Genomic DNA, 60,948 nt, shown 5'->3' on the forward strand with positions numbered 1-60,948 from the left:
TGAGATCATAATGTGTAATTAAAATCGAATCGTAGGATATATAAATTATATATATCTCAAGCGAACAGAACAAATATTTCATTTAAAAGTCAGTTCCTTCTTCAGCATAAACTTTATTTATGCATTAAAAGTGAGTGACCAGAAAATGTAAAATTTAATTTTAAATGTGAAGAAATTCAAATAAGTCAATTTTGGATGATGCATCATGGGGCAAAAAGCGTACGTATTTTGATCCTGTCCGAGTGCTGAGTTGATGGACGCTGGGGACGTGGCATTCTCCGCTATCCTCTGATGATAGTGTGGACCTCCGACGAACCTGCAAAGAAGCCAAGCCGGGAGGGGTTTCCCGGCGACGACCCTCCGACGCTCAAGTCAGGCAGTGAAGAAGAAGAGGAGCAAAGTAATACTACTGTGGTTACAGTGATGAGAATCGCCTACCTCCGTCGAAGTCTAGGAGTTCTTATATAGGACCCCGGGGAGGCGTGAGCACGCTTCTCGATGCGTGCACGCTTCCCCAAACATACCTCAGTAGGGTTGTGTCAGAAAAGTATGTCTGACGTCATTCCGCAATCGTCCGAGCATATCCCTGACGTAACGGTGGAAACTTCCACCGTACGATACTCTGTCCTCTCCGACCGCCGACCATGCTGTTTGTCGGCGGCAGGTGTCTCGAGGATGATGTTACCAGCTGTCCCTTTTGTTCCTTTGCGCCTCTTGCCTGTTCCCGGGCCGAGCGGACCGGTCGCTCGGCGCTCATGGCCTCTTGGAATGTGCATACCTCAGATCGGGCGGGGAAGCCCTGCTCATGTGCTCGGATGGGATTACACCTTATTGTCCTGTGGCTCGGCCGAGCGGCCTATCCGCTCGGCCAAAGACTCTTTTAACTTCAGAATCCGAAACCCGACCCCTGGTCAGGCTGTCTTTCGTCCGGCCTGGGAGACCCCTGGCCGGATGTTCGGTTGGCCGGATGCTCGGTCGGCCCGCCAGTCCACTCGGCATGACCTTGGGGTTGACCCTCTTGACCATTGACCTCCACGTGTCGTTGACCTCCCGCCAACGAGGGTCCCCCGTCCTTACCACCGGATCACATGCCTCTCCCTCAAGTCTAGTCGAAGGAGGCGCTAAGTCCGACTGACTGGACTATGAGTTTGGCCAAGCGACAACCATCCTGCCACTCCCGAAAGTGTACCTCCGCTCGGCCACTATGGGGTCGAATAGCGCCGGTCGGCTAATTGCCGAGGGCTGCCCAACTGGTCTGTCGATGGCCTGTGATGATGCCCGCGGGATCTTCTCGGAATGCGTGTAAATCTCCACCATTATGGTTGAGCACGTGGGTTCTGCCTCATGATGGGGCTCATTAAATGTCCTCCTCTGACCGAGTGCCATGTGGCGCTGTTGACGTCATCGTACGGCCGCTGCCTTACGCCCGATGTGATGTTCATCGGTTTGAAATGGACGGTTGGATGCGGGCCTCGGGTTATGTGACATGCATCTGACGGACCAGGAGGCTCAGGCTCGACCTCATAAAGTCCTCGTCGCCTTCATCCGCTGCACTTTCGTCGTCGCGTGCTCAGAAGCCTTTTCCTGCGCTCCTTGCTCCGGTGACCTCGTTCCTAGGCACTCCGGCGACCCCTTGCCCTCTTCTTTCGATCCTCATCATTTTTGTATGGTTCTCTGCCTTTCTCCCTTCGGTTCTCGTGTTTTCTTTGCGTTCCTTGCCGTGTTCTTGCCTTTCGATCACTGTTCCGTTCGTCTTCCCTGAGCCTTTGTGTTTTCTTCTGATCCCTGCCTTCTCTACTGTCCCAGCGATGGCTAGCTCTTCCTAGCCCGCGGACCTCGCTCTCGGCCCATGGTATACTACCATGGAGTCGCGGTTCGATCGGCGTGATGCCGAGAGCCCGATAAACGCTTTTGACATCCCTTCTAATTTCGAACTGATTTTACCCTCGCCTTCCGCTCGGCCGCACAAACCGCCACGCGGCGCTATTTGTTTCTTCTGCGACCAATTCACAGCCGGTCTGCGGTTTCCTCTCAATCCCTTCATCGCTGAAGTTTGCGATTTCTTCGGCATTCCGCTCGCCCAGTTGGTTCCTAATACCTTTCGCCTTCTGTGCGGAGTTGTGGTATTATTTAAGATACACAACATTCCCCTCCGCCCGGAGGTCTTCTATTATTTCTACTATCCCAAGCAGTCCGAGCCGGCCACTTATTTGTTTCAGGCTCGACCTGGTTTGGTCTTTTTTTATAAACTGTCATCTTCCAACAAACATTGGAAAGAGAACTTCTTCTTTCTTCGTCTTCCCAGGCGGCTCCCTTTCCGTACTAAATGGCAGGTAGGACCGCCCACCTCCCCCGAACTGAAGAGATATAAAACCCGACCAGATTAGCTTCAGGCAGCAAATATGCTCGCCGGTCTGAAGCTCGACATCAACAAGCTTCTTCCTGAAGGCGTGATGTATATGTTTGGCTTGAGTCCGAGCCGGACCTCCCTCCCAAGCAACTTTGGTAAGAAATTTACTTGTGCATTTGCCTTGAGTTCTAACTGATTTTCTTCTCCTTTCCTTGCAGCGAACATCGTAATGGAGTCTGTGTTGTTCGGGATCTTGAAGAGAAAAGCGGCCGCGCTCGAGGCGGCAACGGCCAAGGAAATGGAGCAGTTCGGCATTGCTCCGGTCGGCTCTCACGAGGGTGAGAGCGAGGCAAATGCAAGGGAGTCGATTGCTCAAGCTTCACCTGCGGAAGCGACTGGTGGTGTAACTTCCAGCAAGGGCCCTTCCGTTTGGGAGGATGACTCTGAGCCGGACGACGAACTCCCCCTCAACCAGAAGAGACGTCGGGTGGAGGTTCCCCTGCGGTCGACCACTTCTGTGGTACAGGAGTCCGGGCGAATGGGTCCAGCCTCTCCTCGCGACAAGGCTCCTTCCGTCGAGGCCTTGTCCTCCGATCGGACCCCGTCACAGCCGGAGGCCTCTCTGGAACCCATTGCCGCGCAACCGGTTAGCTCTCTTCCTCCTGCACCCCGCCGAGTCCGCCGCTCGGGCATTCTGTCCTCGATGTCCAGCCCCGCATCCGATCCCTCAGCGTTCACTCACACGACTCCGGGTCGGCGCCGCACTATTAAGGCCACCCTGTACCTCCCCACTGAGGCATTTATGGCCGAGTCGTATCAGCCGACGGCTCCTGAACACATGATCACTATCAAGGGGCCCCTTGCTGCGATGTGGGCGGACACCCGGGCCCGTGTCGTTATGATGTCGGTCGACAAACTGGCTGACAGCCACATGCAACAGTCCACAGGGGTAAGCCTCATTTCTGTTCTTTTATGTAGTCTTCTCGGTCGGCATTTTAACACTCCTGCGTACATCAGAGATGGGTGGAAGACATCACTGTCGCCAACCGCTTGGCCATGGTGGAGGAGGAGCTGAAGAGACTGAAGAGTCCGGGCGGCCCGTCTTCTTCTCAAAGCCCATCATATGCCGAGCTGCAGAAGGAGCTTACGAAGACCAAGGACCTGCTGAAGACCGAGCGGAAGAAGATGGATGACCAAGCACACATGCTGGCCCAGCTCGAACAGCAGGTCAAAACTTATGACTGCAAGATAGAACTCGCAACCACTCGGAAAAATACCGCTATCGTCGATCTGGAAGCGAAGAATGTGGAGGCCCGAGCTTTGGAGCAGCGTGTGAAGGAGCTAGCCGAACTGCTAGGCGGAGAGCAAAAAGGTTGTTCGGAGGACGTGACCAAACTCAAGGACGAATTGAAGGCCTTGCAAGAGGCTCTTGACGCTTCCCGTGTCGCCTTCAAGGAGTACTAAGAGGCGGAGCCAGGCCGTGTCGCCACCTTGAGGCAGAAGTGCATCCACTCGGCGAAATTTGCTGAGAAGGTCTGCGACCGGATAGTCATTGCCTTCGAGTTGGCCATCACCGCCACGGCGGACTATCTGAAGTCCAAGGGTCAGCTCCCTGAATCTGTGGTCATCCCTGCTATGGAGCATGCGGCGCTTCTCACCACCATTCTGAAGCATGTTTTCAATTATCTTGAATGAAGTGTTTTCTGTAATCCTCCCGATCGGCGAACTTATAAATGTAACTTTGGAATGCCAATTTTTGCTCTGTTAGCCTTTCGTGAAGTGTTTCTTGTAACTGCACTACTCGGTCGAACGACCTTCATTCCGCATGGAACTTCTGTTAGTTTTTCGTTGAAGTGTTTTTCTCAACTGCGCCGCTCGGTCGAACGACCTTCCATTCCGTTAGCTTTTCGCTGGTCGACGCTGGTAGGCGCACGCCATTGTTTTCTCCTTGTTCTTAAGATCAAGGCTTGCTGATCATCGGCCCTAGACATTGGGCCTTAGTCTATCTGCGCGACGCTATCCCGTCCGGGGGGTTTATAGTTGCCGGTCCGACCCTAGAGTTTAACGTCGTCACTCGACGGTCTTCGAGCCGAGGGGTTTATAGTCGCCGGTTCGACTCTAGAGTTTAACGTCGCCGCACGACGGTCTTCCGACCGAGGGGTTTATAGTCGCCGGTCCGACTCTAGAGTTTAACGTCGCCGCTCGACGGTCTTCTGGCCGGGGGATTTATAGTCGCCGGTACGACTCTAGAGTTTAACGTCGCCGCTCGACGGCCTTCAAGCCGGGAGGTTTATAGTCGCCGGTACGACTCTAGAGTTTAACGTCGCCGCTCGACGGTCTTCCGGCCGGGAGTTTATAGTTGCCGGTACGACTCTAGAGTTTAACGTCGCCGCTCGATGGTCTTCCGGCCGGGGGGTTTATAGTCGCCGGTACGACTCTAGAGTTTAACGTCGCCGCTCGACGGTCTTCAAGCCGGGGGTTTAGCCGGTACGACTCTAGAATTTAACGTCGCCGCTCGACGGTCTTCAAGCCCGGGGGTTTATAGTCGCCGGTACGACTCTAGCGTTTAACATCACCGCTCGACGGTCTTCAAGCCGGGGGGGTTTATAATCGCTGGTACGACTCTAGCGTTTAATGTCATCGCTCGACGGTCTTCAAGCCGGGGGGTTTATAGTCGCCGGTCTGACTCTAGAGTTTAACGTCGCCGCTCGACGGTCTTCAAGCCGGGGGATTATAGTCGCCGGTACGACTCTAGAGTTTAACGTCGCCGCTCGACGGTCTTCATGGAGTTTTGCCGTTCGACAACAAATGCTCATATCCTTTGTCTTTTTTAATTTTTACTCCTGCAGCCAATGGATATAGACGAGCAAGGAATATATGAGATAAATTACACTGGCGCACCTTTTACCCCGCTCCGTATGGCTGGAGATGGTTTGCGCTCCATGGTCGTTCTAGCCGTCGTCCGTCCTCATCTTCCAGATAGTATGCACCCGATCGGAGCTTCTCGACGACTCTGAAGGGCCCCACCCAGGGAGCTTCCATCTTACCCTCATCGCCGACCGGCTTTACCTTCTTCCATACTAGGTCGCCGACCTGGAATACTCTGAGAATTACACGCCTGTTGTAATTCTGCTTCACTCTTTGTCGGTACGCCATCAGCCGGACGGCTGCTTTAGCTCGTGCTTCGTCAACTAGGTCCAACTCCAGCAGTCTCCGCTCGGTGTTGTCCCCATCGTAGTTCTGGATCCGATCGGACTCGACTCCGATCTCGACTAGGACGACCGCTTCGCCCCCATATACCAAGTGGAACGGTGTTACCCCCGTTCCCTCCTTTGGGGTTGTGCGAATGGCCCATAGCACGTCGGGCAGCTCATCCACCCAGCTTCCTCCCATGTGATCGAGCCGAACCCGAAGCATTCCCAGGATCTCCCGATTGGCTACTTCGGCTTGACCATTGCTCTGAGGATACGCCACAGAAGTGAAGTGTTGTTCAATGTCGTATCCCTTGCACCATTCTCCGAGCTCCTGACCAACGAATTGCCGCCCTTTATTCGAAATGAGCCAACGAGAAATGCCAAACCGACAAATTATATGCTGCCAGATGAACTTTTTGACCATCTGCTCGGTTATTTTGGCCAGTGGTTCGGCTTCGACCCACTTGGAGAAATAGTCGACTGCCACTAATAAAAACTTCCGTTGCCCGGTCGCCATAGGAAAATGCCCCACTATATCCATACCTCACTGGTTGAATGGGCAGGACACAGTAGACGCCTTCATCTTCTTCGTTGGCCTATGGGATAAGTTGTGGAACTTCTGACAGGAAAGGCAGGTAGCGACGGTCCAAGCGGCGTCTTCCTGTAGAGTTGGTCAGAAGTATCCGGCCAGCAGGATCTTCCTAGCCAACGATCGCCCGCCCGGATGACCTCCGCAAGATCCTTGATGTACTTCCTGGAGAATATATTCTGCGTCTTCCGAGCTGACACACTTCAGCAGCGGGCGAGAGAACGCCTTCTTGTAAAGCTGGTCCCCAATGAGCGTGAACCGACCGGCTCTCCTCCTTAGTAGCTAGGCTTCCTCCCGATCGGACGGCGTGGCCTCTGAACGCAAAAATTCTATTATGGTTGTTCTCCAATCACTCAGGAATGTGAGGCCTTCCATCCGGTCGATGTCCGCCACCAAGGACACCTGCTCAATTGGCTGTTGGATGACGATCGGCGATATTGAGCTAGCGAGTTTGGCTAATTCATCCGCTGACTGGTTCTCGGCTCGGGGGATCTTCTGTATGACAACCTCGATGAAGTTATTTCTGAGCTTTTCAAAGGCCTCCGCGTAAAGTCGGAGTCTTGCGTTGTTTATTTCAAAGGACCCCGAGAGTTGCTGAGTGGTCAATTGGGAGTCAGAGTACAGTATCACCCAGTGGGCTCCCACATGCCGAGCGGCCTGTAGGCCGACTATGAGGGCCTCATATTCCGCCTCGTTATTTGTTGCTCGGTAATCCAGTCGGACAGACAGAAGCATCCGTTCTTCTTGAGGAGAGAGCAGCAAGATGTCGATCTCACTCCCGAGCCGAGTGGACGACCCGTCCACAAATACCTTCCACAAAGCTTCGGGTTCAGGATTTTGTATGTTATGAAATCCGTCAAGGACTGTGCCTTAATCACCGAGCGGGGTTGATACTGGATGTCGAATTCACTGAGCTCCGTTGTCCACTTAATTAGTCGCTCGGACGCCTCAGGGTTCAGGAGTACTCTTCCCAGCGGGCTATTTGTCATAACGATGATAGTGTGCGCCAAGAAATAAGGACGGTGCCTCCGTGCGGCCAGGACTAGGGCGAACGCGAGCTTATCGAGACCGGTATAGCGGGACTCAGCATCTTTTAAGATGTAGCTCAAGAAATACACATGCTGCTCTTCTCCACCTCCCCTCACCAGAGCCGAGCCGACAGCATGCTCGGTTGATGACAGGTATATATGGAGCGGCTCGCCTACATTCGGTTTAGCCAGTACGGGCAATGAATTCATATAGGCTTTTAGCTCCTCGAACGCCCGGTCGCACTCCTGATCCCATTGGAATTTGGTTGCTCGGCGCAAGATCTTGAAAAATGGCAAGCTCCGGTCGGCTGTCTTAAAGATGAATCTCGACAATCCCGTTATCCGGCCAGTGAGGTGTTGCACTTCCCTCGGACTTCTGGGAGGCGGTATGTCTTGCAGTGCTTTCACCTTGCTATGGTTCGCCTCTATGCCCCGCTCGATTACGATATATCCCAAGAAGCGCCCGTCTTTTGCTCCGAACAAACATTTTTTGGGGTTTAGCTTGACTCCATACCTCCTCAGTGTTCGGAAGGTTTCCTCTATATCTGTACAAAGATCCACCGCTCGGAGTGACTTGATTAGTATATCATCCACGTAGACTTCCAGGTTGCGCCCGATCTGCTCCCGGAACACTTTGTTCATTAGCCGCTGGTATGTGGCTCCGGCATTTTTTAGTCCGAACGGCATCACGTTGTAACAGTAAGTGTCGTCCGCAGTAACAAAGCTCACTTTGTCTTGATCTTCCCGGGCGAGTGGCACTTGGTGGTAGCCCTGATATGCATCCAGCATGCATATCAGCTCGCATCCAGCAGTAGAGTCTACCAGTTGGTCGATCCGGGGTAGAGGGTAAAAATCCTTCGGGCATGCCTTATTTAGACCCCGAAAATCGATGTAGACTCTCCATTTGTTGCCTGGCTTGGAGACCAGCACCACATTGGCGAGCTAGATCGGGAATTGCACCTCTCGTATGTGGCCGACCTCCAGAAGTTTCTCAACTTCAGCTTGGATGATGACATTATGTTCGGCGCTGAAGTCCCTCTTCCTCTGCTTCACCGGCCGAGCGTCCGGCCGGACGTAGAGTTCATGCTGCGCTACGCTCGGCGAGATCCCTGGCAGCTCGTGGGTCGACCAGGCGAAGACGTCGCAGTTTTGCTAGAGACATCTGATCAACTTCTCCTTCTGGCTCGGCTCCAGGTCGGATGCGACGAACGTAGTGGCATTCGGTCGGACAAGGTGGATCTTTACCTCCTCCTTTCCTTCGTAAACTAAAGAAGGTGGCTTTTCGGTTATAGTATTTACCTCGACGCGTGGTGCCTTCCGGGCGGCCTTGGCCTCGGATCAGACCATCTCTACATAACAACGCCGGGCCGCTAGCTGATCACCTCGGACTTCTCCCACCTGATCTTCCATGGGGAATTTGACCTTTTGGCAAAAGATGGAGATGATCGCACGGAACTCGTTGAGAGCCGGTCGCCCCAAGATCACATTGTACGCAGAGGGAGCGTCGACTACAATGAAGTTAGCAGCCCGCATTTTTCTGAGCGGCTCCTCTCCCAGCGAGATAGCCAGCCAGACCTGTCCACCCGATAAAACTTCATTACCGGTGAACCCGTAGAGGGGGGTTGTCATCGGCAGCAACTCGGTTCGGTCAATTTGCAATTGGTCGAAGGCCTTCCGGAAGATTATGTTGACCGAGCTGCCTGTATCAATAAAGATGTGGTGAATAGTGTAGTTAGCTATTACCGCTCGGATGATGAGGGCGTCATCATGCGGGACTTCGATTCCCTCGAGGTCCCTAGGCCCAAAGCTGATCTCGGGCTTGTTCGCCCGCTCCTGACTGCAGCCGACCGCGTGGATCCTGAGCTGCCTTGCATTTAGGGGTGAGCAAAAATTCGGAAAAACCGAATTAACCGAACCGAATCAACCGAATTTGGCAATTCGGTTCGGTTAATTCGGTTTTCGGTTTTTTTTTTTAAATTCGGTTCGGTTTTCGATTAATTCGGTTCGGTTTCGGTTTTGAATTTTGTAATTCGGTTAAACCGAATAAACCGAATAAGAATATTATTTTAATTAATTTTTATTTTAAAATATAATTAATTAAATAAAATCTTATTTTTTAAAGGTAAAACCGAATAGGGTTTTAAAATTCGGTTAATTCGGTCAATTCGGTCGAAAACCGAATTAACCGATATCTTATCGGTTCGGTCGGTTCGGTTAGTTGAAAAGAAATTCGGTTTATTCGGTTTTCGGTCTATTCGGTTTGGTCGGTTCGGTTTTGACCGAATGCTCACCCCTACTTGCATGCGCCTTCCTTGCCCTGTTGGAGTCGCCTCCGGTCGGCCCTCCAGCGATGATGTTGATTTCACCCCTCAACGCATTGCCTCTATTCTCCTCCTCCCGAGCGGATGGTCGGGGTCGTTCATGCGATGCCCGAGGAATGGCCCTGTGCTGCTGGTTATGTTGCCGCTCGGGAGATCTCCTTTTTGTACGCCGGTCAGGACTTTGGTGTTGATGTCGTCGATTCGGCGAAGGTGATCGACGCGATCGCTCCTTGGTGTAGGATGAGCGATTGGGGGAGACTCCGACAGTCGCGGGTGTCGTGAGTTGCTGACTGATGGAGCGTACAAAACATGGGAGTCCATATCTTCCCTTTCGGTTTAGGCCGATCGACCGCTACTTGTTGGACGGCGTTCAGCCTCTGTTGAGGACGGGCTACCTCTGCGCGGGGTCCTCTCGGTGGTTGATAATTGGAAGGCAGCTTCCGCTCGGCATGAGCTGGTGGCTCGGATGGTGCTTCCTTTTCCCTCGCCATCTGAGCTTCCTCCACGTTGATGTACTCATTGGCCTTGTTCAACATGTGGTCGTAGCTGCGAGACGGCTTTCTGATGAGCGAACGGAAGAAATCACCGTCCACAAGCCCCTGTGTGAATGCGTTCATCATAGTTCCTGAAGTGACCATCGGGATATCTATGGCCTCCTGGTTGAAATGCTGGATGTAGGCTCAGAGCGACTCCTTAGAGCCTTGTTTGATGGCGAACAGATTGACGCTGGTCTTCTGGTAGTGCCTGCTGCTCGCGAAGTGATGGAGGAAGGTCGTGCGGAACTCTTTGAAGCTCGTGATGGATCTGTTCGGTAGCCTCCGGAATCATCGTTGTGCCGATCTAGAAAGGGTGGTGAGAAACACCCGGCACTTCACACCATCTGTATATTGATGCAAAGTGGCTGTGTTGTCGAACTTACCCAGATGGTCGTCCGGGTTGGTGGTCCCGTTGTATTCCCCGATCGCCGGGGGCGCGTAATGCCTTGGTAGTGGGTCGCGCAGGATAGCCTCGGAGAACTGCCTATTGATCCGCTCGGGGGACGAGTCTGTCCGTGGCGCCTTGCCCTTCCTTGCGTCGCGGAGGGGTGCCTCAACGGACGAAGAGCCCCGGTCGAGGTTGGCTTGCGCGACTTCCGAGGCGTTTGGAACAGAGCCCTATGGAAAGGTATAGGGGCGGGTGGTGCTTCCATCTGAGTACCAGTCGGACCTTTGTTTTGCCCCCATATCGAGCACTGTTCCGGTCGATCCTCTGGGGCTGCCTTGCCGCCCGACGTGGAAGTCGCCTGCTGTGCCATTCGCTAGGCTTGAGCTTTCTGCTGTTGCTCCACAATCTTCACTGCTCGCGCTTGGATGAGTGCGTCGAGCTCTTCGGGGGAGAGTGTCACCATGAGTTGGCGTCCAGTTTCTTCCATATTCTCTGCTAGGATTCAGGTGTGTTCCCACAGACGGCGCCAATTTGATCCTGTCCGAGCGCTGAGTCGATGGACGCTGGGGACGTGGCGCTCTCCACTATCCTCTGATGATGGTGTGGACCTCCGACGAACCTGCAAAGAATCCGAGCCGGGAGGGGTTTCCCGACGACGACCCTCCGACGCTCAAGTCAGGCAATGAAGAAGAAGAGGAGCAAAGTAACGCTACTGTGGCTACAGTGATGAAAATCGCCTATCTCCGTCGAAGTCTAGGGGTCCTTATATAGGACCCCGGGGAGGTGCGGGCACGCTTCTCGATGTGTGCACGCTTCCCCATACATACCTCAGTAGGTTTGTGTCAGAAAAGCATGTCTGACGTCATTCCGCAATTGTCCGAGCATATCCCTGACATAAAGGTGGAAACTTCCACCATACGATACTCTGTCCGCTCCGGCCGCCGACCATGCTGTTTGTCGGTGGCAGGTGTCTCGAGGATGATGTTACCAGTTGTCCCTTTTGTCTCTTTGCGCCTCTTGCCTGTTCCCGGGCCGAGCGGACCGGTCGCTCGGTGCTCATGGCCTCTGGGAATGCGCATACCTCGGACCGGGTGGGGAAGCCTTGCTCATGTGCTCGGATGGGATTGTGCTTTATTGTCCTATGGCTCGGTCGAGCGGCCTGTCCGCTCGGCCAGAGACTCTTTTAACTTGAGCATTGGAAACCCGACCCATGGTCGGGCTGTCTTTCGTCCTATCTGGGAGACCCCTGGCCGGATGTTCGATTGGCCGGATGCTCGGTCGGCCCGTCAATCCGCTCGGCATGACCTCTGTCCGCTCGACACGACCTTAGGGCTGACCCTCTTGACCATTGATCTCTATGTGTCGTTGATCTCCCGTCAACGAGGGTCCCCGTCCTTACCACGGATCATATTATTTGAACTTGATTTCTCGTGCTCGATCGTGATGTTAAGGGATAGAGATGACACGAGCAGGTGGAGTGGGGATACATCGAGAGAATCATCCATCGAGCAAAACTTTCCCATAATTCTTTTATTTATTATTATTTTTATTTATTAAACTATGTAAGCAAGTACAAATCCATTATTTTCTAGCCAATTTTCACCAGTTCGTCATCGTCGCTATAATTTGGTGCAGTTTGGTTGAATTCTTTACTTCGTGGCACATTCGGTTGAACTAAATCTTTGATATCCAAATGTTATAGATGGATGCAGTTCGATGCTTGACGTGCGAACGTGAATTAACTCTCGTCTTCTTCATTCTTCCCGCCGTTCACAATTCATGATGGAGTCACCGTCGTCGAACACACCGCGGGACCCCCGCCGCCGGAAATACCACATTCAGGCTGAGTGTTTGTCCTACGAGCTTCCCACCAGCTACTGCACACGGCAGCTTTGCCGCTCCCATGGCGATTGCAGTACTAGTTCCAGGTCCGTCCTGAAGAATGTGAGCTGCGAGGCGCTTCCTGGCGAGCTCACGGCGGTGGTCGGCCCGAGCGGATCCGGGAAGACATCGCTGCTCGCCGTGCTTGCTGGCTTGATACACCCGAGCAGAGTCTCCGGCCAGGTACTCGTCGACGGCCGGCCGATGGAGGTCTCCCGGTTTTGCAGAGTCTCCGGCTACGTCGCGCAGGAGGACACCCTCTTCCCGCTGCTTACCGTCGAGGAGACGCTGGCGTACAGTGCGCGGCTGAGGCTGAGGGCGACAACCAGAGAGGCGGCGGCGCACGTGCAGGAGCTGATCAAGGAACTGGGGCTGGACCACGTGGCCGGTTCGAGAGTCAGCGGAGTTTCCGGCGGGGAGCGGCGCAGGGTGTCGATTGGGGCGCAGCTCGTGCACGACCCGGCGGTGCTGTTCCTCGATGAGCCGACCACCGGCCTGGATTCGGCTGCGGCGCTCCACATCGTGAAGCTGCTTCGGTCCATGGCGGTGGTGCAGGGGAAGATGGTCGTCACCACCCTCCATCAGCCGGGATTCCGGATCCTCGAACTCCTCCATCGGCTTCTGCTCATCCATGGCGGCTCCGTTCGACATCAGGGACCGATTTCGTTATTGGAGAGCCGCCTCAAGCATTCTGGCCATTGCATTCCGCCCCATGTCAATGCTCTAGAATTCGCCATGGACGCCCTCGATTTCCTAGATTCCAAACTCACCGTTCCTGAATCAAACACAGCCGCCATTAGAAACTCTAATCCGAGCTCCAAAGAAGACAATTTTCACTACACCAGTTCCAGATTGGGGGAGATTTCCACCCTCTCTAGTCGACTCTTCATCAAAATCCTTAACTCGAGCAAAAAAGGAGACAAATTTCACTACGCCAACTCCAGATTAGGGGAAATCTCCATCCTCGCCGGTCGATGCTTCACCAACGCTGCGAGAACCCGCGAACTCTTCGCCGCGAAAGCGCTCCAAACCCTAACGGCCGGCCTAGTGCTCGGCACAATCTTCATGGACGCGAACGACCCGGAAGCCAAGATTGGATTTTTCGCGTTCACCCTCACCTTCCTGCTCTCCTCGACGAAGGAAGGCCTCCCGATTTTCCTCCGGGAGAGACGGATCCTCGAGATCGAGACGCGGCGGGGAGCCTACCGGGTCTCCTCCTACGTCGCCGCGGACGCCCTCGTGTTCTTCCCCTTCCTGCTCGCTGCGGCGGTCCTCTACGCCGCGCCGGCGTACTGGCTGGTGGGCTTGCGAGGGGAAACGAGCAACTTCCTTTACTTCGTGGTGGTGGTGTGGCTGGTGATGCTGACGGCGAACTCGTTCGTGGCCTGTTTCGGTGCGCTGGTGCCGAGCTACATCATGGGAAGCTCGGTGGCAGCGGGGGTCATGGGCGCGTTCTTCCTCTTCTCCGGCTACTTCATTAGCAAGGACAGAATTCCCAAGTACTGGATATTCGCGCACTACCTGAGCTTGTTCAAGTACCCCTTCGAGGCGATGCTGTTGAACGAGTACGGCGGGGAGAAGGGGAGGAAGCAGTGTTTGAGCAGGGGTGTGATCCATGGCGGCGACTGCGTATTTGATGGGGGGATGCTGTTGAGGCAGCAGGGCGTAGAGGATTCGCAGAGGTGGAGCCATGTCGGGGTGATGCTTGGTTTTATAGCCGCCTACAGACTGCTCTGCTACCTCATCCTGTGCGTGAGATGTTACAGAAAAGGAGGAGTTTAATAATCTTTCTAAAATTATATTCCAAATGTCAAAACAAAAACTTTTTTTTTCTGTTTATAAATGTATTCCAAATGTGTTATAGTGTAGCAAAAGATGATCATTTTCATCTCGTGTTCCGACATTTGGGCAATTCAAAAAATCAAAGAACAGTTTGAAAAGAAAGAAAAATTAATAATAATCACTTTTCTGTTTATTAAAAGAAATCTATCGACAATTTGAAAATAAAAAAAAAAAAAACTCATATTACGACGGTTCTGAACCGAACCAACGGTTCGGAACCGACGATTCGACGGTTCAGAACTGTCAGTTCGACGGTTCAAAACCGCCGGTTCGATAGTTCTAGACAGGTCAACCCTTAATTTTAACGGTTCAAGATGATTACGGTTCACGGTTCGAAACCGTCGGTTCACGGTTCACCACGGTTCAAGATTATTATGTTAAAAAAATTAAAAATTATAAATTATAAATTAAACATTACAAATTATAAATTAAAATTTATTAAAAAAATGACTTGCATTTATTTAAGTTGCCTACGTATACCCTTAGGGGAATCAAAGCTCACGTAGTTCTTTTACATTTTTATTCTTTTACATTTCCACTTACTTCCATTTCCCGTTTCTGTCATATTCGTTCCTTCAATATCAAAATCTTCAGCTTCGTCATCTGAAAGTTGCATTCCTTAGATTTTTTTCTCTACTCTGGTCTAGTCGTCCAGTAATGCTTGGGCTTCAAATTAGTCGGGAGACAAAGTTGATCGTCATTCATCTAATATGTTGCCACCGGCACTGAACGTCTGCTCCACAGTAACATTTGACACTAGACAAGCTAAATTTTCTTCGGCGATCATGGAGAGGACGGGAAAGCTTTAAGCCTTCTGTGACCATCACTTTAAGATATCGAAATTTTCACTATCTGCTTCATTAAAATCAAAAGAAGTCGTAAAATAATTCTCAAGGTCCTGTGTAGAACTTGAGGATCCTCATGGACATTTTGTCCATTCTTTTAATAAAAGTTGTGTTTTTGTAAGTTTTAAATTACTACTAGTAGTTTGTTGTATTTCATAAATATTAATTTATGTTCCATATTTTGCATAATATTGATTATAAATATCATATAAATAAATTCTAACATTATATATAATATTAATTGAATTAGGAGAAGAAGAATATTTAATTGAAATTAAAGCATCGTAATATAAAATTCACATTTCTTTCATGTAAAACTTCTAATTTAAATTTAGGATCTAAATCAAATGTAATTAAATAAATTTTAGGAATAAAATAAAAATATTTTTCTCATTTAGTTTTCATAACTAAAATGCAAGGAGATAAAGATTCATTATTAATATGTTCATTTAAAATTAATACTATATTAGAAAAATTTTCTAAAACTAATTGAGCAGTGAGATAATAAATATCGGAAAGTTGTTCGATTGCATCATTAAATACTTTTAAAATTTCACAAATACTACTATAAATATTTTATTGGTGTGAAAATAAATATATATTAGTATTAGTATTTTGTACAAAAAATGAACATAATAATTCTTTATATTCAAATGAATCTTGTAATAATTGGTATGTTGAATTCCAACGTGTTGGTACATCACGTGGAAATTTTTTAGGTCTCATTCATTAGTTTTACAAAATCTACCATATTGTTTCATTATAGATGGATCTGGCCATAAATAAGAAATTACAATTCTAATTGGTTTAATATAACTTTTTAAAATTTTTAAACCATGTTGAACACATAAATTTAAAACATGGCATACACAAATATGAAAAAATAAACCGCCAATAATAGGTTGACAAACAAATTTTAGATCATCTATACAAACGGTATTGAAACTAGCGTTATCTAATGATATTGAAAATATTTTATGACTTAAACCATATTCTTCTAAAATTAAACATAATAATTGTGTGATGTTATGAGCATTATGTGATTCATCAAAAACTTTATAAACTAACAATCTTTTTTTGAGGTTCCAAGAGTTGTCGATCCAATGACAAGTCATACCCATATACGAATGTGTTTTCCAATGATCACTCTAAATATCGGAACATAAAAAACTTTATTATCTGATTTACTAAATTCATCAATTAAATTATTTTTTCCTTGTTTTACTAATTTTTTAATTGTACAAGTAAGTATAGTTCTAGGAACACGTTTAACACATGGATTAAGAGATTCTTTACAAAAATCTTCAAATGTGCATTTAGATTCAAAACTAAAAGAAATATGTTCTACGAAAATAAATTTAGCTAATGATTCTCTTAATTTATTATCCGAATATAAAAATAAATCGGAAGCGGTACTACTGCTAGTTGAAGAAAATCTTGATAATTGTGTTTGAGAACGGTCGAGTCCAAATTCCGTCGGGTGCTTCTTTTCTATATGTCGTTTCAACGACCCATAGACGCCGCCGGTTTAGAATTTGTAGGAAACATTGCAGTGCTTACATTTTGCACGCATTTCTTCCGATGGAAAATTGACATTCTCAAAATGTTTAGTGAAAATAGAAGACTTTAGAGGATGAAGTTCCCGAACCTTAGAAGTAGTACTTCCTTGTGTGTTCGGGTGTCGGATTCGGAAGATGCTCGATCTCGTCATCGGTGGATTAAATGTTAGGGTCCTCCTTCCACGGATTCATTATTTTCTTTCCCTTTCGAGCTCGAGATGACGTACCTCCACAACCTCCTTCCATTGTAATTGAAAATTTGAAACGAAAGCGTGTAAATAATACAAAATTGAAATTAAGAGTAAAGAAGATGTGTATAAAAATGATGAAATAAGTTCTCTATTTATAGAGTTTTGATAGTAACGAACACTAAATCATAGTCATTGATAAAAAAACGATCAAATGATCCTAACAGTACCCAAAACCCCCCCTCTCCCGGACCGTCGGTTAACCGACGGTTCAAGCCTGTAAAAAATATAAAATTCAAATGTTGAACTGACGGTTAACCGGCGGTCCGTCGATTTTGCACCAACGGAATCGGAACCGGCCGGGCAAGTTGTCGGGCTAGTTCCGATTCGACCCGATGAACCGGGTCAATGGGCAACCGGCCTGTTGACTCGGTTACAAGTCCAAACCGGGTCCAAGCCAGACTCAGCCCGAGTCTAGGCCAGACCCGGCCCGAGGTCTTAGACCCGGCCCGAGGTCGGGTTTACCTACAGACTACTCTGCTACCTCATCCTGTGTGTTAGATGTTACAGGAAAGGAGGAGTTTAATAATCTTTCTAAAATTTTATTCCAAATGTCAAAACAAAAACTTTTTTTTTCCTGTTTATAAATGTATTCCAAATGTGTTATAGACTTATAGTGTAGCAAAAGATGATCATTTTCATCTCGTGTTCCGACATTTGGGCAATTCAAAAAACCAAAGAACAGTTTGAAAAGAAAGAAAAAATAATAATAATCTCTGTTCTGTTTATTAAAAAAAATCTATCGACAATTTGAAATTAAAAAAAAAACTCATATTCTATTCAGTTAATCGGATATTTCCCAATATATCGACTTCGGATTTGAATAGGAATGCAATCAAATGAATATCGAATTCAGTTCTGATTAGGAATGGAATCAATCCAGTTAAAGTGTGACGTTTCCTTTCTTGAAGGCATCTCCAGCTATAAATAGCAAACGGAGGCGGTGAGTACCGCAACGTTTTGGTCTGCTTCCACTCCAAGCACCGTTTTCTTCTCTTCTCCCCTCAAGCTTCCGATCGATCCGCACTGCTGCTGCTGCTGCTTCGAGAAGTCATCAATGGAAAGGTACGAGATCGTGAAGACTCTCGGCTCCGGCGAATTCGGTGTCGCCCGAGTGATGAAGAACAAGAAGACCGGGGAGGTGCTCGCCATGATGTTCTTCCGCCGCGGCGAAAAGGTGCGATTTTGTGTGCGTGCGCTTTTTTTAGAAGTTTCTCGACGCGATTTCGAACGAATCCCTAATTCCGTCGTCCTCTCCGATTCTGGCGTAGCAGATTGATAAGGATCTTGAGAGGGAAATCATAAATCGCATGTCGCTTTTCCATCCCAATGTCATCCAATTCGAAAAGGTTTGCGATCGTCTTCTGCTTATTGTTCGTCCCGAAATTTGCGATATTTTTTACTCGTGTCCAATTTGTTTCTTCAGTTGTTGTTGACGCCTACGCATCTGGTGATCGCGATGGAGTACGCCGGCGGCGGCGAACTCTATCCTCGCATAGAGCTGTGTCAGAGATTCACCGAAGACGAGGTTTTCCTTTCTTTCCACAACTCTTGCCAAGAACTCAAAAGTTTTCCTTTTAGATAGAAATTTGAATTGTTCAATCTGTTCGTCAGAGTTTTTATTTAAAAAAAAAACAATTGTAAATTGGTAGTTTGTATTTGATACCATTAATGCGGCTATTATGCTGTGTCTGATACAATCCTGAAAAAGTTTTTTGAATTAGCATCTCACCTTTTTGTTTAAATGTGCAGTCGAGATATTTCTTTCAGCAACTGATCAACGCCGTCAGCTACTGTCATTTCAAGGTAAAAACCCCTCAAGATCACCTTCCAAACAAAATAAAAATCAAACCTTTACAAATTACAAGATCATTAAACGTACCCAAAAAAATTTGCAGGGTGTTTGCCACCAAGATCTCAAACCGGAGAATGCCTTGCTCGAAGGCAGCTGGGTGCCACGCATCAAGATTGGTGACTTCGGATTCTCTAAGGCAATTTTCATTTTCTTGCGTGGTCTCTAATTCCTAGCCGACTCAATCAAACATATCCTTAATAAATGTTTCTTCTTCATCTTATCAACAGTTAATTCACTCGCAACACTCCTCGAGAAAGGGATTGCTGCTATCCTACCTCAGTCCTGAAATCATGAAGGGGAAACAATACGATGGCAAGGTCAAATTTCGCTCTCTTGCCATTCTATTTCTTCTCTCAAGTGTTCATCTTAAGATACTTGTAAGTAATGTATGATAAAGGTCTGAAGTATTCGATATATGTTATGGCAGATGGCTGATGTTTGGTCGTGTGGAGTCACTCTATATACAATGTTGGTTGGGAAATTTCCTTTCGATGGCTCAGGCATTGCAGATACCTATCAGGTACTTGTTGGCTTTTTGTTACTAAAATTCATCAATGTGTAAGTTTTATACCATGGATGTTCTGATGTTTAATTTTGTTGCAGAACATTGTTTCAGCTAATTATCCGATTCCTAAGCTGGTCACTGAGAGTTGCAAAGATTTATTATCCAGGATTTTTGTTGTCGATCCGTCAAAGGTAGTAGCTCTAAAAGCCTCAAAAGCAAACTAGTTCAATTTCAGTTCTTTAGTTACTCATCAAAAGGTACATTTTACAGAGAATAACAATTGCTGAAATAAAGAAGCATCCTTGGTTTCTAAGGCTGTTGCCTCAGGCGATGACTGAAGAGGTCCAGATGAGGTTTTACCATTGTGAGCCTGACGAGGCCCTTCAAAGCTTGGAAGAGATAAAGATGCTCATTGAGGAGGCAAGGACCATTCCGCCATGGCCTCATCTATGATGGTTTTGTTTGTAAAGTGAAGCTAAAGAAGGAAGACTGTTGTAAAGTTTAGTATAAGAATCTTTATACAAGTTGTTTCGTTTCAGAAAAAGGATGCAGATAATACTCTGAAAAAGATATTAATTGTTGATAAAGATCAATAAATGTTATTAAGTAGATTGCAATATAGTTGGTATGTTTTTTATTTCAGGAATATTGATTGACTTGAAATATATCACCGAAATTTATCAAATAATTTCTGTCGAAAATATATAATTAAAGTTGCATTTGTTTGAATCAACTTAATTTAATGAAGCAATCCAATTAATTTAATAAAATTTAATAATATTTAAATTTTTTGAATCAACTTATTCTTATCATTGAAATTGACTAACGGACTCCTTGTCCCTCATAGATTTGAAAAAAAAATTTAAAAAAAAAACCACAAAAAAATTACAATTTCGAATGGCCTCAGAACCGTCCTACGTGTGTGCCTTCCACCCGACTGGCTGAAGATTCGCGGGAAATATCCGTCGACTAATGAAATTCTCCCACGTGCCCACGGCGCCAACCACGGAAGCCAACATATCTTGCTCCCTCCCCTTCTCGCCACGCGTCCTCCTTCCGATCGATCATCGGAGAGCAGCGCCACCGAAATAGCGCCGGCATTCGCGTGTCTCCATGGGAATCGTCGCTGTCCCCAGCTCTGCCTCCCGATCGGCGTTTGGCGCCTCTGGGCTCGCGGTCCGTCGCTCGCCGCCGCTACGTCGGCCGTTCGTCGTCTTGGCCTTCAAAGGAGGCCCCGGCCCCAACTGCTCCGAGGCCGTCGTTTCCCCTCCCGTGAAGGAAACGAAGAAGAGCCCCGGGAAACGGCCCGAGAGAGGTAAGAGCGCCGTCGTCTCCGCCGATGCTTGTACACGCGATCCGGGCTACGACGAGGTCGCCGCCGCGCTCGAGAACATCTACAAGCTGAGCCCGGAGGATTTCACGGACTGGGAGGCGAAGGGGGTGGGGAATGTGGTGAGGAACAAGAAGAAGGCGAAAAGGTTAGGACTTGAGGAAAGAGTGAGTTTGAGGCAGCAGAGAAAGGAGGAGGAGAGCGTGGAGGAGGCGAATAGCGGCCGGAAGAGGAGGGATTTGAAGGAGGATGAGGAGAAATTAGTGAGGGAGTACTCCATTTCCACCGATTTGAACAGATTGGATTGGAAGAGGGTGAAGATACCACCAGTTCTTAGCTCGGTTGAGCATACATGGCTTTTCAAGTCGATGCAACCCATGAAGGTAAGATTTTAATTCCCTTTTCCTCGTGAGTTTTATCTATTTCATAAAGATTCCTACTCGATGGATGATTGGATTTAAAGATGGCATTCTTTAATTACTGTATGCATCTGATCTCTAGCTAATTAGTACTGATGGATATGATTTTAAGTTCTAAGTTCTTATAAGTAGTGTTAGTGATTGAAATTTATTATATATTTTGGTATTAATAAGCGATAACTATTAATCAAGTTTTTTATAATTTGTAGTTTTATATTTAGAGATCAACAAGGTAAGTGAAAGGGGGTCATACAATCAAATTACACAATGGCACGTTAAACCTTGGTAGCTAGAGATTCATGCATGTTATTTTCTTTTGGGGATTGATCATTGATTAAAATCATCTGGCCTTGTTCACCATAGGTAATACTTCAAGTGAAGGAGGAGTTGTTTAAGGATCTGAAGAGGGAATCAACTTATGGCGAGCTTGCAGATGCAGTTAACACGAGTGTGCCAATATTAAGAAGGCATTTAGAAGTTGGCCAAGCAGCAAGGAACAAGTTAATCAAGGTACCCATTTTTTTATTAAAAAAAAATTAAAATACGTTCTTTTAGATTTGGTTACATTCTGTGTTCAGTGCAGTCATCTACTATAATTATCATTTGCAACTGTTATCTACATGATTATGATTGAATAGCATTTAACTCTAGTTAATTTACATATTTAGCTACGTTCTTGTATTGTTCTACAATAATAATCCATTGCGACTGTTATCTGCATTATGACTGAATAAAAAAAATATCATGATTGAATAACATTTTAACTCTACCTATTTAGATATGTTCTTGAATTGTTCCGGAGTATTTCCTCAAGAATTATTAACGCCCACTTCATACTGTTGCAGCACAACCTCAGGCTGGTTTTATTCGTAATCAACAAGTATTTTCCAGAGATTGCAACCGGACATAAGTTCCAAGAATTCTGCCAAGCTGGAGCCAGAGGTCTCATCACTGCCATTGATCGGTTTGAGCCCAGGCGCGGCTTCCGTCTGTCCACATACGGCCTCTTTTGGATCCGACATTCCATTAGCCGATCAATGACCCTTGCAAGCTTCACAAAAGTTCCTTTCGGGATTGAGTCGGTACGATCACACTAAGTAATTGTGAATGCAATTCTCAGGTCACTGTTTTGAATTTGCAGCTTACGAGGTTTGGGACTAATTTACTGATCGTGCAGGTCAGACAAGAAATCCAGAAGGGTAAACTGGAACTATCTTTTGAGCTGGGAAGACAACCTACTGAAAAAGAGACAGCCGATCGAGTAAGAATTTCACTGGAAAGATACAACGATGTGGTGAAGACATCAAGGCCAGTGTTTTCTCTCCATGCGAAGCATATCGTAACGCAAGAAGAATTCATCAATGGCATTACTGATATAGATGGATCAGTTGGAGGCGATAAGCATAGGCAACCTGCACTTTTACGACTAGCTCTTGACGACGTGGTAAGTTTTATTAATTAAACTTCTTTTGAAACTACAACAGCTTATGGAAAATCTAGCTAGTCGGTGAGTAATCAGAAACTTGCTTGGTTCTTCAGCTGGATTCACTTAAACCAAAGGAGAGCTTGGTGCTCCGACAAAGATATGGACTCGACGGCAAGGGAGAAAGAACCTTAGGAGAGATTGCAGGGAATCTCAATATATCGAGAGAGATGGTCAGGAAGCATGAGCTGAAGGCACTCCTGAAGCTGAAGCATCCGACTCGAGTCGACTACCTTCGTCGATACATCTGATGCATTTGTACCTTGCATACCTGTATAAAGATAACTTTTTTTTTTTTTGGTAATCATCAACTTCCTCGTCATATATTTTTAATGAATTTGATATTATACTCAGAAAAATAATAAATTGTTGCATATACATAATAATTATTGTGCAGAAAGAAGTCAATATCATTCGGACCAAATTGACAAGGGGAAAACGAGCATTCAACAAATTAATCATCAAAATGTTTTTGGAAGTTCCTTTACTTTTTCACTCGAAAAATAAATTAATGAATGGAGCTAGGAAAACAAAGAGTACTTCTGATAGACTCAGGGAAAAAAAACAGAACTTTACTGCTTGGCAGGTGCAGCACAAGATCTAATAGATCACAGTAGGTTTTCTTTGACTTGCATCTCAACAACCGTCCTGGGAGCCTCCACATGGAACGCATTGATCTTGAGTCACTGATAATGGAGTAACTTCCATTCTGCCGTGAAGGAATCGAACAACAATGCATGTAATGTTGTCTGAACTGCCACGTGCGAAAGCGGTCTCTGTCAACTTCCTAGCGGCAGCTTCCGGTTCCTCTTCCATTCTCACAAGTGAAACTGCATCCTGTAGCGTTGAAAACGGACCCATAATTTCTAAAAGACAGTAATAGTGCCTACTGTGAATGGAATCACACGGGCAGAGGTACGGTATTGGAATAAAATGGATAGGATAAAATTCATCTTCAAATATGCATTTTGCTTAAAGATAACCCTTGTAAAAACAGGTAATGCAGCGAGTTAATACAAAGCAGCTATCCTCTGAGGTGGAATTAGAAAATGAAAAAAATAAAATTATGGCCAAAGATATTCTGATAAATATTTTTCAAACAAGTGGATCTAACCTCGTTTGGCACGACGTCCCAAAGCCCATCACTAGCCAAAATCAGGAATTCCAACTCTTCATCCACCAGTTGTTCCTGACAGAAGGATGGAGACTTGTTTAAGTTGCATGCAAAAAAATGTTAGGTTATGTTATGTTTTTGCAAATGCAAACAGTCTCACGGATTGCTATTGTGTACCAGAGATTTATGGAACATACAACAAAGCATGCAAACTTCTTGGAAGTTATTTCATGATGTATTGCTTATGCAAAGATCAACATTGTCACTATTATACTATATATTAAAGTGTGTCCATTTTATTAGCTCAGCACGCCACATGCCATTCTTAGAAGGAAAAAAAAATGTTTTTCTTCTCTTTTTTCTTGCAAAGTTTTCCCTTTGAGTTGTGCACAGCCCCTCCCCCATCTCTCTGGTCAGCACCCGTGCGGAGGTTTTTCTGCGCCTACCCCATGTGGGGCTCTCTCTCTCTCTCCATGGGGCACCCTGCTAACTTACAGCAGGTGTGGATAATCGTCTTGTTATTATAATATTAGACAATCTCAGAGCCATAAAATATGTGCACAAATCTTATAGAACTAAAAAGCCCATGTGGGAAAAAGTTCAACTAAGTTTCTGTAGTACAATGGAATACCTGAATCTCTGGTTCTGCTAGAACAAATTGTTTCAGAAGGCGGTTGCCAAATGCTCGAGACATTGCTAATATGCCTCCAACCCTCCAGGTACCTATGAGTGTACACAATCGACCAAAGTCAATTTTCAATTTGAATGCAACCAGTTTCCTTCAAAAAATAATCAGAGTGCAATTAATGGACAGATTTCGTGAAGAGATGTCACATTGCAGAATACAGAGCAGGAACCTCTGTGATGATATCTAAAAGAACTGTTTTAGTGATTGTGATTAACCCCAAACTGCAGAGCTGCTAAAGTTGTAATCACAATGACAGCGTCAAAAAACATATTTCCAAAACGCTAGCAGACTCACCAGCCCACATGACAATTCCTCCAGCATCCTCAATTCTCTTGCGCTCGTCGCTTCTATTCGGCTTGTGATCATCAGAGAGAGGAATTGCTACAACCAAGGATTATTTAGTTTAACAGCTTGTGAAGGAGAGGTATTTTACATGATAAAATCAGGAGAGAGATAAAACATGAAACTGAAATATAAAGTGAGAATCCAAATGCATCGTATGCTGTAGCATACATCAATTAGTGTCAAGTATATGATTGTAATTAACCAACAAAGAGTACAAAATTTATGAAACACAATATTAATTTAAAAAAAAAAATTTGATTTTTCATATCAAGTAATTTATTTAGGGTTGTATTTAAGTTTATAGGAATCATGAAGATCTTTTCCTAAAAACAATAAGCATGGCAATCTCTTCTTCCATAGAAGGAATCAAATGACTGCAGAAAATCCAGATGATAAGTAGATTGAAAGCAGACTCATACATCATATAATGACTCAAGCCTGTTATCACCATTTATGATAGACTACATGAATATTATCCCTACATTAAAGTCAATGCAAGATTATACCACTGATAATATATAATCACTTTCAGTTAGCTTAACACAAATTTTCTTTTACTGTCATATCCCTCACACTTTCAACTCTAATCTATTTATCTTTGTAAACTATTGGATTTATTTATCATTTTGAAAGTTTATAGGAATCATGAAGATCTTTTCCTACAAACAATAAGCATGGCAATCTCTTCTTCCATAGAAGGGATGCCTGTAGAAAATCCAGATGATAAGTAGATTGAAAACAGACGCATTCATCATATAAAGACTGAAGCCTGTTAGCACCATTTATGATCAACTACATGAATCTTACCCCCTACATTAAAGTCTATGCAAGACTATACCACTGATAATATATAACAACTTTCAGTTAGATTATGACGTCGGCCAAGATAGCAATTATCCTGCTGACAGACGAGAAAGGGAGTTGGAGGAGAAGGCAAGAAGAGAAATCCATCGTCCTCCAAATTTTTTCGAAAAAAGGAAATTTTATTTAATAACCGAGGATTAATTTCTCAAACAGCTAAACACATATTTATATAGATTTTCAACCTTAAGACACAAAGAAAGTAATTAAATCTCAATATATAGACTTCAATTCCTAACTTGTAAAGAAAGGAAAGAAATTTTAAAAGAAATAAAAATTATTAACGAACTAACAATTCTAAAATTCCTAAACGGACTCAAAATACAAAATAATAGAAATTACCAAAAATACCAAAAAAATACAAAATTACCAAAAAAATAAAAATTACTAAAAATAATAATAAAAAAATCTTCGGATCCTCCTGCATCAGTCACCCCGGGTTGAAAGAACTCGTCCTCAAGTTTAGAATAGTTTCATATGGTAGTCTGGGAGGAAGATGATCTGACACCAAATTGGCAAAATCTACTAGGTGCAGTTTTGCACATAAATATTCATGATTCATGTCCTCCATGATGGTGCCTTCAACTGGGATATTTGGACCAATCTCGCACATTTGCTCCAATGTGATTGTGAAAATGGCATGGGAATGACTTGACTGATTGTTCATATTTGTACTTCCAGTTGCTTGATTCAGTGAACCTTGTTCTAGACATGAAGCCATCTCCTTTTGAGTGCTAACAAAAATTGATCCAGCCAATGTTATGCACCATTTGATGTCTCCCGTATCCGCACTAGAACCTTCCCGGGCATTGTCAGCTTCCCAGAATGTCCATTGACAGCTTCAATTTTGCTGACAAATGAACTATTTAGCAAATCTCTCACTTCTTTCAATATCTCAATGAATGAGACACGCAGTTGAAATTCTGCTTGATTCTTCAAAGCCTCAACTTTGCTAAATAAATAATTAATAACTTGAGGAATAAGACCATTTTGAGAACCATCCTTACATGCAGTTCCCATGGTGTACCCATGATGTACGTTTTTCCTGACCCCGTTTGGCCATATGCGAGAACAGTAGCATTGTATCCTTGGAATAACCATCTACAAGTGGAGCAACGCATTCCTCAAATATGGGGGCGATGGAGTACCTGTGGTTTCATCATCCCTATACAATATCTTGCTTTCAAAGAATGACGGCAATGCTGGAAACAACAATCGCAAGGATACTTTAGGAGGAAGATCTTCTGGAATAAATTCAGCACAATGTGAAAATAGTTGTTGCACCTCGTCAACTTCGTCATCATTGTAGATCGATTCATACAATCAGTTACTTGATATAATTTGATAAAGGTTCAAAATAACCTTGTTGGACAGAACATGAATTCAGAACGAATAAAGGATCATCATCAAGCATTTTGTCCGCTCCATAATCGTCATATACCGGCTCGCTAATCATCTCGGTCTTGTCTCCAATTTGATATCGAAATTCCTCTTTAATTTCTTATAGATCAAATTCCTCTTCTAAATCATCTTCGAATTTGTCCCGGTCATCTCGAGCGTCGAAGCTATTATTTTTCATGGCGAAACCTAATCGTCCCTAGAACAAAGCTTGAGTGTACCCAAAAGGAGCGCCACAAATCATCTTCGTAAAAGGTGATCTTCATCTTCTCCCCATCCTTGATCTTGGTTTTACCCTGTCTATCGCGTGAGCGCCACAAGTGCTCCCACCACAACAATGCTAGATTCCTGAGTTTGATGGCAATCAACTTCACCTTCATCCAATCTGAAACTTGCTTATAGTTGAAGATCCTCTCCACTTTGTTAATCCAATCAATAAAATTTTTTGTCTGTGATGAACCAGAAGTAGATCAACTCGAAATCTAAGGTCTCCATGTCAATCCTCTCGACCACGTACCTCACCATCATTAAGATTTTGCATTGTTACCACTACATGCTGGGTTAAATATGTGACTTGTCTACATAAATCTTCTATCTCGTCCTGGGTACTACGACCATGGTTCGAGACTTTCTCAAACCTGCCTTGCACGACCATGATGACCTTCTATTAGATCTGATGCTCAACTTCCTCAAATTGGAACCTGCCTACTTTGATACCAATTGACGTCGAGCAGCGATTATCCTATGAGCTGACAAGAAGGGGGTTTGAGGAGAAGGAAAGAAGAGAAAACCGTCATCCTCCAAATTTTCTCGAAAAAAGAAAATTTTATTTAATGACGGAGGATTAATTCCTCAAACAACTAAACACATGTTTATATAGACTCTAAACCTTAAAACACAAAGAAAGGAATTAAATCCGAATATATAGACCTCAATTCCTAACTTGTAAAGAAAAGAAAGAAATTTTAAAAGAAATAAAAAATTATTATAAGACACACGGTTCTAAAATTCCTAAACGGACTCAAAATACAAAAAAAAATACAAAATGATAGAAATTACCAAAAATAACTAAAATACCAAAAAACCCAAAATTACCAAAAACTAAAAATTACTAATAATAATAATAATAAATCTTCGAATTCTCCTGCATCAAAGTAACCCAAATTTAATTTTCCTGTCCTATCCCTCACACTTTCAACTCTAATCAATTTATCTTTGTAAACTATTGAAGTTATTTATCATTTTGAAAGTTTATAGGAATCATGAAGATCTTTTCCCAAAAACAATAAGCATGGCAATCTCTTCTTCCATAGAAGTAATCAAATGCCGGCAAAAAATCCAGATGACAAGTAGATTGAAAAAAGACACATACATCATATAAAGACTCAAGCTTGTTAGCACCATTTATGATCAACTACATGAATCTTATCCCTACATTAAAGTCTATGCAAGACTATACCACTGATAATCTATAATAACTTTCAGTTAGATTAACACAAATTTTCCTTTCTTTTCGTGTCCTATCCCTCACACTTTCAACTCTAATCAATTTATCTTTTGTAAACTATTGAATTTATTTATCATTTTGAAAATGCCCACATCAATTTTAGTCAATAGCATGCTAAGATAGTAGCAAGTTTAACATAAACTCATTAAGAAAATAATTCATTAACTATTTAAATGGTATCAGTTATTGCCATCTCTAGGAAGAGATTAAAAAGCAATTTCAGCAATGGAATTGGCAAGTTACAGGTGAATCACCAATTAATCAGGTTCCACAACAATGATTAAAACAAAAACCAATGTCAATCCTTCTAGAGACCAAAGAGGGATACGTTAATCTCATCAGGCCGTTAATCCTCTTTTGTGCCTAGTGCTATAATTAGTAAGTACCGTATAGTGCAGGTTGACAAATATAAATCTTTCCAATCATAGTTCCAGTAAAAAGAAAGGAAAGAAAGAAGGATCAAGATTGTAAGTCACCTTTTCCTGCCTTACATATTACAGCACGTGAATCACCCACATTAGCTACAAATAATTGTTTGCCTATCAGAACAGCAGTAGAGGCTGTCGAACCATCATCTCTGGTAGTATTACTTTCGGATGCTAGGAAGTCTGAATCAGTTCTTTTAAATGTTTCGCCTGCAAATTTAGAGTAGAAAGCTGAAAAGATTGAAAAAGACTGCACAGAAAATTGCCTATAGAAGACTACAAAACCAACAAGCAACTTGACAAGATTGTTAGTACTTATTGCAACTTTTGTATCCACCATGAGTAGTGGATGCTTTGTTAGGTTGTTGAACAGGTGTTCCTTCAAATATTCAGAAGCACGTGGACCGCCGTGTCCTGTAATAGAAATTGTCTACATGACAATATTCCATACTCAAAAATAAATAGAAATTAAAAAATATATATAGAATGAACAAAACCATCAAATATTCCAAAAAGGCTGATCAAATTTCCATCAATTTCCGCTGATTTATGATCATAGTTATCTTCCATGCTTGGCCTTTTCCCCTTAAAGCTAGCATATCCACACTGCCAACTTGCATCCATGCTGCAAACAATCCTTAAGATGAAATATATACACAAAATCCAGATAATATGCTGATTATAAGGAATTTCCAGGACATAGAGTGAGATATTTTAGTCCATAAGTATTGAGGTTAGATAATAGAAATTTACTACTGGTTGTAACTAAGAAACATAAAGAAAAAATATAAAACTTACTGCGCTCATTATTTTGTAATGCCCATATGTCCTTCCTCTAGGAATTCCTAGTGAAGGCAAAGCCAAAGAAAGGTAGTGACAACATCTGTGAGTCCCATGTACTTGGGTTTCACAACGTGTATTTTACCCCACAATTGAATTCTAAGGCAATACCACTATAATAATATCTAGATATTCAAATCACTTCTAATTTATAATTACATTATATAGAGTTTTTCTGGTCTTCCCTCTACTTCTTACAATAAACTCTGATCATTTCAACTTGTCTATTATACTCTGCCTTGTGTGGAATAGGACAGTGCGATAAGAGTAAAAAATTAAAAACTGAGATTATCCATGCGCCAAAATTTTCTCATCTTACTGAGCTACAATAAGGGAGAAGAACTTAAGTATTAGAAAATATTCATGCGCAGTTTTGAGCAGTTCCATGATGGAATCATGGGAGCATCAAATAACTCTCAAAACATATTTATAAAGAGAATATAAACAAAGCAGTTTCATTAAACAGAAAGAATAATCAACTAAGGCGCCACTTTTATATACAAAATGATCATATGGAGAGTACAACCAATTGGTTTCGGCCTACCTTTTCCATCCTCCACTTGTGTAATCGCCATTTACTTCACGATCCTTTTCAGGGGATACATTGGCGGTAGCTTGACGCTCCACAGCTAGACCTGAATCCACCATCATCCTTGCAATTCTCAAGCCAAATTCCTATCTCAAGGAGGTCCCAAACCCTCTTTCCACCCTCGTTCCTTTGAACAAAGCCACTTAAGACAGCATTATATACCATCTATATTTCTGATCACCTGCCGTACAAGAATATCATGCCAAAAAAAGATGAAAAAATTTCCTAAATGTAATGTTTAGCGAGGGAGGAAAAGAAGAGAACACCCAGTTTTTCTTTCTTTCTTTTTTTTTTTCCTTCAAAAATTCCACCTTAAGACATCAATTCGCTTCATCATAAATACTGCATCGATCGATGACTAAAACTACAGCCGCGCTCTTTTCAATCATAACTAAAACATCGAGACGGGAGAAATAGGAGAACATTTATGGAAATTATCCCAGATACCAATCCAAGCTAAAGGAAAGGACGGAAAGGTCATCACCTGAATACAACCTCCAGATCTAAGAACTCCTGGATCCGAGGCCGCCGGGGTCAGATCGTCGTGACGGTGATCGGAGAAATATAAGGAAGAGAGGAAAAAGAGGAGATGGGGTGGAAGGAAGAGGAGCAGGCGGTGGTTCCTTTGGTCTCGGTTTTAGTTTTAGCTCGAAATAATTGGTGGGTTTCGTGTGGGTTGGCACGGGGCAAGCCAAGAACTTGGCAAGTTGGAGCCAGTAGCCACCGTAACGTGCCGATATGTCATAATCCTCCCGTTATCTAGACTCTATCCAAAGCATTGGATTTGGCACGGGTAGAGCTGGCTGACTACTCATCCGGGGTGGGACGGATCGGTCTACAGTGGTCAGTCATTTGACATGGTGGTACTAATTCATCATTTTGACGGATTATGGATTAGATAGGTCATGAGCCTATTAAAATTTCAAAATTATTAAGGTTTCATATTTTTGATGTTTTTTTATAAATGTTTCATCAATTAAATTATCCAGAAATTTATGTGCGATTGAAAATATTATTTTTCTTTCTAAATTATAATAAAAAATAATAAATTGATATAAAATTTAACGTACATGTGTTTCTTAATCTGTAGGTCAATCCAAGTCTGTCGCGGGCTAACTTAAACGAATTACGGGCCTAGGTGGGTCGACCCACGGTGGACTTGAATTAATAAAATTCCAACCAAATTTACTTAAATTGTTTGACGAGATAGGTCAATCTGACGGACACAATCCAAATTAACGATTCTAGACATGAGGCAATAGATTTTATTAAAAGTTAAATGCCCTACAAGTTGGTAGAATTATATCGACAGAATTATATCGACATAGATGTTTGTTTTAATAGATCTTAAAATTAATTTCAAGAGATGTAAAACACCTCATCTTTTCCATATAAATTATTGTTACCTTGAGACAAATGCCTCACATAAGAGCTATCTTTGGTTGTAGACTTGTAGTCCAGCCTTTTAACTATTATAAAAAGCATAGCTTCTCCCTTGTGATCCCGCTAAGAGCATTTGATATTTCTCTCATATATTTATGGTCTTATATCCACATCATTAATCAAATATCTCATTTCTTAAATATCTCAAATCTCATAATCAAATATTTATAATACTCCACTATCAAATATTTCAAATTTCATCATTAAATATATATTTTTAATTTATTTATTAAAAAATAAAGAGATAAATCACGAGTTTGATTTCAAATCTCCTTCGTAATATTTCTTTCTAATATGAGATTTATTTGAAACAAATATTTCTCTAAATATTCGCTATCTCAAATATCCCATTAGAAAGGGATATGGAGGATATTTGGTGATTTCTCTCATTATTTATATATATATATATATATATATATATATATATATATATAACGATGGAATTTAGAATATTTGATAGTGGGTATTTAATAGATAGGTCCTATAAATATTTAATTTATGGGATATTTAATGGTAGAATTTAAAATATTTAAGGAATAAAATATTTGATTTATGATATAATATGGAATCACGTATATTTGAAAAAAATATTCAATTTATCTTATGCTCTAATAAAATAGGGCAATGGTAAGTTAATATTCAACTACAGACGAAGCGTCAGATCATCTCCAATCACAAAACCTATTTTGGTACACTTTCAATATCAATTTGGTGTCATTTGAGCATCAAAAATTTTTCCAACTCCAACCAATACACACCATTTCCTACACTAAAAGAAATATTTTTTAGAATATTCTATTTTCCATCTTATAATTTATTATTCACAATGCACACACAACATTATTATTTTTGCAGATAAAGGGACATCACAATGCACACACCATTATTATTATTTCAGGAGATGGGGCATCACAATACACACACAACATTATTATTTTTGCAAGCGACGAGACATCACAATGCACACACCATGATAATTATTTCAGGAGATGGACATTACAATGCACACACAACATTATTATTTTTGTAGATGAAGGGACATCACAATGCACACATTATTATTATTATTTCAGGAGATAAGACATTACAATGCACACATAACACTATTATTTTTGCAGGTGACGGGACATCACAATGCACACACAAATCTTATACAATGCACATAATTTTTTCCTATATAATGGCATACTAGACATGACCATCACAATGCACCTTTACTCTTGAAAAAAATGAGTTCGAATTCTCGTTCATCATCCTACTTAGTCGAAGAAGATAAACATTTATGTCATGTTTATCTTCATATCTCTCAAAATCCAATCATAGGAATCAACCAAAAAAAGGATCAATTTTGGGCAAGAGTTGAGATAGAGTATAATCAAGATCCAAATTTTAAAAATTCAGAGCGACTGAGAAGATCATTAAAAAAAAAAATGGATACTATCATTGCTATTGTTTCCAAATTAAAGGGTTGCATACGACAAATTGAAGAATTGAATCCAAGTGGAGCATCAAAGGAAGATATTGTAAGTTGTTTTCATTATTTCTTTTGTAGACTATCCAAGTTGTTTTCAATATCTAATTTAGTTATTAATTTTGTTTCATAATTGTATTATTTTCTTACAGATCAATCGTGCTCAAATGTTATTAGTACAAGACCCTAATTACTCAAAGGGCTTCAAATTTGGACATATGTGGAGCATTCTTCAAGGTATTGAGAAATTCAATAGTGACAACGTCAAAGCTGCATCTAGGAGAATGCAACGACAAATTGCTCAAGCTGATTATTCTCAATCATATAATCTCGAGAAAGATGCTTATTCACCTTCATCTCCACATGTCTCTTCGTTTAATCTTAACATCACTGATTCGGACAGTGGTGGTACTTTAACTAAATGACCTATTTGGGCGAAGAAAGCAAAACTGAAGAGAAAGAATGAACAACAATTCAGTAAAATGGTTTCACAGAATGACGAACTTGTTGCGGCGTTGGATCGAAGTACCAATGTTGCTATGTTCAAGGAAGAGAATAAAATTTTATTCAAATATTTGAATATCATTGCTGATCCGATAATGCGTGAATTTATTCGCGGTGAACAAGTCAGAATTATGCAAAAGAAGACTGAAAACCAAAAATATCAATCAATTCCATATCAAGGTAGACCCGACCCCGGGCCGGGTCTGGCCCGGACCCGGCCCGGGCCCGTAACCGGGTCGAACCGGAACCGACCCGGCAAGTTGCCGGGCCGGTTCCGGTTCATTAGGTGTAAAAACCGGCGAACCGCCGGTTAACCGGCGGGTTGAACTGGCGGTTCAGTCGCAAATTTTTTTTTTTTTTTTTTTTAAACGGCTTGAACCGCCGGTTAACCGGCGGTTCGTAGCCGTTGGGAGGATTTTTTAGGTATTTTTTTCAACGGTTAGGATCATTTGACCGTTTTTTGATCAATGGCTATGATTTAGTGTCCGTTACTATCAAAACTCTATAAATAGAGAGCTTATTTCATCATTTTTCACACACATCTTCTCTACTCTTAATCTCATTTTCGTATTCTCTAATCTCTACACGCTTTCGTTTTCAATTTTCAATTACAATGGAAGGAGGCCGCGGAGGTGCATCATCTCGAGCTAGGAAGGGAAAGCAAATAATGAATCCGCAGGAGGAGGACCCCAACATTCAATCCACCGATGATGAGATCGAGCATCTTCCGAATCCGACACCCGACACACAAGGAAGTACCGATGCAATTACTTCTAAGGTTCGGGAACTTCCTCCTCTAAAGTCTTCTATTTTTACTAAACATTTTGAGAAGATCACTCTTCCGTCGGGAGAAATGCGTGCAAAATGTAAGCACTGCAATGCTTCCTACAAATTCCAAGCCGGCGGCGGCTATGGGTCGTTGAAACGACATGTAGAAACGAAGCACCCGACGGAATATGGACTCGACCATTCTCAAACACAATTATCAAGATTTTCTTCAACTAGCGGTAGTACCGATTCCGGTTTATTTTTATATTCGGATAATAAATTAAGAGAATCATTAGCTAAATTTGTTTCCGTAGAACATCTTTTTTTTAGTTTTGGATCTAAATGCACATTTGAAGATTTTTGTAAAGAATCTCTTAATCCATGTGCTAAACGTGTTCCTAGGACTACACTTACTCGTACAATTAAAAAATTAGTAAAACAAGGAAAAAAGAATTTAATTGATGAATTTAGTAAATTAGATAATAAAGTTTCTTTATGTTCCGATATTTGGAGTGATCATTGGCAAACACATTCGTATATGGGTGTGACTTGCCATTGGATCGATAACTCTTGGAACCTCCAAAAAAGATTATTAGCTTATAGAGTTTTTGATGAATCACATAATGCTCATAATATCGCACAATTATTATGTTTAATTTTAGAAGAATATGGTTTAACTCATAAAATATTTTCAATATCATTAGATAATGCTAGTTCTAATACCGCTTGTATAGATGATCTAAAATTTGTTTGTCAACCTATTATTGAGGTTTATTTTTTCATATTCGTTGTGTATGCCATGTTTTAAATTTATGTGTTCAAGATGGTTTAAAATTTTAGAAAGTTATATTAAACCAATTAGAATTGTAATTTCTTATTTATGGTCTCATCCAGCTATAATGAAACAATGGGTAGGTTTTGTAAAATTAATGGAATGAGACCTAAAAAATTTCCACGTGATGTACCAACACGTTGGAATTCAACATACCAATTATTACAAGATTCATTTCAATATAAAGAATTATTATGTTCATTTTTTGCACAAAACACTAATACTAATATATATTTATTTTCACAACAATGGAATATTTGTAGTAGTATTTGTGAAATTTTAAAAGTATTTAATGATGCAACCGAACAACTTTCCGGTGTTTATTATCCCACTCAATTAGTTTTAAAATATTTTCTAATATAGTATTAGTTTTAAATGAACATATTAATAATGAATCTTTATCTCCTTGCATCTTAGCTATGAAAACTAAATGGGAAAAATATTTTTATTTAATTCCTGAAATTTATTTAATTGCATTTGCTTTAGATCCTAGATTTAAATTAGAAGTTTTACAAGAAATGTTAACTTTATATTATGATGCTTTAATTCCAATTAAAGATTCTTCTTCCTCTGATCCAGCTAATATTATATATAATGTTAGAATTTATTTATATGATATTTATAATCAATATTATGCAAAATATGGAACACAAATTAATATTTCTGAAATTCAACAAACTACTAGTAGTAATTTAAAACTTACAAAAGCACAACTCTTATTAAAAGAACGGACAAAACGTCCACGGGGATCCTCAAGTTCCACACAGGAACTTGAGAATTATTTTACGACTTCTTTTGATTTTAATGAAGCAGATAGCGAAAACTTCGATATCTTAAAGTGGTGGTCACAGAAGACTCAAAGCTTTCCCGTTCTCTCCTTGATCGCAAAAGAAATTTTAGCTTGTCCAGTGTCAACTGTTGCTGTGGAGCAGACGTTCAGTGCCAGCGACAACATATTAGATGAACGACGATCAACTTTGTCTCCCGACTCATTGGAAGCCCAAGCATTACTAGACGATTGGACCAGAGCGGAGAAAAGAATCCAAGGAATGCAACTTTCAGATGACGAAGTTGAAGATTTTGATACTGAAGGAACAAATACGACAGGAACAGGAAATGAAAGTGAATGAAAATGTAAAAGGATAAAAATGTAAAAGAACTACGTGGGCTTTGATTCCCCTAAAGGGATACGTAGGCAACTTAAATAAGTGCAAGCCCTTTTTTTAATAAATTTTAATTTCTAATTTTTAATGTTTAATGTTTAATTTTTAATTTTTAATTTTTTTTAACATATTAATCTTGAACCGTGACGAACCGTGAACCGAACCGTGAACCGGCGGTTCTGAACCGTGAACCGTAACCGTCTTGGGCGGTTAAGGTTAAGGGTCGACCTGCCTGGAACCGTCGAACCGGCGGTTCCGAACCGTCGAACCGTCGGTTCCGAACCGTGGTCAGGTCTATATCAAGGAGAAGGATCTAGGATCAATTCGTCTCAAGAAGAAGGACAAGGATCTCAAGATCCTTTGAATGATTCCGGTAAATTTTATGATTATTTCGGTGGTTTATTAGGAGTTGATTTTCCAGAATATTAAATATTGATTTGTTTAGTATTACAATGTTATTGTGGTTATTTAAATGTATGTTTACTTTAGTGGTTGTGGCATCTTTAAATTGTATGATGGAGTTATGTATTTTGAAATTTTAAATGTTTAATTGTGTGTTTGTTATGAAATTGTCAATATTATAAATTTTAATATATTTATAATCTTAGTAATATAACAAATATTTTAAATATTAATTATTTAAGTTAATAACTAATATAAATTTATAATATATAAAATTTACATAATAAGTCAATTAAATTACATAATATTAATTTATAATATTTAAGAATATTTTAAATATAAATTTAATATTATAATAAATTATATATAAAAAATTGGTACTTGCACCATTTTGGTGCAAGTTTTGGGGTTTCCATTGGAAGGGATTTAGTGTCCTTTTTACACCAAAATGATGTAAAAGGACACCGATTGGAGATGATCTCAGGGCTTACATGACTTCTCTTGGTTGGAAAGGACCATTTTAGGAATTTAAATTAGTTAATAATAATTAAATATTATGATATTGAATTGATACTTTACTTAATAAATAAATAAATAAAATTATAGAATACGAAATGCAAATGCATTTTAAATTGAGATCAAACAAAATTCATAGATACACAGAAAAGAAGTATATTAATCTAAATCAACATTAATTTAGATTTAATTTGATGAAGTTATGACTTAATCAAATTTAATTAGATTAAATTGATTATTTAAAAGAGTTAGAATTTAAAAAAAAAATAATATTTTTTCTTCTTTTTATTCTCTTTAATTAGAGCTATAGTCTGATTTTTTTTATTATTATCTATATAGATTTTATTAGGTATGAACTAAATACATTGTAAATTAAAATCGAATTGACATCGAATAAAATTGATCGGATAAGTACGGAGATAAAAAAAATATATTGGTCTAAATTAAGATTAATTTAGACTTGAGTTAATCAAGTTCCATTGAAAAAAATTTAATGAGTTAAATCAGTTTAGCCTATTTAAATGAGTTAATTATCATTTAAAAAAAAACATATTCTCTCTTCTTTTTTTTTTCTTTTTATTCTGTTTTACAGTCTCATTTTCACCGTTTCACATGTAAACTTTCGCTCACGGCCATGACCACTCCCTTTGTGGCTAGGCCCTCTTCCCTGAAAGCATAGTTATCAACATGAATATTGTCGGCTATGGCTACCACAACCGAATCGATATATCCTCTGCACCGGCATACTATTACGAGTTAAACAATCAGTTATGGATTTATGTATTACACGAGATATTGGAGCACGACCTCGCGCTATGCTCACAGACTGACTACCTCTATCTCACTATCAATGGCACGCTCTCTAACAACATATTAGTGTCTAGGCCTTCTGTTGTGACCTCTAAATTTTCAACGTTTATAAATTAAATATTATTATCGATAAATTAATTTAATAATTTCATAAATAATTTTAAAAAATCATTCAATAATAATTTTAAATTATGTCAAATATACAAAAAAAAAAAAAAAAACGAGATAGTAATGTGCTCGCACGAAGTGAACTTGGATTTCTTGACGGACTTGACCAACTCGAGATCAGTCCTGCCTATCTCTCATTTCTAGATTCATCCCCGAATATTATTGTGATTTACACACTTTTAGAGAGTGCAAGGTTGCCTTGAGATGACCAATTTACCTTTTGGCTTCAATGCGAATGAATGATAGGTAAAGTGATAAAAGTTAAAACTCTAAAACGCACTTGGCAATAAGGTTGTCAATTTGGATGGGTTGATTAAATAGATCGGATCGAATAAAGATTTAAAAAAAAATCTAACCCGAATATGAATACAATCTAAAAATCTTAAACCCGAACTCAAACTCAAATAATCCAATTAAAAATGACATTTTTTTTTATATTTACTCTATAATTCTTTATTTTTATTTCAATATTTTATCATTATCATATTAACCTTATATTGAAAACATTTAACTTTTAAAATAAAATTTAATTTAACCTTTAAAAAATCTACTAAACTCTAAATTCAGATCAATTCAGATTAATCCAAATTCGATCCAATCCTAACATAATCCGAAAACATCCTAATTCAAGTTTAACCCAAACTTGAAAACTTCCAACTGGAATCTACTATTTTCAGATGGGCTCGGATCAGATTATGAGATAGGGTTTATTTTTAACACCCCTGAATCTAGAGGACAACGAGAAAATGGGTCGGACATTGAAAGACACAAAGGCAGTAACTATAAGGATAACAATGTTCAACTTGCATGCAAAGGAGATGGATACACATCTAGAATACATCAATCTAAGCGCAGCTGCTTCTTTGCGAATGTTTTCAATTTCTTTGGGAAATCGACACAATTCTGATAACTCCAAGAACATGTTACCAAAATCAACCGGTGAAACAGAAGCAACAAAGCTGTTAAGTTCCAGTTGAACGATATAATCTCTTTCCGATAAGCCTATGATTTGTTGCGCTAATGCCATGAACTGTTAAGCATATTAGTCACTATATATGTTCACTTCAAGCTTTTGTATAGGTCATCAATGACACTCTGAAAAGTAAACAAATTGCATTAGCATTGAGATCAAAACATAAATATAGGTGAGACTTGTCGTAGAGTTTGAGAACATATATAGCCCATGATATTGTGACTACTCACACAACTTTTTCCATGTTCCAAGAAGGGTTGGAAAAGAAAGATTTGTTTGTACCTTATAATACTTTAGTAGTTGTGGCCTCTTCTTTTTGTATGTTGGGGTAAGTAGGTCGCGTTCCATATCGAACGGTATTGGATCAAGGTGAACAGCTTTAATAAACTCAAAGCCTTTCAACTGCAAGAATGTGAGACGTGATATCAAATATTGCATCTGAAAAAATAATAGGTAGACAAGGCAAGAGTTAGGACGACTCACATTCTTTCCTTTACCAATCTTCATTAACTCACCCAAAATGTATTCTTTTGCCTTCTGATTTTGACAGAGCATGGTAAAATCCCCACTAATACCATTCGCTAGAGCCCATTGTTCAAGAGCTTGCATATTGGGGTTGACTATAGCAACGAGGACCGACTCAAAACTATTTCCGTAGATCCATATCTGAAACGAGTTATTGAGACGCAATGTAAATCAATCATAAATTTTTCCCTATGATACCATAATTTTCAGGTTCATGTGCCTGAGATGCAAGCTAATCATATGGAAATTAGAAAAATAATAACCATGAGGATGAATTATATTTTTGGTACAATATGTGGCAAGCAATCACAATTATTATTTTTGTTTGTGTCAATCCAACACAAATCTTTATTTGATTTACTTTGGTTTTTATTTGTTCGGAAAAAATTTTATTTACATGTTGACTGAACCATGTGAACGATCGCAAAAGAGATACATATTTCATGTAAAAGAATACAAGTTGAGGATGTTTCTAAATGTTTCATGCAAAATTGCAAAAACATAGTAACAATACATACAACAAGAATAGTTCTTTGTCAGTTGCTACTAGGAAAGAGACTTACCGAATCAATATCCGATACAAGGCCATATATGTTCTCCAAATTTTCAACAGCAACATATTCTCCCTGTGAAAGTTTAAAAATATTTTTTTTTCTGTCTATGATCTTCATACTTCCATCAGGCTGCCATTCGCCAATGTCACCTAAAAACCAAGAACATGAAATTTTCAAAACGTCATATCCTTGTTTGGTTTGTGAAAACGAACACTGAAAACAGAAAATTTACATGATACATATACTCAGTAAGGATGCCGAGACAAACCTGTGTGAAACCATCCATCAATCATAACCTCTTCTGTGAGATCTTCTCTTTTGTAGTATCCTGCAAACAATGTATCTCCTTTGATGCATATTTCTCCACGAGGAACCTTTGAAAGAGCATCATAGTTCATCTCAGGAACTGACTCCAACCGCACATCGACATTTGGTACAGGTGGCCCCACAGTTCCAACCATCGAAAAATCATTAGGTAATGACACAAATGTCCCAGCACATGTTTCTGTAAGACCTAGCATTCAAAATTTATTTCAAAAAGCAAGTAAATTAGCTACAAAATTTAGCACCAACAGTTAACATACTCAACATTGTAATTTTCATAATGTGAACTTTGTAATAGTTCAACCTGGATATAAATATTCTAAATGAAAATTTTGAACTACCAAATCCTTTAATTTAGCTTCAAAAAATTTAAGGTTACTAAACTTTGTTAATGTTTCAAACATCCAACACTTTTTATACCATATCCTTGCACAACGTGTGCACATGTCACTACTCTTAGAAATTGTTCTATGTGGGTCGCTAGAGGAGCAGCTCCAGATAGGATGAGTCTTACATTTCCCCCAAGCCCTTGTTTTACCTGTGAATATGTTGTAAAGTTCTTCAGTAAACATGTAAGGATAGGTATTAGGACTACTACAACAACAATCAAAGCTTTTATCCCATTAAGTGTGGTCAACTGTATGGATCTTCCTATACTATTGGGAAGTATTAGGACTACTAGTAGCAAAAATTCAGAAAAGCACACTTCATGATAGCAAACTCTACTGATCATTCAAATCACCTTGTCAAATACCAATCTATCGCAAATTGTAGCTGCCTTGTCATGCCTCCTTCCTTGCATCATGTTGTAAAGTTTGCTGCAACACTCCAGATGTAAATGCATAACCAATAAAGAAAAAACAATACCATAAAAAATGGGATAACTAAAAACTAAAACACACACACACACACACACAAAGGCAAACAATTCAATGGGCAGTGTTGTACTCTCCACCAAGAAGGGTTCACTGTGTAGTTTTTCAGTTACAAACTCCCTGAAATCTTAGTCCTGTACTCTTGAAGCCAAAAGCAACAATTGAATGAACAAGGCGCAAAGAAAAAAAGAACAGTCAAAAGTCCTTGATTGTTTGTGCATCCATTTTAAAGCTGGAGAATGCAAATTTGATTGAAGATTGGAGAGAGAGGTGTAATGAAAAAGCTCGAGATGGATTGAGGAGCCTTTCTGTGAACAGTATGTGCCACTGGTATACATAATTGTGCATATATCATCCATCTTCTTTACAGGAAGATCAAATTGTGTATCGCATCCCTGTATGTAGCAGCCATAAATAGCAAGGTTCTTAAGTCTATATTGAACGTACATCTAAAAAACATAGACAAGAACATGACATCTAACAAACATAGATAAGAACATGAGAAATTTGATTTAAATATACCACATCAATGAGAGAAAAAATGTTCCTCGATGAAAAGTGACTGAGTCAATATGAGCAGAAAGTAAATAAAACATTTTACAACAAATGATTGTATGATCTCTTTTCCTACTATAAATAATCTTTAATAATGTCACACAAATAAATAAATAGCTATTAAAACTACAGAAAAAGCTACAAATAATCTAGAGATATGAGGTAAACAAGCAATTTCAATGATAGATAATGATACCACATTGGAAGAATATTATAAATTGAAGTTAGGAAGGTGCATGGCTGACAAGCTGAGAAGTATTCATTATCATGCATCAGCTATTTAGCGTTAATTAATCAAAGAAAATAAAAAATACTAATAATGAACATATGACATAATGCCCATAAGACCAAAACAGCCAGTAATATAGATAATTAAGACTTTTGCTTTGTCAGAAGACAAGAGTCGTCTGTGAAACAAATTCATTGAAAATGATCCATAAATAGGGAAATTAAATCCTTCATGTGAGGAAGAAAATCATTAGAAGATCTGTGATAAACCACAAGTACGAGTCAAACTCAACTTACCAAGCACAAGAACTCATCCCATTCAAATATTGCCAAGCCAGAGTTTTCAACTTCTTCTTTTTCTTTAGGGGTGACCTTACCAAAGCTAACAATTGCTGAGAAGAATCAATAACCTAATCAACACAATGTATCAAAAACCTTAATTGTGAAACTAGTTTGGTAAACCATCTTACTTTTCAAAAATTTGGAGGAATTATGAAGAGTTTTCAGCACCTGGAAAATTGATCACTGGGATTTCAGTAGTGAGTTCAAGTGCACATACTACAACAAATTTCTAGTTAATAACTCGTGATATACACCATTCGCAAGGCAACTTCATGGAATACATAAAGGTAAATCCTTGACTATTGGGCTGGCAGGCTTAATAGAAAAATGAAATCTAGCACTTTGAATGATTACATAGAAAAATGACCAAAAAATGATAATATCATTAATAAGGGATTGGCATGAAATGCAAATCAATGATACTACAATAAATTAGGTATAGGTATAATTTCTGAGCCAAGAAACAATAGAGTTAGGTGATCTTCAAAATAGTTAGCATATCAGGCCTTCTTCATTGACGTATTTACACTGACAATACTGGATCTCAGATTCATGAGTGTGAAATATCGTAAATTTTATCATGCAACGCAAAATTGCTTCATTAGTTAACACAATGTAGAAGTACCTCTGCTATCTTCTTTTCTTCTACAAAAGCAATCTGAACCTCTGCATGGCATAAAATAAATTCTACTGCACCAGCACCTTTGATCGACACAAGATACAAGGAATATTATAAATACAAATTTCATTAAACAGCTAATACTCATAGTGTATGCTTCAATCAACATTATAACATATCTAAAACACTAGCTTTAGTGACCAACTGTGAAATCTATTGCAAAAGGAGTCATACTTACCAAGTGTGTCGTACAAAGGAACACAGTAAATTCCATGAGCATTGCAAGCCTACAATTTTAAACATGACATAAAATAGAAATAAATTTCAATAAGCTTATGAAGCTATTCCTGTTCACAATAACATTGTCATTTATTAGAAATGGAGCTCTGTCTAGAACACATATACCAAAATGTTTTTGCAACGATCAAAGCGCATGAAGGCTAAGTTACAATAGAAGCATTTCAGAAGATTATAGCTGACTGTTAACATCAGTTATACTAAAATTATACAACAATTTTACCTCCATACTAATAACCCACTCAGAAGAATTAGCACCGTATATACCACAACGACCACCCTGTTCAAGAGATGGAAATGTCACATGGTGAATTCGAGCAATTTTTGTAATCAAATCAATGTAATCATACCAAAAATTCCAAGTGTAAACTAAAGTTGAAAAACAACTTCTCAAAAAATGCAATCATGCAGATTTGTACTGTGTCAACAATTTGGTGCATAATACAGGAAAAAGCTTTGTAGCATCTTGCATAAACCACTGTCACTATGTGTTCATCCCATGAAGAGGCACCAAATGGAAAAAAGACCGATTGGATCTACTGATGTTGCTTGTGCAGCTTCTTGTAAACAAGGAAAATATCATTTTGTTTGGAGCTCATGATCAACTAATTTGACTTTGTTAATAAAGCTCTTATGATGAAATTATTTTTTCTGAGGGGGCATCGGGAAAATTACTTTAAGTAAAAATAATAATAAACGCCAATGATTAGAAAAATGAGTATATTTAACATAATAAAAATAGCCACAAGATAATGATATAAAAATAAATATAAAATATTATTATAGAATTTTAAATAATAAAATTATAAAATGAAATAATATAACAGAGTTATGTTTATATTTATATAAATAATTTGATATTAAAATATTAAATTATCATAATAAGATTTATTTGATATTAATATTATAAAATTAGTAAATAATGTCCAAGAATAAAAAATAATCTCATGCGCTCTAACCTGCTCGATCCCACAGCTCCTGATGGAAGCCCCGAGTTTGATGACAGTGTCATACACCTCTTTATAAGTCATCCAGACATACTTACCCGCCTGCAAACGAAACAGAGCAAAAGCTAGCCATGACAAATTAAAACAATCGACACACTTGAAGTAACAAATGAGCGGCCAACCTTCCCATTCACGACCTCGCGACGGCCAAGCATGTTGTTCCCGGGAAATTTCTCAGCAGACAAGCTAAATTAATAGAATAAAGAAGACACAATTACCCCAATCAATCTCGCCAGCTAGCATCTTAACTTTATGCCCCCAAAATTAGTTTTTTTGGGCAAGAAACGAATCGAGAAGGATCAGCAATCAAGGACGACGGCGTACCGGAAGATGTCCCAGCAGCAGTGGATGCCGGGGACGGGCGGGGGGAAGCCCTCCTTGGCGAAGGCACTGCGGTAGGCGGGTCCGACGGAGGGACGGCCATCGACCGCCTCCCGCCCCTCCTCCACCTTCACCAGGTGCTTCATCTCGCGGCCGCCTTCCATCGATTCCTCACTGCTCCTCCCGCACTATCCCGATCCCTACTCTCAAATTAAAATCGGAGAACCTGAAGGTGACGAGGCTATTTATGGGAGGGGGAGGATTAGCATTTAGCAGACGTGAACTGTAGAAGCGATGGATGGGTGGTTGGAGGTGGATGGGATTTGCGTTGGTTAGGAGGATGAGCCGAGAGATTTGGCGTTTTGTCACTCGATTTTCTCAGCAAAGTTTGATTCTTTGGGTGGCTGAATGCGTGAGTTGGTGTCTCGCTCACGTCGGAGAAGTCGAACCTACTTTGAGTGTTGCATGCTTTTGTTATTCTTATTATTTTTTAAAATAATTTTTTAATGTTTTATATAAAATCAACTTACACGCATATATAATATAATAAATTTTAACTATAATAATAAAAGCGCTGACATCATTGCACAGCTACACGGCATGACTCGATCACTTAATTACGATGATTTCTTAATTTAAACAGTTTGCAAATTCAACCAATTCTAAACAAATCGGTTTGAAAAATTTAAACTTCGCCACGTGTAGACAGCAGGACATGGTAGGCATCCATTACCAAAGCCCGATTACGGCCCGTCTGACGAAGCCCGGCATTACTTGTGCCAAACTGGGCCGGCTCATAAGCCCAAAATTACTCACTGTGATTGTATTAATCAAACGCCGCCGCCGCCGCCCGATTCTTTGTCGCCATGGTCGTCTTCGACTCATGGCCGTACTTTATCCACCGCTACATGCACCACAACAAGGTCCTCTACCGGAGGTTCCACTCGTGGCACCGCCGCATCGCAGCCCCCTACGCCCTCGCGGCGCAGTACAAGTGTACAACTACCCCGTCGACGGCGTGCTCACGGAAACTGTGTCCGGCGCGCTATCATACTTCGTGTCAGGGATGTCTCCGGCGACGGCGTTCGGGAACAACGCAGCGTACCACGATGTGCATCACCGGCGGTGCGGTGCGGGGAGATCGCATAATTTGGCGCAGCGAGTCGGACAGGATTATGGGCACATATGTGCCGTATGCGGTCGTGAAGAGGGAGGACGGGACAGGATATGAAGTCAGAGTGATTGAGGAGAAGTGATTAATTTGAGACAAAGGTTTTAAGTGTTTTCTGATGAACTCTGTCTCAAATTCAATATTCAAGTCTGGATTTCTTAGTTTCTTACGATGATTTTCCAGGTATATTTTCTCAATTGAATCTGCTTTCAAGCTTGTTAATGGCCTGGAAATTATTGTCCATATTTAGAAGGATGACTATTCACTGTCAGCAACAGCATCTTTCCGAACTGAACGGTCCTTCGTTCGTCGCCTTCGCGGCGCCGAACAGATCGAGATATATGCGCGCAGAGAGCGTGGTAATCTCCGCCCATTGTCGGGTGTCGCCTGGCCTCTGCCATCTTCTTAATTATCCTCCCTTGGAGTTCCTTATTCTGTTCCTTGCTCGGCGATTTGCTATTATGGAAGGGCCGAAATTGGTCGCAATCCCATAACGTTGACGTTTTTATTTAGGCATTTGATATAACCTGCCAGGAAAGCGAAAGCTAGGATCTTCCGTTGCGTTCGTAGCCAAAGCTCACGGCGAACGAGCAAAGGCGAGGAACCGTGCAGATGGAATGGAAATGGCTGGGAAAGTTGGGGTCGGCGGCCGTGCTTGGATTAGTTTGCCTCTTGGTATCATTAGCAGTGGTGTCGTCGGAGCGGAGCATTGGAATTGAGGGGTTGAGGGGGACAAAGAGTACTGTTCAGGAAGAGGATATTGAATTTAATTATATTGCAAACTCGCTTCTTTTTCTATGGCAGAATGATAAAAATTCTTACAAACCTGTTTGTCCGGTAAACTTTCTGCATTCTTTCTCTGGTTGGTTGTTCGCATGCGATCGATCAAGTTTTCTGATTAATGAAGGCTTTTTCCCCTCACTTTTTGGCGATAGCCCATGGAATTCGGGTGGAAAATTGCGGTGGGTTCCATGATTGGGTTCTTTGGAGCAGCGTTTGGTAGTGTCGGGGGCGTTGGTGGGGGTGGAATTTTCGTGCCCATGCTCGCTCTCATCGTTGGTTTTGATCCCAAGTCTGCTACAGCAATCTCAAAGTGTAAGGAAATTTACCCCCCAAATTCATGTATTTTGGATTTCTATGCATTCCTTTTGTTTCATTGTTAATCGATGTGTTTTTGTGGCGTGTGTTTTTTTATGCCACTGAGGCCGAGTTTTTGTATGGTTACGCGACAAGATGAACTCATTCTTGAGTAATGAAATCTTAATGTTCATGGGCAGGCATGATTATGGGTGCAGCTGGTTCTACTGTTTACTACAACCTTAAGTTGAGGCATCCATCTTTACATATGCCCGTCATTGACTATGATCTAGCTTTGCTCATTCAACCCATGCTTATGCTAGGGATCAGCATCGGCGTCATTTTTAATGTTGTCTTTCCTGATTGGATGGTCACCGTCCTCCTAATTGTCCTATTTATCGGTAATTTATCATTCAATGTGGATGATCATTCTCTTCAGTTAAAGATGAAAGATCGTTCCTGATGTCCTTTGGCTGGAACAATTTAGGGACCTCGACCAAGGCTTTCATGAAAGGTGTTGACACATGGAAACTGGAGACAATTCTTAAAAGGGTAAGATCCTTTTAATTCTCAATCAATATTGTGCAACTCATTAACTCTCATCTGTTTGTTGATTATTTCAGGAGGCTGCTAAACGCTTGGTACCTAGTGGTAAGGATACATAAATGTTGATACAATGTTCTATGGTTTTGAAGGCAGGTTGCTCAATATGAAAATCATCTTTGTTGAAGAGCGCGAAGACATCGAGTATGAACCTCTTCCTATGACTCCTACTAACAATGAACAAAAAGGTGCAGCAGTGACAACAGAACTGGAGGTAGTGTGTCAGCACATTTGTGAAATCCATGCTTCCATCTTCCAAATTCGCTAACTCTAACTTACTGGACTTCATGTCTCTAAATGCAGGTTCCACTTCTTCAAAATATATACTGGAAGGAGCTCGGCCTTCTTGTGTTTGTATGGATGTCATTTCTTGCACTACAAATTGCAAAGGTAAGAGACTTGCGGCATGGTCTACAGGGCTGTTTTGTGACTCTAAAGCTAGGTGACTGAAGCCACTTTTCCTTTTCCCCAGAACTCTACAGCTACATGTTCCACATGGTATTGGATATTAAACTTCCTACAGGTATGATGGATTTTCCTTTTTACTCTTTCCCTCTAGTATTTGGAATTTGTGATATTTACGATATCATTTATCTATGTTCTGGCAGATACCCATCTCAATCTCAGTTACTTTGTATGAAGGAATTGGTTTGTACAGAGGGGAAAGAGTGATTGCCTCCACGGGAGTTCAAGGTTCAAACTTAAAAGTAAGCCAATTGTTGGTATACTGCTTTTCCGGAGTAATTGGCGGTATAGTAGGCGGACTACTTGGTCTAGGAGGTGGTTTTATTTTGGGTCCATTATTCTTGGAACTCGGCATCCCTCCTCAGGTGATTTACTATCACCTTCATTGTTTTTATTAATGATTAGCTTTATGAGATATGAAATCACAAGTAAAAGAACAATTTTAGACAATAAAAAGAGGGCATTACGCTTATATATAGTAGGATTGTAAACAAGTAAATCAGAGTTAAGCTTGATTTTGTTCAAATATATGTTGGTTTATCTTTTTGAGCTTGTTTAAATTTGTTTATTAAAATAATTTATCAGGCTATCTTAGCTTGAGTTTTTACAGAGCTCAACTAGGGAGATTGTTATTACCATAATCTAGTTGCACAATTTATTCAATAAATATAACAATAGTACTCATTTTTAGCATATTATAGAGAACTAGCTTCTCAACCCCTTATAGAGGATTTTGTTCAGTTGCAGCCCTAATATATAGCCATACAGCAACATTATACCTAATGGCTAAACAAATCATGCGGAATTCAATTCCCTTTACTGCACTTGAAGCAATCATTTTCCAATTAACATTTCATTTGTTTATATTTCCTTTCAGTCTTGTTCATCTCTACTGCAGTAGAATTCAATTCAGCAGGCTTCTTTAATTTTCAAATTGTCAATTCCCTTTACCGCACTTGAAGCAATCATTTTCCAATTAACATTTCATTTGTTTATATATCATTTCAGTCTTGTTCATCTCTACTGCAGTAGAATTCAATTCAGCAGGTTTCTTTAATTTTCAAATTGTGCTTAGAATTATTTCCTTCAATCTCATTTCTGAAATAAACTGGTCATATAAATAAATGACATACTGATAAGAATGATTGCAAGAGGAAAACATGTGTCACTTTCTTAGAAATGCACAAGCAATTCCTTAATGCTAATGCTATCTGAGTGAACGCTCTTGTTCACTTATATCAGTTAGTCAAGAAAAAAAGGGGGAAAAAAGAAAGCAACTCCTTAGTATTTTAGGTTTTTAGACATACCACAGAATACTTCATATTCGATCTTCAATGAAACCTGACTATGAAAACTTTACAGGTTTCTAGTGCAACAGCAACTTTTGCCATGACTTTCTCCTCATCCATGTCGGTCGTTGAATACTACCTTCTAAAACGTTTTCCAGTCCCATATGGTACTATGACTCAGAATTATGCTGTTGAATCTGTCAAACATTTATGAAATATGTGAATGAGCTCCACTGAAAAAAAAAATGCTTATGATTATGCAGCTGCCTACTTTCTCCTTGTGGCCACAGTTGCTGCCTTTGTGGGGCAACATGTAGTCAGGAGACTGGTTCTTTTAATCGGGAGGGCGTCTCTTATCATCTTCATTCTCGCTTCAACAATCTTTATTAGTGCCATCACTTTAGGTGAGTGAAAAATAGAGGTTTTGTTTATGCTGAACTTATTTATCGATCAAACTAAGCATATATACTGATGTACAACTTGACACACTTGTTATGCATATATTCTTATTATGTTTTACAGACAAATCATTTTGTTCGTGCTGATGTCTGTCTCTGTTTACTCCAGGTGGTTTTGGTATTATCAACATGATCCAAAAAATCAAGCATAATGAGTACATGGGTTTTGAGGACCTTTGCAAATACGATGCATGAAATGTACATATGTTCAATGACTTTGTTTTTTGTTAAATTTGTAGCTTTTAATCTCCTATTAGGAGGCAAAGGCTCTAGCTTAGTAAGAATTGGACACTATTTTATTGGAGTAGGAAATAGTCGCTGGTAAATATTCTTCTTGGATATTATGCTTCTGTAGGGTTGTATTGGATTCAATACATTTTTATTTGATTGTCGTATCAATATCTTCGCCATGGAGTGGGTAATTGTAATGACATTCTATTGAGTATATATCAAGTATCATTTAAGCAGCAAAGTTTGTGGGAGATTTGTTTATATATTTGATCATGTCTGAGAGTCGAGGCGATAGATGTTGGGGGACGTGATGTTCCTGTTGATCGTGCATGGACTCCGAGCTAGAGGAACCTGCAACCATAACAGCGTCAGTGCTGAGCCAGGGAGGGGTTCTCCGGCGATAGCTCTCCGACACGCAAGTCAGTCACCGGCGATGTGGAAGCGGAGTAACAGAAACAGAGTAACAGTGTGACTACAGTAAAATTTTTCATATCTCCGTTGAAGCTTGGAGCCCTTTATATAGGGCTCTGGGGGCACGCGTGCACACTCCTCGAGACGTGCACACTTTTCAAAGCTTTTCCTGAAAAGACTTGTCAGGAAAGTGTCCCTGACACCATACCTTAACGACCCGAGCATATCTCTGACGTGACAGTGGAATCTTCCGTCGTACGATCCACTGCCTGACCTTGCTGGCGATCATGTCGTCTGTTGGTGGCACAGGCTCCCATAAAGATATCGCAGATCCTCCTTTTGTCCGTTACTGGGCTGACCAGGTGAGTCGTTCAGCCAACCATCAGCCATCTGGACGCTACCGTTCTTGGGCCGAGCAGGATGGCCGCTCGAACAACGTCCCACTGTCCGATCTCCGCTTTGAATGTAATCTGCTCGGTCGTGGCTCCGCTTGGCTAGTTTCGAGGTTTGATGTAAGCTTGAGCGGGTTGGTCGCTCGACGTGTGCCTCACCGACACACTTCTGTGAGCGCCAGAAGCTCGGTATGTGGCCGAACTATGATGATGTTGGGTCGGGCCTTCTCTATCCCGGTCGGGCGAGTGGGCCGCCCGACCGGTCGGTGGTACAAGGGTGTTGACCGCCTTGACTTTGACCTCCACCGTGGCAATGATCTTCCACTGGGTGGGCCCCTCATTACCGCATCACATGTCTCTCCCTCAAGTCTAATCGAAGGATGCTACAAGTCCGACTGACGGGACAGAAGAAGTCTTGGGATCAATTGGCCAATCGGCCGTGATACTGGGTGGACTTCGGTCGGTCTGCCGAAGAGTGTCGGTCGATCATAGGACCGATCCTTGAAGTCGATCGGAGCTTCGCGTGTTTGTACTTGGGCTTTCTCCTTCAGTGTCTTCGAATGCGTGCGGTCAACGCTGACGTCACCTAAATCTCTTGGGAATTCGTGCAAATCACCCCCATTAAGTCCGAGCACGCGCCCACGCCTGTTAATGGCGTTCATTAAAGGTGGACCAATGGGGAAATGCCATGTGTCACCGCCGCAGCCACCGCATGTCCGAAGTGACAGGCACTGATGTGACGTCCGACAGTTTGAATTCTACGGTTGGATTTGTGCCCCGGTTCCCGTAACCTAGATCAGACGACTCCGCTCGACCGGGCCAGAGGTTTATAACCTCACGTAGCCACCGTCGTCTCCGCCTTTGCGTTTTGTTCGAGTGCCACCGACGACTTCCTGTGCGATTAATGCTCCAGCGACCTGCTCTCTTCTGCGGCAACCTTTCCCCTCCTTCCGTAAGCTCTCTTGAACCCTCTCGCCTTCAACCTTTAGTAGTTCTTTTAGCTCTCCACAGCTTTCCAGTGTTTGCTTTGGGCTTTCCGTCCCCATTCCTTCCCGTCAAACCCTTTGTTTTCTTGTTTTCCGACAATGACAAGCTCTTCACAATCGTCAGACCCCGCTCCTAAACTCTGGTATACTACCATGGAGACCAGGTTTGACGCGGGTGACGCTGAGAGCCTTAGGAACGCCTTCGATATTCCTTCTGATCACGAGATCATTCTAGCCTCTCCGTCCGATCGACCAAATGACCCGTCGACCGACACCGTATGTATATTCTGAGATCAGTTTATGGCCGGTCTTTGATTCCCTATCCACCTCTTCATCATCAAAGTCTGTAATTACTTCTGTGTTCCCCTTCCGCAGCTCGTACCGAATTCTTTTTGCTTGCTGTGTGGCGTCGTCGTGCTGTTTCGACTGCACGACATTCCTTTGACCCCTCAAGCTTTCCATTACTTTTACTATCCCAAGCAATCCGAACTGGGAACCTTCCATTACTTTATGCGACTCTCCGAACGGCCTAGTTTTCGGACGTGCTGGCAGGTCGGACTACCACCTCAGCCTGATCTGAAGAAGCATAAGAGCCGAGCGGACTATCTGCACGCAGCGTCCCTGATGGCTGGTCAAAGATATGGCATCCATAGGCTGCTGTTGGAAGGTGTCATGTACATCTTCGGTCTGAGCCCGATCCGCACCAAGCTCTCGAGCGGCTTAGGTACGCCATTATCTGATCCTTTCTTTTGAGTCTAACTAATTTATTTTCTATCTCTTGCAGGCGAAGTCATGATGCGAGCGTGAGTGACCAGCTACACAAAGCTTAAGGACGCCGACGTTGAGGAGGCTGCTGCAAAGGAATTGGTGAGCCAAGGTCTAGCGCCGGTCGGCTCCCATGAAGGCACGCTTGCCGAGAGCGGGGAGATGCCCATTGTGGGCGAGGGCATTGCCGACCGGGCGCCTACCATCGAAGCTGCTGGGGAGCCACTCCCCACCCCTGAGTCGCAGCCTGCCGCCCGGACCGAGGGCTCCGGGTCTTATAGCGATGACGAGCCCCTTATTAGGCGCAAGAGATGTCGAGTGGACCAGCCTTCCCGTTCCGCCACCTTGGCTGTGAGGGTCGTCGAGCGAGTAGGCACTTCATCTCCTGCACCCATCTCGGTAATGGCGGAGGCCACTTCATCTGATCGGACGCCGTTCCTGGCCGAGTTGCCGCCAGAGACCCTTGCTGCACAACCGGTCGCCTTTCTCCCCCCGACCCGATGAAGGGTTTTGCACTCCGGTATCTGCCCCGCGTCCACGACCCCACCTTCCGGTCCGGTGGCTTCTTCCCAGTCAGCCCCAAGCGGCCAGCGATTCGTGACAGCGATCCTCCACCTGCCAACGGAGGATTACCTTGAACCGAACGCCCAACCTCGCACTCCCGAGCACAAAATCCTCATCCGCGGGCCGCTAACCGACATTTGGGAGGAAGCCAGGGCGCGAGCCACGACGATGCCCCTTGGGTCCCTCGGCAACAACCACTTACAAATGTCCATCGGGGTATGTATTTTACTACCAATTTACGACTTACCTCTGATCAATGTTAACATTTTTCCGTTCACTTGCAGTACTGGGTGGAAAGCGTAGTCATGTGCCAACGACTCGCTTTTGTGGAGGACGAGCTGAAGAAGCTTAAAATCTTGAGCGGCGTGTCCTTCTCCCAAGGGTCGCCTATTACTGAGGTCGCCAAACTGAAGGCCGACCTGGAGAAGGCCAACAAGCTCCTCGAGGCTAAGCGGCAGAAGACTGCTGACCAGGAAGTTATGCTGGGCCGACTCAACACATAGGTTAGCACTTTTGATAAGAAAATCGAGTTGGCCGCGATGAGGAAGAACTGAGCCATCAATGATTTAGATCTAAAGAACTAAGAAGCCTGGGCTCTTGCCCAAAAGCTCAAGGAAGCTGAGGACTTCCTGGTCACCGAGCGGAACAACCGCTCGGTTATGGAGGCCTCTCTTCAGGGGAAGCTTAAAGCTGCTGAGGATGCTTTGGAAGCCTCTCTTCAGGTAGGCTTGAAATGCTGAAGTAGGCTTACCTTCGCTCGGACAAATTCACTGATAAGGTCGTCTAGCGGATCGTCCAGATCTTCGAGTTGGCTATTGACGGGACGCTCCAGTAGCTCAAGGCTGACGACCATCTTCCCACAGTACTGACAGACAGCGTCATCAATCGCAGCAAGCTAAACGACTCGCTGCCTGATAACGTTTTTTATTATCTAGAGTGAGGCTGAGTGTCCATCCTGTAGAAAATTTCCTTTTTTGAATGTAAGCATGCCCGTTCAGCGGTGCACCCCTTTTTGCAATGAAAATTCACCCGTTCGGTGGAACTTTCCTTTTTATAATTTCCTTGTATGACTGCCTTTAACTATCTATGGTGTTTGTGCGTATTACCCCGAACGGACAACACCTTCGAGGATGCTTGCCTGAGCGGCGTTTCTACGGCTAGCCCCGTGGCCATACGAGTGCCATTGAAGGAATTTGAGAAAGGTTTATACCTTCTCCTGGATTTAACGTCGCCGCTCGACGATTTGACTAAGACTTGGGTTTAAGGTTGTCGCTCGACCGCCGATGGAGACAAGCGTTTAACGTCGCCGCTCGACGATTTGACAAATGCATGGGTTTAAAGTCGCCGCTCGACCGTTGATGGAGACACATGTTTAACGTCGCCGCTCGACGATTTCACGAAGTCATGAGTTTAAGGCCGCCGCTCGATCGTCGATGGAGACATGCGTTTAATGTCGCCGCTCGACGATTTGACGAAGTCGTGGGTTTAAGGTCGCCGCTCGACCGTCGATGGAGACACGCGTTTAACGTCGTCGCTCGACGATTTGACAAAGTCATGGTTTAAGGTCACCGCTCGACCGTCGATGGAAACACGCATTTAACGTCACCGCTCCACGATTTAACGAAGTCGTGGGTTTAAGGTCGTCGCTCGACCGTCGATGGAGACACGCGTTTAACGTCGTCGCTCGATAATTTGACGAAGTCGTGAGTTTAAGGTCGCCGCTCGACCGTCAATGGAGACACGTGTTTAACGTCGCCACTCGATGATTTGCCGTGTCGCTCGGCACAAAGCTTTAAAACCCTTTATTTTTTACTTTTGTCCTATGTGCAAAAAGTACAAGGATGCAAAGAGATTAACTATTACAAGACACACCTCTCACCCGGCTTGGTAAGGTTGGAGGTGGTTTGCGCTCCACAATTGCTCTAGTCGTCATCCGTCCTCATCCTCCAAGTAATAGGTGTCTGACCGGAGCTTCTCCACGACCTTGAAGGGTCCGACCCACGGGGCCTCCAGCTTGGTGACATCGCCGACTGACTTCACTTTCTTCCATACCAGGTCGCTGACCTGGAATGACCTTGGGACCACCCTCTGATTGTAGCTTTGCTTCATCCTCTGTCGATATGCCATCAGCCGAACGACGACTTCTGCGCAAGTTTCGTCCACTAAGTCTAGCTCCAGAAGCCTTCGCTCGGCGTTGTCCTCGCTGTAATGTTGTACCCGATCGGATTCAACTCCGACTTCGACAGGGGTGACCGCTTCGTCGTCGTACACCAGGTGGAAAGGAGTCACCACGGTCCCTTCTTTAGGAGTCGTGCGGATCACTCACAGCACACTGGATAGTTCATCTACCCAACTCCCTCCAACATGGTCGAGTCGAGCGTGTAAGATTCAAAGAATTTCGTGGTTGGTGACCTCCGCTTGCCCGTTTCTATGAGGGTAGACCACTGAAATGTATGCTTGCTGAATACCATACCCTCCGCACCATTCTCTGAGTTTCTGACTGGCGAATTGCCTTCCATTGTCCGAGACGAGTCAGCGTGGGATGCCGAACCGACAGATGATGTGCTGCCAGATGAATTTCATGACCATCTGTTCGGTTATTCTTGCCAGTGGCTCGGCTTCGACTTATTTAGAGAAATAATCTACTGCGACGAGCAGGAACTTTCGTTGACTTGTTGCCATGGGGAATGACCCAACAATGTCCATGCCCCACTGGTCGAACGGGCAAGAGGTTGTTGACGCCTTCATCTCCTCGGCCGGTCGGTGCGAGAGATTATGATATTTTTGGCAAGACAGGCAGGTAGCCACCGTCCGAGCGGCATCCTCTTGGAGGGTCGGCCATAATTATCCGGTCAGCAGAATCTTTCTTGCCAATGAGCGGCCGCCCGGGTGTCCTCTGCAGGATCCTTGATGTACCTCCCGTAGAATGTAGTCGGCGTCCTCCGATCCAACGCATTTAAGTAGAGGCCTAGAGAAGGCCTTCTTATAGAGTTGATCCCCGATCAGGATGAACCGGACAACCTTTCTCCTCAACAAGCGAGCCTCCTCCTGATCGGGCGGTGTAGCTCCCGATCGCAAAAACTCCGTCAATGCCGACCTCCAATCATTTGAAAAGGTAAGTCCCTCCATCCGGTTAATATGAGTCACTAAGGATACCTGCTCGATTGGCTATGCTATGACGATCGGCGATAACGAGCTAGCTAATTTAGCTAGCTCGTCGGCAGCTTGGTTCTCCGACCGGGGGATCTTTTGTATGATGACCTCTCAAAAGTTGACCTTTAGTTTTTCGAAGGCTTCGGCATAGAGCTTGAGTCGCGCGTTACTTATCTCGAATGCCCCGGTCAGCTGCTGAGCGGCCAATTGAGAGTCCGAGTGGATGAGGACCTTGATTGCTCCGATGTGCCGGGCGGCATGTAGGCCGGCTATGAGCGTCTTGTATTCGGCTTCATTGTTTGTTGCCTTGTAGTCAAGCCAAACGGACAACTGCATCCGCTCCTCTTGGGGGGAGATGAGCAATATGTCATCCCCGTTCCCCTGTCGAGTGAACGAACCATCCACATATATCCTCCAAACGACTTCTGGATCGGGATTTTGTACCTCAGTAATGAAATCTGCCAAGGACTGCGCCTTGATGGTTGTCGGGGCTGGTACTGGATGTCGAACTCACTGAGCTCCGTCGTCCATTTGATCAACCGTCCGGACGCTTCTGAATTGAGGAGGACTCACCCCAAGGGACTATTGGTCATTACGATGATGGAGTGAGTGAAGAAGTACGGACGAAGCCTTCGAGCGGCGAGTACCAACGCGTAAGCCAACTTCTTGAGACCGGTGTAGCGAGATTCAGCGTCTTTCAATATGTGACTTAGGAAATACACTGGATGTTCCTCGCCGTTCTGCCTAACTAGAGCCGAGCCGACTGCATGTTCGATTGAAGACAGGTAAATTCGGAGGGGCTCGCCGACAACTGGCTTAGCTAGTACAGGCAATGAGTTGAGGTACTCCTTAAGTTCTTTGAATGCTCGGTCGTACTCCTCGTCCCACTGGAATTTGGTGGCTCGACGTAGTATCTTGAAGAATGGCAAGCTCCGGTCGGATGATTTTGGAGATGAATCGAGATAATGTTGTTATCCAACCGGTGAGATGTTGGGTTTCCTTCAGATTTCTTGGCAGCGACATGTCTTGTAGTACTTTTACTTTGATGGAGTTTTCCTCGATGCCCCGCTCGGTGACGATGTAGCCCAGGAATCGCCCGCTCTTTACGTCGAACAAATACTTGTTTGGATTCAGCTTGATTCCGTATATCTTGAGTGTCTGGCAAGTCTCCTTGATATTTGTACATTGGTCAATTGCTCGGAGGGATTTGATTAATATGTCATCGACGTATACCTCCATGTTACGACCGATCTGTCGTCGGAACACTTTATTCATCAACCTCTGATAAGTAGCTCTGGCGTTCTTCAGTCTGAATGGCATGACTTGTAATAGTACGTCCCGTCGACCGTAATGAAGCTAACCTTTTCCTGATCTTCCCGGGCGAGCGGCACTTGGTGGTACCCTTGATACACGTCCAGCATGCATATCAGCTTGCACCCAGCAGTGGAGTCTACCATATGATCAATCTGAGGCAGCGAGTAGAAATCCTTTGGGCATGCTTTGTTGAGGTCCCGAAAGTCGATGTAGACTCGCCACTTGTTGCTCGGCTGGAGATCAGCATGACATTTGTGAGCCAGCTCAAGAATTGAACTTCCCGTATGTGGCCGGCCTCCAGCAACTTCTCTATCTCTGCCCGGATGATCAGATTTTGTTCGGCGCTGAAGTCTTTCTTCCTTTGCTTTATCGGTCGAGCATCCGGTTGGATGTGAAGTTCGTGTTACGCGACGCTCGAGGAAATCGCGGGAAGCTCGTGCATTGTGATAGATAGAATAAGAGCGATAGAGGGGGGGGGGTGAATATCACACTTTAAAAACTTTTTCTTTTAACTTTGAAAGCAGAGTCGTGCACAGCGGAAAGTAAAAGAATAGACAAGTTTGTTTACTTCATTCGGAGTCTAGGTCGACTCCTACTCGAAGACCCGCGGTCCTTGACCGCACCGATGGGCAAAGCACTATAACCCTTCTTTCCTAAATCCTCGGAAAGAAGTGGATCGTACAGATATAAAGATGTAAGATAGTAACACTCCTACTATCTTATATGAAATTAAGTGCAGTACAAAATAAATATACCAACAGTAGGATTTGAAAGTCGAAGCTCGGTCGGCACTAACGGACAGAATGATTTGCAGAGTTGATGAAGATTTGTAGCACGAGCAGCTTGCAGAAGAGAACTTAAGTCGATCAGAAGTAAGTCTCAGCCTCAGACTTCGAGCCTCCTTTTATAGGTATACTGGATGTTCGGTCGACCGATCCTCCTGTTCAGTCGACTGAACACGTTCCCCTCCTTCTTGGCTGGAATATGACGCTAGCTCGATATTCTGCATTAACTGGTTTTTAATGGTTCGGTCGACTGATCCATCTTTTGGGTCGACCGAACAAACTCTTTCCCTGTTCGTCAAAATCTGTCGAGATCTTATTTAATGCATCTTTAATGTTGATTGGATCGATCGACCGATCCACGGGTTCGATCGACCGATCAGCCTAAGTTTCCTTTTCCTTCTGATTGACACCGATGATCTGTTCTCTGCTGAGTCATCATGGTTCGGTCTACTGATAGTCCGGTTCGGTCGACCGATCAAATTTTGACCGGACTCTGGTCTGATCTGTTCTGAACTGATAACTGCTTTGAGTTGACCTGGTTCGATCGACCGATCCTCCTGTTCGATCGACCGATCGGGCCGGACCTGCAAAACAGTGTTAAGCAAAACATCATGGAAAACAAATGTTAGCACAATAATATTATAATGCATGAGTAATATAAAAGACAGTAGAACTGTCTCGATCTCAACTTGGAAACATTCCCGGTTTCTTCAGTTGGATCAACGACCTAAGGTTGTTCCCTTTTGGAACCCGACCTCACTGTCGCTCCTCTAGTTGTTTACCTCAACCTACCTGCGAAACTTAGATCCTCCAGATCTAGTTTGGACTTTTCACTTAGCTTTGATCGGCTCGCCAAGACTTTTTCCTTGATCTTCGGTCCTGCAAACCTCTCGATCACACTGCCAAGCTTCGGGTCTCCTCGACCTACTTGGACTTGCACCTGGGTTCCACGATCTGCTAAGATTTCTCCTCCCTAGCCTCCAACTAGGTCTTTCTTGGTTGAGTAAACAGCCTGCACACTCAGTCAACTTGTTAGATCACAACAAGACTTAACTGGAACTTTTGACAACATCAAAACTTAGGTCTGATTCTGGTGCAACTTGCACCAACAATCTCATCTTTTTTTGATGTTTGACAACCAAGGTTCAAAGTTAAGTTAAAATATGCAGAAATTAAATAAGCAAGCAATTTATCTTTTAATTCTCCCCTAAGTTAAAAAACTCCCCCTGAATTCACTATCTCTCCCCCTTGGACACACATCAAAAATAGGGGGAAACCATAAAAGCAAGTAAAAGAAACATGCTCAAAGAAAACAACTTAGTTCAGTGTGAACCTAGTAGTAATGAACATGTAAAAAATTATAACAAATTTTTTAGAAACATAGAAAAATTCTAATCATAAAAATATATATATATAAAACTTTGAAAATATCTTTTACTTGAATGAAGGATAGAATTTGAGAGCAAGAAGAATAAGGAAGTAAAAATTTGAAAACCAAGTTAAAAAAAAATAGTGATGTTAAAAATTTCAAAACAAAGTAAAGTAAAAAAAAAATTGGAAAAATGTGAAAATTTTCACCAGGTTAAAACTTTTGAAAAAGTTTTTGAAAATGAATTTTGAAAAGTGTGAAAATTTTTATTAAAAAGATTGATTTTGAATTTTATTTTGAAAACTTTTGAAAAAGATTTTGAAAATGAATTTTGAAAAACAAAGTAAGATATATAATTTTGAGAAGTGTGAAAATTTCGACTAAGTAGAATATTTTGAAATATTTCAAAAATTGTCAAAATTGATTTTTAAAACTTGAAAGATAGTCTTAAAAACATAGCTCAAAGCTCCCCCTAAAAGTGATGACAACCTAAAAGTCCAAGCATGGTTAGAAAGACTAAGGAAAGATTGTCCTTATGATGAAATGTCCAACCGTTGTACAAGGCTAACTACCACAAGATAGTAGCTATTGACTCAGGTTGGTCTACTGTGCTTGTGAGATGCTGGCTCTTAGAACTATAGGAACATGCAGTTCTATGGTAGAACTTAGGCTACTCCAGAAAATTAAAATATTTCGAAAACCAAAATTTGAAAAAGGAATTTTTACAAAAATAATTTTGAAAAATAAACTAAGTAATAATTTTCAAAAATAAAAGATCTTATTCTATAAAACACATCCCTAATTATCTTCTTAAGTTACTAAATTCTGCTTCAGGTAATGGTTTAGTGAAGATATCTACTAAGTTAGATTTATATTCAATATAGTTAAGTTCAATGTCCCATTTTGAAACATGATCCCTAATGAAATGATGTTTTACTTCTATATGTTTCGTTTTAGAGTAATGAATTGGATTTTTAGTTAGATTTATAGAGCTAATATTATCAATGTAGGTTTTTACATTTTTATAATATAGATTAAAGTCTTTTGAGGTATGTGACATCCATAGCAATTGGGCTAC

At 42.0% G+C, this 60,948-nt stretch overlaps 8 protein-coding genes across 8 annotated transcripts; 6 read left to right on the forward strand and 2 right to left on the reverse strand.

The window, feature by feature from the left end:
* Positions 1–12,188: 12,188 nt before the first annotated feature.
* On the forward strand, positions 12,189–14,158 carry LOC122004541 (ABC transporter G family member 10-like). The gene has a single exon (XM_042559412.1). The coding sequence runs from the start codon at positions 12,189–12,191 to the stop codon at positions 14,067–14,069; it is 1,881 nt and encodes a 626-aa protein (XP_042415346.1). The 3' UTR covers positions 14,070–14,158.
* Positions 14,159–17,640: 3,482 nt separating this feature from the next.
* Positions 17,641–19,760, forward strand: LOC122006270 (serine/threonine-protein kinase SAPK7-like). The gene is made up of 9 exons (XM_042561714.1): positions 17,641–17,958; positions 18,056–18,130; positions 18,208–18,309; positions 18,534–18,587; positions 18,680–18,772; positions 18,864–18,953; positions 19,064–19,156; positions 19,240–19,332; positions 19,412–19,760. The coding sequence occupies exons 1-9, from the start codon at positions 17,839–17,841 to the stop codon at positions 19,592–19,594; spliced, it is 903 nt and encodes a 300-aa protein (XP_042417648.1). The 5' UTR covers positions 17,641–17,838; the 3' UTR covers positions 19,595–19,760.
* Positions 19,761–20,167: 407 nt separating this feature from the next.
* LOC122006267 (RNA polymerase sigma factor sigE, chloroplastic/mitochondrial-like) lies at positions 20,168–22,921 on the forward strand. Its single transcript, XM_042561712.1, has 5 exons — positions 20,168–20,854; positions 21,254–21,400; positions 21,736–21,972; positions 22,068–22,334; positions 22,430–22,921. The coding sequence occupies exons 1-5, from the start codon at positions 20,255–20,257 to the stop codon at positions 22,622–22,624; spliced, it is 1,446 nt and encodes a 481-aa protein (XP_042417646.1). The 5' UTR covers positions 20,168–20,254; the 3' UTR covers positions 22,625–22,921.
* On the reverse strand, positions 22,798–30,819 carry LOC122006269 (probable protein phosphatase 2C 52). The gene is made up of 9 exons (XM_042561713.1): positions 30,625–30,819; positions 30,096–30,321; positions 29,209–29,336; positions 29,027–29,125; positions 28,763–28,921; positions 24,470–24,556; positions 24,119–24,210; positions 23,488–23,562; positions 22,798–23,210 (listed from the first exon to the last, which is right to left on the reverse strand). The coding sequence occupies exons 2-9, from the start codon at positions 30,200–30,202 to the stop codon at positions 23,010–23,012; spliced, it is 948 nt and encodes a 315-aa protein (XP_042417647.1). The 5' UTR covers positions 30,203–30,321; positions 30,625–30,819; the 3' UTR covers positions 22,798–23,009.
* Positions 30,820–33,013: 2,194 nt separating this feature from the next.
* Positions 33,014–33,479, forward strand: LOC122004542. The gene is made up of 2 exons (XM_042559413.1): positions 33,014–33,106; positions 33,207–33,479. Exons 1-2 carry the CDS (start codon positions 33,014–33,016, stop codon positions 33,477–33,479), a joined length of 366 nt encoding a protein of 121 aa, XP_042415347.1.
* A 5,496-nt stretch (positions 33,480–38,975) lies between these two features.
* LOC122004543 (long chain acyl-CoA synthetase 4-like) lies at positions 38,976–45,158 on the reverse strand. Its single transcript, XM_042559414.1, has 16 exons — positions 44,841–45,158; positions 44,639–44,702; positions 44,469–44,558; positions 43,733–43,789; positions 43,451–43,499; positions 43,219–43,295; positions 42,722–42,761; positions 42,549–42,643; positions 41,662–41,863; positions 41,336–41,595; positions 41,014–41,131; positions 40,538–40,783; positions 40,279–40,418; positions 39,674–39,856; positions 39,473–39,592; positions 38,976–39,312 (listed from the first exon to the last, which is right to left on the reverse strand). The coding sequence occupies exons 1-16, from the start codon at positions 44,999–45,001 to the stop codon at positions 39,277–39,279; spliced, it is 1,938 nt and encodes a 645-aa protein (XP_042415348.1). The 5' UTR covers positions 45,002–45,158; the 3' UTR covers positions 38,976–39,276.
* A 545-nt stretch (positions 45,159–45,703) lies between these two features.
* On the forward strand, positions 45,704–46,093 carry LOC122004544 (very-long-chain aldehyde decarbonylase GL1-9-like). The gene has a single exon (XM_042559415.1). It carries the CDS (start codon positions 45,704–45,706, stop codon positions 46,091–46,093), a length of 390 nt encoding a protein of 129 aa, XP_042415349.1.
* Positions 46,094–46,119: 26 nt separating this feature from the next.
* On the forward strand, positions 46,120–50,338 carry LOC122006271 (sulfite exporter TauE/SafE family protein 3-like). The gene is made up of 12 exons (XM_042561715.1): positions 46,120–46,845; positions 46,944–47,103; positions 47,286–47,486; positions 47,573–47,637; positions 47,709–47,736; positions 47,817–47,902; positions 47,992–48,078; positions 48,161–48,211; positions 48,297–48,518; positions 49,516–49,609; positions 49,706–49,846; positions 50,010–50,338. Exons 1-12 carry the CDS (start codon positions 46,621–46,623, stop codon positions 50,093–50,095), a joined length of 1,446 nt encoding a protein of 481 aa, XP_042417649.1. The 5' UTR covers positions 46,120–46,620; the 3' UTR covers positions 50,096–50,338.
* The last annotated feature ends 10,610 nt before the right edge of the window (positions 50,339–60,948 follow it).

This window comes from Zingiber officinale, chromosome 7B, assembly GCF_018446385.1.
Source record: "Zingiber officinale cultivar Zhangliang chromosome 7B, Zo_v1.1, whole genome shotgun sequence".
NCBI lineage: Eukaryota > Viridiplantae > Streptophyta > Magnoliopsida > Zingiberales > Zingiberaceae > Zingiber > Zingiber officinale.

Excerpts from the sequence above, each read along its gene's own strand:
- LOC122004543 (XM_042559414.1), bottom strand. The coding sequence starts at position 45,001 with ATGGAAGGCGGCCGCGAGATGAAGCACCTGGTGAAGGTGGAGGAGGGG. Across the intron at positions 41,132-41,335 it reads ATAGATTGGTATTTGACAAG|GTAAAACAAGGGCTTGGGGG; the intron begins GTGATTTGAATG and ends ACATATTCACAG. Across the intron at positions 40,784-41,013 it reads ACACGTTGTGCAAGGATATG|GTCTTACAGAAACATGTGCT; the intron begins GTATAAAAAGTG and ends TTTGAATGCTAG.
- LOC122006270 (XM_042561714.1), top strand. The coding sequence starts at position 17,839 with ATGGAAAGGTACGAGATCGTGAAGACTCTCGGCTCCGGCGAATTCGGT. Across the intron at positions 18,131-18,207 it reads ATGTCATCCAATTCGAAAAG|TTGTTGTTGACGCCTACGCA; the intron begins GTTTGCGATCGT and ends TTGTTTCTTCAG. Across the intron at positions 18,773-18,863 it reads GTGACTTCGGATTCTCTAAG|TTAATTCACTCGCAACACTC; the intron begins GCAATTTTCATT and ends TCTTATCAACAG.
- LOC122004544 (XM_042559415.1), top strand. The coding sequence starts at position 45,704 with ATGGTCGTCTTCGACTCATGGCCGTACTTTATCCACCGCTACATGCAC.
- LOC122006267 (XM_042561712.1), top strand. The coding sequence starts at position 20,255 with ATGGGAATCGTCGCTGTCCCCAGCTCTGCCTCCCGATCGGCGTTTGGC. Across the intron at positions 21,401-21,735 it reads CAAGGAACAAGTTAATCAAG|CACAACCTCAGGCTGGTTTT; the intron begins GTACCCATTTTT and ends ATACTGTTGCAG. Across the intron at positions 22,335-22,429 it reads GACTAGCTCTTGACGACGTG|CTGGATTCACTTAAACCAAA; the intron begins GTAAGTTTTATT and ends TTGGTTCTTCAG.
- LOC122006271 (XM_042561715.1), top strand. The coding sequence starts at position 46,621 with ATGGAATGGAAATGGCTGGGAAAGTTGGGGTCGGCGGCCGTGCTTGGA. Across the intron at positions 47,737-47,816 it reads TAAACGCTTGGTACCTAGTG|AGCGCGAAGACATCGAGTAT; the intron begins GTAAGGATACAT and ends TCTTTGTTGAAG. Across the intron at positions 48,079-48,160 it reads TTGCACTACAAATTGCAAAG|AACTCTACAGCTACATGTTC; the intron begins GTAAGAGACTTG and ends CCTTTTCCCCAG.
- LOC122004541 (XM_042559412.1), top strand. The coding sequence starts at position 12,189 with ATGGAGTCACCGTCGTCGAACACACCGCGGGACCCCCGCCGCCGGAAA.
- LOC122006269 (XM_042561713.1), bottom strand. The coding sequence starts at position 30,202 with ATGATGGTGGATTCAGGTCTAGCTGTGGAGCGTCAAGCTACCGCCAAT. Across the intron at positions 29,126-29,208 it reads CCTTTTTGGAATATTTGATG|GACACGGCGGTCCACGTGCT; the intron begins GTTTTGTTCATT and ends TTTCTATTACAG. Across the intron at positions 24,211-24,469 it reads AGGAATTGTCATGTGGGCTG|GTACCTGGAGGGTTGGAGGC; the intron begins GTGAGTCTGCTA and ends GTACACTCATAG.
- LOC122004542 (XM_042559413.1), top strand. The coding sequence starts at position 33,014 with ATGGATACTATCATTGCTATTGTTTCCAAATTAAAGGGTTGCATACGA. Across the intron at positions 33,107-33,206 it reads GAGCATCAAAGGAAGATATT|ATCAATCGTGCTCAAATGTT; the intron begins GTAAGTTGTTTT and ends ATTTTCTTACAG.